Here is a 60406-nt window from a genome sequence, read left to right as displayed (position 1 = left end):
AGCTGCACTCTAACTGCATTGTATCGATCACTGCGCCATCTGCAAACGTTTGCCAACCATGTTTCAGACGTCTAATTTATTCGGAATTTCAGTAGCGGGTATTTACACACGATTCAAATCGAGCCTAAACGTCTGTTATCTGTGGTTTACCTAATTTTACCTTCCTGCACGATACCACGAGATTGAGTCAAAAGTACTGAATTTTAGGTAGTTTTTCGGTGGCGTTTAGATCTAGTTTAACCCGCCTAGCTGCCTTTTGGTTTACTGGGATATATTGACCTTTTTATTCCCGCTGAAAAAGAAAAGGCGCTGAATTATTTCGTGATGAAAACAAAATAAGCAGACAAAAAGAGAGTAACTCATTGCAGATGTCTTTAAGAAAAAAAAAACGCTCAAGATTTTTGTTTCTCAGTGTAGTTTCTCTGCACCGAGGGATCACCCCCGCCTTGCTTTTGAATCTGACAGCTGTCACCGGTTTAGACGAGTTCATTGCGCAGACACTCGTCTAATGGCGATTTCGCTTGAACCTGAAACTGAGTCAGGTTCTAACCCCAACTGCTGTCAGTTCATACATTTTGACAGCAGTTGGGGTTAGGAACTGACTCAGTTTAGCTTCAAACGAAAACCACATAAGAAAAAAATGGTCTAAATTTCACCAAACAATCTGTCATCTACGTTCGATGGAATCAGTAGTCGTTTTGTTTCTTCAATAAAATTGTTGTCGATTGTCGCCAGTTCGTGCACGACTACCGCTGGCAGCATAAAGTGTAAAGTGAAAAAGCAATCTAGATAGGAACGGAGCAATCCGGTTCCTTTGGTGCATTCCACTGAATAGTGCATTTTGCAACTTGTCGAAGGCCAACCTCGCTAAAGTGATTGCGGGTTCGCCGCGATGTAGATCAAATATTAAGGCTGCTTACAGATTCATTGCTATTCTGGAAATCTGTAGTTTTATGTGTACTCGTGGAGTAATGTATGTGTGAATTTGTCTCAAGTTTTTCGTCCCCGCTGCCTAGCAGTTTGCAGCATTTTTACGGGTTGTGCTCGATGTCGGAACGAACCCAGAAAAGGTGAGAGGAGAAAGGAAAAAAGCTCACCAATCAATAACGGTGGAGAGTGGAAAAAGTTTTTTTTATTTCGAGCTCCCCATTCTAGTGCAAAGTGGATTCCAGTTCCTGACTTGGGAATAAAGGTGCAAACGTTGGTGGGGAAGCTCCGGAAGAAGTCATCCAGCTGGTAGCTGGTGCAGCGCAAATCGGTTCCGAAAAAGGGCCTTTTTCCGAACGAGTGAGTGCCATTAGTGTCAGTGTTGGTTCGGTAAGAAGTGGCAATAGTGCGATGGCTACCACCGGAGCACGTAACGGAGTGAAGGAATTAAATGCCATCGGACCTCGGGTGGTCACAATCCACAAAACCGAAACCGGGTTCGGATTCAACGTCCGCGGTCAGGTCAGCGAAGGCGGTCAGCTGCGATCGATCAACGGTGAACTGTACGCCCCGTTGCAGCATGTCAGCGCCGTCCTGGACAAAGGAGCTGCCGAGCTGGCCGGTATCAAGAAGGGCGATCGGATCCTGGAAGTGTGAGTAGTTCAGATGTTTACTACTGGAAAAAAAAAACAAAGTTTGCTCTCCGTGTTAAAGAGGAACGATAATTTGATTAGGGGAGAGATGTGAGATGAAAAGTGGCCGATAGGCAACCTGTCGTTTTTGGGGGCAGGGAACGCAAAGCCCCCGGGCAGGTAATAACGATGCTTGCAAAACAGAGTATGATTCTGGTCGCCGCGAACGGGTGATTCTCGTTCTTTCTTTGTTACGTTCGGTTGTTTGCTTGTATTTTGCTTCGAACTGGTTTGATTCCAAAGCAGGTTTTTGCATTATTAGCGAAGTCGATAACCGAGCGTAGGCTAGGAAAATGAAGCCAGACTCGAATTCCGAGTTGATGAAAAAAAAACTTTCAACGTTGTTTTATAAGCCATATAACCAGTATCAAACAACAGCTTTATTCGTCAATATTAAGTGCAAATTAGTTCTGAAATGGAAGTTAACTGCATTATCATGCACCAATTATCACTTTCTTGTCAACAAGTGAAATATAGCGCTTGTTACTCTTGGGTAAAATGAACATGTATGGGTTGATTCTTAATTTTGTTTAGATAAATTCAAATGTGTATATATTGTAAGGTCTCATGGACTTCCCAGAATTGCCATAATCATCTCCAATATCCAAGCACCGCTATGCTTATTTTATTGCGCTTCGTAGCGTAGTTCTGTAGCATTGTTGTGGCGAGAAAATATATCAAGGAGCCTGTGCAAAACTTTATGGAAGGAGTCAAACGAACGGCCCGGTAATTCGAAGTTGTTAAAAAGGAAGCTAAAGTAAATATTTTTTTCATTTTTCTATATGAATTAAACTTACGAAAGAAAATTGATTTCTTAACAAAAAAGTTTGACGGATTTACACACATTCTTGTTTGTCCAATTTTTGATCTTAACACCCTTCAGTGAAAAAAATTGACCCTGAAATGCAACGAAACAAACAAGCATATTGATGTTCTATTTTTATGTGACTTATAAACATGTAATAACAAATGAATTGATTTGTATAAAACTAACTCCATATCCAACGAAAGAACGTAACGTCTAATTTTGCGTTTTGAGACGGTGGTCTTATTGTTTTGTCCAAATTTTTAAACCTCGAGCGCACTGCAAATTAAGAGCGTTTTTCTCGGGCTTTTTCTTGTTTCTAGCAAGCAACAAATCTTTTTCGATTTTTATGAAATTGTCATATTACAGTTATGATTTGCTGGTTGGACTGTTTGTGTCGATTTTATTGAAATGTTCATGTTTTTATGTAGAAGTGCATTGTTTTGCGGAAAATCTGCACGTATATGACGCTTGTTATTGCGTCATATAACCGAAAAAAATTGATTTTTGGCTCTAGGTAATGCTGCATAGCAGCTGTATTGAGGTAATATTACTCAAAAAAATTGTTGTACTTGATAATTAATATGATAAATCCCATTTTACAGAATCTCACTTCATCCCAATATTGTGTCATATCTATAATTCATGCTGTACAGAGCAGTGTTTTTACTCATTATAATAACCAAATCCAAACTTCAGCAAATTTCCGCATGTGAAAATACCACCCTTGACCACGCCGTCGACCTCAACATCGCAGGATGGCACGTAGACAAAAATAGAATCATTCGCGGCAATTTTTTTCAACAACTTGCCCTTTGTGCAGTGTTCTAAGCCGTTTTTCTAGTCTTTTTGATTGGATGGAATTTTGGGTAGTTTGGTGCATTGTTATCCTTGTGGGCGAGTCCCCTTTATTATAACGGTGTCATTATAGTACCTCTCCACTGAAATTGCAGCTTGTTCAACCTGGCCAGACCTTTACTGGACCTGTGCATGCCCAAAAATTGTCGATCATTTTATTGTCATTTAAAAGTTTGGTTTTGAGCTGACAGTTGCATATTCCTTGCCAGGTCATCAGTTTCCGGGGAATCTTTTCGGCGAAAACAAACTAGGCCGTGTGGTGTTTGGTGGGCTGAAAACTTTTTGCATTATTTCAGCCAAAAGTAGCACCATTGGGAATCTGCTCCCATGTCGTAAGAGGCGACTAAAAACGTGCTACGAGTTACTAGGTATAGCTCCGTACCGAAGGCTTAACCTGAAGGGACCTTAAGATTTTGCATCATAGCCTTTATCTATTCTGTATTGAGCGAATCACTGACATATAGTAGTTTTTTATAAGTTGAACGTTTTAGCACTTACTAAGTTTCAAAACGCGGCCTCAAATGCGAACCTACAAGCGTCCGTGTTCATGCGATCTTGAAACGGTCACGTCCGGAAATCATTATCCTCAGTCCTAGCAACTTAGGTCCATACATTCAGTAGGACCAATTAAAAATGAAGCTCATATCCACTGGACAACACCTTCCATGGCGACATGACCGGGAACTGTAGTGATACGGAACGCCAGCTGTGGTCCACTAGGAGGTTGATAACAGTCTACTATCTTTCTCCGGACAAACCCCAGCCTAGAGGCCGTGTGGCATCCGGCGGGTTAAAGTATTTCAACCATGAATTGATCCACTGGGTTCTTGTTCCCATGTCGTAAGAGGCGACTGAAAACAGTAGTCCTCAAGTCAAGGTGTATCTCCGTGCCGAGCACTGAATGGCTGGCAGGACTAAAATATGGCAGTCGCGCACGCAGTGTCGTGGGTCTTACCCTTGTTGTGTTAAGCGAATCTCTGACACGGTGGACGTTTGTTTCTTCGCAAATCATGGTCATGTCCTTAATACCAATTTCGGGGTTCGCTGCAGGCAATTATAAGCCAACGTGTTTGGTATCTTCTAGTTGCTGTACAACAAATGCTGATGATGAAATGTATGGTTAGATTATTCTTCAGCATAAACGTACATCAACTATGAATCTATGCCGTCTTGTGCAGGAAGGAAAAGCTTCCATAGATTTGGTTCAAGAACCGTATCTCCATAAAGGAAACTTCTATGTTGAAAAGCTTCGTAATCCCGTCATCGTAGCTTTCAACAAAAATAGCATGACAAATCCACGTGGAATGCCTCGTGCATGCACATTCTTAATGCAGGAAACCGCCCAGAATTTGCACGAGCTGGCAGAGAAGAGTTGTTAGATGGAACTCTCTGCTCTGACGGTATTACGCATGAGTTGGCAAACTGGCTAGAACCGTCGTTATCTGATCATAAGTACATCGTCTTTGATCATTTAAACGTCTCGCTAGATATCGTCACATATCGTAATCCTAAATCTACGAACTCGGACCTCTGGGAAGAGGGCTTGGCGACTAAGTTTCATGGGTATCTTCCGACGATTGAATCTCCAAGTGACTTGGATGATGTCGTTGATAAAACAAGCTCACTCATAGTAGCAGCATACCAAGAGGTTTGTCCGCTTTGAGTTATGCGTGCTTTTAGAGGAACAATTTTGTGGAATACCGAGCTTGGAATCGCAGACGTAGGGACGGGTCGGAGGGATTTAAGTTGGCTCGTAAAATATACAGAAATGCCCTTCGATCCTCTGAGCGAAGTGGTTGGAAAAGCCTCTGCACAAATGTCTCAAGCCTCAAAGAGACTAGTAGAATAAATAAGTTACTTTCGAAATCGAAAGACTTTCATGTCAGTTCAATTAGAACTGCTGATGGTGATCAATACTCATCTGATGAAGATGTAGTACTCAACTGTCTTTTTGACACGCACTTTCCAGGCTGTACGGAGCCATCACTGACGACTGCCTCTGATTTCTTTTCAGGTAGTTTTGAGTCATGGGCATTTGCTTGTAGAATTGTGACAACCGAATCGATCAAATGGGCGATTGAAAGTTTTGCTCGGTATAAGTCACCGGGAAAGGATGGAATCATTCCAGTTCTACTACAAAAAAATATTTTGTAGTCTTGCAGCAGGATACATTCCATTAGCGTGGCGGTAAATAACTGTCAATTTCATTCCCAAAGGTGGCCGCGTCACTAAGAGGAGGCAAAGACCGATCAGTCTGACCTCCTTCCTTCTCAAATCAGTGGAACGTTTAATCGACCACTACATTCGGAATGTTAGCTTGGGCGAGCAGTGCATAATGCATTGGCTTTCAATAATTCTGGTCAGCTTAATCAGAACTTCTTTTTTTGCAGGCCGAAAATTGGTAGGGTGAGCTTGAGCTTGTGCGACCAGCCCTGGCTCCTACCCCGTTATCGATCTGGACTAGCTGAAGTTGCACAGGGAATCAGTAGATAATTATGCTTGGGAGTAGCGAAAAATCTTTCACTTTGCAACTCCTGGTAATCCTAAAGTGTTTATTGATCAATACCGGTGGCGGCCAGGTCCGAACTTAGATCGCGGAAGGAAAGGGAAGGGGAATTGTTAGTCCGATACTTGCTTTTGCTAGAGGCCGTATATACTACTGTGCACCCCACAAGTATCATCACGAGAGGAGGATATTCGTTAGTAAGTATAGAAGTTGGATTCTCTACTTCTTCTTTACCGACGCCAGAGAGAGGTGACTCCACTATCTGGACGAGATATCGATCCATCAACTCATGGACCGGGGGGACCAACGGCTTTTACTTCCCTTCCGAAGGAAGACGTGACCACAGATTTTTTCACCTCAGAAAAATCTCAACGACCTCGGCTGGAATTGAACCCAGGCCAACTGGAATGAGTGGTGGTCACGCTTACCACTCAACCACCGGCTTCAAATTGGTAGGGTGATAATAGAAACATGGCGTAAATAGGCTTATTACCCTATATGCTGTTACATAATAAATAAATTGTATGGATGCTAAGTGAAGCAGCGTTTAGCTAATATGTCGCTTGTAGGTGGGATAATTACTGAAGTGACCATTGCTCCGAACGGTTCCTGACGCAACTTATGGGAATATTAGTGTGGCGGTCACACGACAGTAGTAAGCAAATACGAGAAAAAGTTCACGTGTATGGAGTTTAACGACTTGTAATAAAAGGGTCATTATTGTTTTAATACTCAGTGAAACCGTCGTGTTCATTACTTTGTCCTGTGTGATGTTCATTGGGGTTGCCCGGAATCTCCACAAGCTTGTTTGTCAAAGCTGTATTATTGTATTATTGTTCGTTTGAAGTATATATTAAGCGGGCTTGGTATATGTGAAAATTCGCAATGTCAATGACGTCATTATTTTTTTCGTATACCCGCATTATACTGGAACAAATTGCAATTTTTTGATTCGTAGCTGCCTTCCGGAAATAATATTATTTCTAGCTTCTCCAGCACAATCGATCAACCCATCCTACCATGAACGTTCATCTGTAGCGAAAAAAGTAGAGGTCATTTGGATTTGAAACCCCTCCTATGTACAGATCCTTCTGCTAAATCATTTGATTCACGAAATGCCATAGTTGCTTGATTGAGTTATTATCTGCTACACTTATGTATTGTTGCTTCCTTGTTTCCAGCTGGATTCATATCTTCGTTCCTCTGGCCTCCAGATTTGAAGGTTATAGTTGTGAATAATGTGCACTCTCCCTCGTCTGGGGCGCTCTGTTCGCTTCGTATATTAACCAAACCCAAAAAAAAAAATGCTGCTTTAAACGCCCATCATACACGATACCGTTTCGTTGCTTGTTTATATTTGCGAAAACTCTCCTGGCATTGTGGTGTGCAACTGGTACACGAGCATGCCTTCTGTAGAACAAAAACAAATATTTGCCTATATCAGCAAGCGATCTTGGAATCTTTGATTTTTGCTCATCCTTTCCGATACCATGGCCATTATTGGCCAGCAGCGCTAAAAATAATCACCAGGGAGAGTAAATAACGACGGTGTAGGATTTGCGCTAGGGTGGGTGGGTTAATGGTTAATTTCGGCGGTACACGGGTCTTGCATCATACTTACAGGTGGTGGCATTAGATAGCGTTTTGAAGAATACTCAATTTAATCATCAGAATTTCGAGCTACCCTAGTTCATCTTTGTGCCGTACCGCATGAATCATTTGCTCTTCTGTTTCGAGCGTGTGTGGGCGAGAAGGATGTTTGTATCTCTGGTAACGACATAAACGTCAATCAATCGAATTACGGCCGATATGGATTCTTTCTGCCAGCGGTTGACACCGGGAAGCATACGATGAAAAGATCCAACGTTTTATCATTGTTTTTTATCAGGTCAGCGTAGCAAAAATGAGAGCTGTTTTCCGACCACTATAGGATTAAACGAGTACCTAAGCCGATTACATTACATGATAAAACAAATTTTGTTGGCTGAATACCTAGTTTTGAATCATAAATCGCAACACCAGGCAACACTATTCTGCACCAATAGAAATTGATAATCAATTGTATTAGCCACATTGCAACGAAGCACGGCTATGAAATTGAATTGCCCTCCCGTGGTGATTTTTTGTTGCGTCTGCTCCACACAGACCAGAAAGTGAATTGATTATCAACAGACGGCACAGTGGCAGCTCCCCATACAAAGTTGTGACAAAATTATAAAAATTAGTTCATGTGGCTAAAATAAGGTTTTTAACTAATTTTGGGTCGCTGAATCTATTTCGAATATCAGTTTTAAAATTCCATAAGCCTTTTTTCGACTACTTTTATGTAAACCCATGTGAAGGCGTTGGTCGTTAAAGGGTTAATAAACACGTTAATAATAGTAGTCAATAACACCGGATAGGAGAAATGGTTGCCAAAACTAGTAAATATTGCTAATTTTTCAGTAATATGATGTCGAATAGGCAACCAATTTGTAAGAAGATTCATGAGCTACAGGGCGTCTCCATATGGGTATTTTCAAAAACATAGATATAACAAGTTCGGCGCAAAAATGCGCAAGAAGGAGGCCTATATATCTTGAAACTACACTAAATTTGGAGTCAGATTCATGATATGTGACCCATGGGAGACCATCTCAAAAATTGGAAGAGGTATAAAGATAAATTACTGAAACGACATTGAATTTTTCAATTGCTTTTTCTTAATACAGAACAAAGGTAAATCATTTCTGTACAAAAAAACTTATATCTATAGTATAGTATATTTTTCTTCTTTCCAAAAAAACTCTATCTACTCAAATCGGCCGTGTAACTATTGAGATATCGTCATTTGAAGTTCGAAGGTGCAAACAATTATATGGAAACGAATTTATTAGAAATTACCGACATCACTTGCTTCAACGACATGTGAAAAATTAATTTTTCATTCGATTATCGTAAAATTTTGAGAAACTTTTGTTCGAACCAAGAGAAAAATAAAATAAATATTTTCGAAAGAATTACAAGACATTGATTTTTGGGGTTTTGTCACTCGTCGTGCCACTGTGGACCGGGAGTAGGTAGTTGCTAGTAGGAGCAGTCAATTAATTTTCACAATCTGGCTACTGCGCGAGAAAGAATATCGAAAGTGTCCCCTGCTGCTCGCACATATAGATGAGAAATATGTCAAATTGGTGCATACTTCTCCATGAATTACATTCCAATATCTTTACTAGTCGCTATTATGTCATCCAAAGGATAATCTGTAGGTAGTTTGTGTTTAATTACGCTAATGAATAAAATTTAAAAACATGTTGCATGATAAATCAACATATAATTCTTCAAAGGTCTCAAGGGATTGTTGTAAACAAACTTATTTCGTTCATTATTCTGCTGCAGAGGGGAATTTTGCGTAAAATTCTCGTTAATCCCCATCGTTACCCTTTGAAGTAGCAGTTGCAAATGTTTTTCTGAATCGAAAATATAGCATTTAAAGAGAAATAAGCAGAACATTTTTTTTGCAAGGTCTAGCTAGGCCTTTTATAAAATTAATATGGAAATAATAACCTGTTACTGCGTGAATTATTCTGTCACGTTAAGAGACTCGCAATTAGTTGATTTGATGTAGGTCGAAATTAGAAGAAATATTGATTGGCTTGACTAATGGGATCGTGCCTAACGAAATCAGTTCGAACGTTTCCGATACACCTTCCCAGAGGTAAAACAAGGAACTTTAAATCGGAACAGTGATCTAAAATGGCATTGTTTCTATTTGGTCGATCCGCATCCTTCAGACAGGCAAATATTTTCTAATTTTAGTGTGCGCTTATTAAAACGTGGTAATGATTGCACAGTTGTACCTCTGACGACGAAAACGTCTCCTTTCAGTCTTGCACATCTTTCGGATTAATATTTGTTAAAAATTGTAAAAGTTTTAAGGACGAGGAAGGGTTGTGAACCTATTTTCGCCCAGTTTCTATTATAATCCTATCCATATAAAACCTATGATTAGAGCAACGTCTGTCATCTTTGTTCAAAGCATTGGTTTCATACAATACTCTTTCCAAATCAAAGTGTCAGTCGAAGAAATGTACAGAACATCCTAAACGGAACGGAATTCTTAGTGGATCAATCGGAAGTACTTCCTCCCCCCTCCTGTGGGATAAGTTTATCTTCAAACTAATGATGCTCACGACAAAATGTGAACTACAAGTTGTGGGTGGAAGACACAGTTTTCGCTTCATCACATGCTCTTTCAGTCGAGCGACTTCGTTGTGTAAGCTCGACAGGTGCCTTTTAGCGAAATTGTTCTGATAGTTGGTTGAACATGTGTTACATAAAAGCAGGAATAATCTGAATAACTAAAAAAAAATCAACCTTGTGAAGAAAGTTCTGCTTATCTAGGACGTGATTTTGTGCTTGTTTGAAATGGGTGCTCGAAGTCCAAATCCATTGTTTTACTGGTTACATATTCGGCTCACCGTCCAACCAAGGACGTCATTTGGATGATGCTCTCTTATATGTAGCGTTTTAGTTCTGACATTGTTGCTAAACTGGTGAAGTGCAACTACGACAACGCCATTTGAGTTTCAAAGGCTGATAGGTTTAGGCGAGTGAAACTAAATATGTACATTTTAAGTTAGAAGACTTCTACAGATATCGAAAAAATCGCGTTGTTGTAACGGTTTTTGTAATTTTAGAGAAATCATTCTGTCATCTTCTACGTAAAGCACTTGAATGTTGTTAGGAAAATACATAGTAGGTACCGTGGTCATTTGGAGCCCTTAGCGGAGTCTCCCATGTAAGACAAGACCCATGTAAGACAAGACAATCAAACGAGTAAGCAATATATATTACAATATCCCTGAAGAAAAACTTCAGATTTGGAGGTTTAAGGAATTTTGCATAGAGAAAATAGGGGTTGATATAGCGTAGTTGAAAAATTCATTGCCTTGTACGAACCTCACCTGGGTTGGATTCCCAACCCCAAAATTTTCCAAAGATACTTTTCTAACCTGAAAAAGAGGCGAATGATCCTAAGGTTAAAGACCCTATAATCAAAATAAAAAACCTTTTTTAATCCACCTAGCGGTGCAATTGTGCCTTTCTAAATCACGAATACTAGGATTTCATGGTTGGTTATGTTCATTATAAACTTCCTAATGTACAAATTACATTTTTATTATACATGACATGGCAACTATATACAAGAAAAGAAATCAATGTTCGATTTCTAACATGTTGTAATAGGAAAAATATCAAATCGAAAACTTGAACCATTAGAACCAGTAATTGGCGGTTTGAGACCTAGTTTTCGAAGTAGCTGTACTGCCTATGATCGCAAATCCGTTCTATAAGTATAGGAAATCCCATAAAAAACGGGACAAATATGCGATCATGGGTAGTACAGCTAAATTAAATTTAATAGAAAATGGGAAAAATCTTCCCAAAGCCCGAAAATGTCGATTTTTGCTAAAAAAAAATTTCTTAGAGATTACATAAATTTTCACCGATGTTTGACATTAAAAATACCAATTCGATTTCCAAAATTTCATGCCCCTTCCGTAACCCTTTCATGTCCAACTTTTTTCTAGTGCTTGTAGGGTTTCAAAACTAGTTTTCTTTGAAAACGGTGAGAGCAAGATACACGAAAAGACTTTTTTCATAAAGATAGGTGCTTCCCTTGCAGTGCTAGAAGCTACTCAATTTTTACCATCCTATGCTCAATACCGTTCTCCAAGAATATTTACAATAGTTCAATTGCATGGAAAACGCGGCCAAAGACAGTCTAAATTGATAAGTTTTATCAGTTTTGATAAATATTGCACAATAACGAAGATATATGAAAAATTCATTTTCCGTTGTCAACGTAAACTGTTCCTGGCAGCACTGCTCGATCGGAATCCAATCAGACTAATTGCAATAACTTCAGTTCTAAGGCTGATCTTTGTAACTGTTAATGCAATAGTCACATTTATTAGCCTTACTTGTTTCTGCGAGCAAATCTTGCCTCAATCGAAAGTTATAACTGTTTAAAAACGTTGTTATCCACAAACAACAAGGGCATGAATGGGTTAAAAAGAAATTTTTTTCCGGCCTATATGGGAATTTCATATGTGAGCGGACGGTTCAGTCTATATTTCCGAAATCATATAACCGATCCGTACGGAATTTCATATACAGGGTGTTTGGTTCATGAGTAAGAATCTATCGAGGGTTGATTTACTGTCATATTTGGAGCAAAAAAAAGTATACCTCGTATTTTAAATCTTTTAGTGCCATTGGAAAGGAGAGAAAATTTTCTATTGAATAATGTCCTCATATCTTTCAGATAATTAGTTTTAATTATCTTTTAGTTGTAAAGTAGTTAAAAGTTAGCATATTTGATGAGGTTTTTGGTAATTTTCTCAAAATAATGAATTATGATTATAGCAATATCTATTATCCAAAAGTTGGGTTTGAGGACGATTCATAATTTGTTCTTCAACATAATATTCCTATCTCTTCTCGTTTCTTTGTTATTTGACTTCAAAACTTTTCCTGTAATTGACTTGCAAGTTTTTAAAAGACTCTAATCTAAAAAATATGCTTTATATCGCTATGATCAGGGCTTCATTGGAAAGCTGAGAAAATTTACTTTCGATGTATGTACAGATATCTTTTAGTTAAGTGTACTACATGACTTTTTACTAGTAAAATAACTCAAAATTTGCGTTTTTTGGTTATTTTTGTAATTATTCTAATTATTCTAATTATTAATCAACTAAATTTATCGTCACTATTCTTCATTTGGTGCCCCTTAATATTCTTTACAACTTGTTATTTGACACTTTATCCCTATCGGAAAATTTTCTCACCTATCCAATGGATCTAAAAGATTTGAAATACAAAGTATATTATTTGAGTTAGAGCTATTTTAAGACAACTAAGTTTTTAACACAAAAAGTTCAATAACTTAGTAACGGTTGATTTCATGGTATGTGTAGAACGATTTTTTTCTCCAAATATGACAGTCAATCATCCCTCGAGAGGTTCTTAACCATGAACCAAACACCCTGTATGTCTATGGGGATAATAGGGGAACATGGGGAGACTTGACCAGGTTTTCAGCTAAAAATGCAAAAGTCTCTAAAAAGCCTTCAATTCCTCAAAACCCATTTAGATATAATGGGCAAAGTTATTGTGCGTCTTCATGATTTGTTGCAGAATTTTTAATTTAATTTTTGAAAAGTTTCAAAAGTTTTTCTGAGATCGTTTTTTTTTTGGTCAAGACTTTACCAAGGCGTGGAGAGACATGACCAAGAGAATTAAGAAAAATCATAACCAAAATTAATGACATAAAACATACTGTAATTATTTTTTTCCATATTGTCGAGATCTTTAGATAGCAGTAAAAAATATAAAAGGGTTGCATTTGACAAATTTCGATTTTTTAAATGCAATTCTTTTTAAGTATTAACTGTACTGCTTGCATTGCATGTTCACACATCACGAAATCAGTGCTACTATTGCTAACTTTGTTTACTAATACTAAAATATAAAGACTTATGTTTGAGATGGGATTTTTTATGGTGTGATTAACATTAACAGTAGATACCAAAGCATAATAAATATCAGGAATTTTGTATCTTTCTTCAGCTAATTGCCACTTTGTCAAGTCTCCCCATAAAATCTTGGTCAAGTCTCCCCAACATTAGCTATTGCGTTCAATGTCATTCAAATTCTAGTAATAACTATTCTAATGTTCCAATTTATGTAAAATCATTTCACTGCTTCACAAAGATTAAGATGGTATATTAGTACATTAATAGTAATCAGTAGTGGAGTAGATATGTCCGTGCAAAGTTTGATAAAAAATTACATCATTTAATGCAAATTTATTAATCACGTAATATTTTCTGTATGGAAGGATTTTTCATTCCAAACTTTTAAAATTACCTTGAGAGATCGAAGCAAGTATAAAAATATTTTTGAAAAAAATTCAAGAATCGAATAGAAGACACCATAGCCAAAAATAGAATTTTGCGCTTGGTCAAGTCTCCCCATGTTCCTCTATACCTTTCATTTGGGACTAAGATTGTGAAAATCGGCCAAACCATCCCCGATGAACCGAAGAGTTTGTTAATGTTGATAGGTGGACAATTTCCGAGACCCTTCCGGAACTGTTTATGCTGGTCAATGTGGACAATGAGTTAGCCGTCAGTAACCTAGCACTGCGAATGAAAATTGTTTTATACACATTTTAGTGATTTTTTTTGCATTTTAGCATTCATCACGGTATCGGGTTGAAGTAGAATTTTCTATGCGACCGCACGCCGCAACCCGTAACTCCGGAACCGTAAGTTGGATCGGAATGAAATTTAATAGCGGTTTACGGGGTTGTGAAAATTTTCATTTTTTTTTTTCCATACGTTTATTTGACACGGCATTTGCAAAAGCTTTTTACGCCAGTTTCTTTTTTTACATAGCACGTTACAAAAATCCTTAAGACTAATTTTAACTATACTAGTACTTTGTCTAAAACTAACACTGAAATCACTTTATTGTTTGCTTTTTTCCTTACATTGTTGTATTTCATAATGATCTAATATTTTCGGGTGTATTTATTTACTTTTTTTCTGTTATTGTCTAAATTTAAAAACTAAATATTCTAGGACACTAAATGGTGAATGATTAGCCTTGGATGAGAGTATGAGGAGATGAATTTAATTAAATTTGGACAGACGCTGTTTTTAAAAAATGATAGATAAGTTCCATGTATAGAGGATCGCGATACGCCAGGATGTCTCTAACAGGAACATGGATTGGTCTTCCTCGGACTTGTAAAGAATCTACTAATTGTGATCTGGCTTCACGATATTCAGTGCAGGTCCATACAACATGCTCAATGTCATGGTAACCTTCTCCACAAGCACAATGATTACCCTCAGCGAGCCCAATACGACGGAGATGCGCATCTAAAGTATAATGATTGGACATGAGCCTAGACATCACACGGATGAAGTCCCGACTTACATCCAATCCTTTGAACCATGCCTTCGTTGATACTTTAGGGATAATTGAGTGTAGCCATCGTCCCATATCGCCATTGTCCCAAGATGTTTGCCAACTAGCAAGTGTCCTCTGTCGAGAAGCGCTATAAAATTCATTGTAAGCGATGGGTCTTTCATATATTTCACCATCTAGTGCACCAATCTTGGCTAAATTATCAGCTTTCTCATTGCCCGCAATAGAGCAATGGGCGGGGAGCCACACTAGGGTAAATTTATAACATTTTCTTGTCAGGTTACTCAGAGATTCTCGTATCTTCCCCAAAAAGAATGGATCGTGGTTATCAATCCTCTTTGAGCGTAGAGCTGCAATTGTGCTGAGACTATCAGTGAGGATAAAGTAATGGTTCGGGGGTAAAGTAATAATTATTTGAAAACTATAGTGAACTGCTGCTAGTTCCGCTATATAAACAGAGGCGGGTTCTGCAAGTTTGAGAGAAATTGAAAAATTATTGTTGAAAATACCGAAACCAGTGGCCTCACTGATTCGTGACCCATCAGTGTAAAACATTTTAAGGCAGTCTATGTGTTGATATTTACTTGTGAATATTTTAGGGATCTCCCGCGAGCGTAGATGATCCGGAATTCCACGAATCTCTGCTTGCATGGACGTGTCGAAGAATAAAGTGGATTCAGGAGTATCTAGTATATTGACGTATGTGGGGACATACCTAGCAGGCGTTATTTCCTGTGACATGTGATTGAAATACACTGTCATGAATCTGGTTTGGGGTTGAAGCTCGACAAGTCTTTCAAAATTTTCAATTACCAGTGGGTTCATAACCTCACATCGAATAAGTAAACGAGAAGAGAGATCCCAGAATCGGTCTTTTAAAGGAAGAACTCCCGCTAGTACTTCAAGACTCATCGTATGGGTCGACTGCATGCAACCTAAGGCAATTCGTAAACAACGATACTGTATCCGTTCCAGTTTAATAATGTGAGTGTTCGCAGCTGAACGGAAACAGATGCACCCATATTCCATTACTGAAAGTATTGTGGTTTGATACAATCTTATCATGTCACTTGGATGAGAACCCCACCATGATCCAGTTATTGTTCGCAGAAAATTTATCCTTTGTTGGCATTTCGTTATTAGATACCTAATGTGGCCTCCCCATGTGCCTTTAGAATCGAACCAAATTCCAAGGTATTTAAAAGTCAGGACTTGGGCTATCGTTCTACCAACCAACTGAAGCTGAAGCTGAGCTGGATCACGCTTCCTTGAGAAAACGACCAACTCTGTTTTCTCCGTAGAGAAATCGATGCCCAGCTTTAAAGCCCAAATTGATAAATTATCCAAGCTATCTTGCAATGGTTGTTGTAAATTTATAGCTTTTGGTCCTGTAACAGAAACCACCCCATCATCTGCAAGTTGTCTTAAAGTGCATGGGCTGACAATACAATTATCAATGTCATTCACGTAAAAATTATAGAGAAGGGGGCTTAGACAAGAGCCTTGTGGGAGGCCCATGTAACTTATTCTGAATGTCGCCAAATCGCCATATGAAAAATGCATGTGCTTTTCTGACAATAAATTGTATAAATAATTATTTAATATCGGTGAAAGACCACATTGATGTAGCTTCTCCGAGAGAACATCAATGGAGACTGCGTCGAATGCTCCTTTTATGTCTAAGAACACAGACGCCATTTGTTCTTTTTTTGCGTAAGCGAGTTGGATTTCTGACGAAAGTAGCGCCAGACAATCATTCGTTCCCTTTCCCCTCCGAAAACCAAACTGGGTATCTGATAGCAAGCCGTTCGCCTCAACCCAATTGTCGAGACGTCGTAGGATAATTTTTTCCAACAATTTCCTGATGCAGGATAACATTGCAATCGGTCGATACGAGTTATGATCGGAGGCTGGTTTTCCCGGTTTTGGAATAGCGATAACTCTCACTTGTCTCCAGTCGTGCGGGACAATGTTCTGCTCAAGAAACTTGTTGAATAAATTCAACAAGCGTCTTTTTGCTAGGTCAGGCAGATTCTTCACCAAGTTGAATTTAATTCTGTCTAGTCCCGGAGCATTATTGTTGCATGAGAGGAGTGCAATTGAGAATTCCATCATTGTCAAAGGCGAATCTATGAAATCGTTACTTGTGGGAGCATCGCGAGTGATTTTCTGCGCAGGAGCAGAATCGGGACAAATTTTCTTGGCAAAATTAAATATCCAACGATTCGAAAAATCTTCGCTTTCATTAGTCACGTTTCGATTCCTCATTCTTCTGGCTGTGTTCCAAAGAGTACTCATTGATGTTTCTCTTGACAAGCCATCAACGAAACGTCTCCAATAATTAGATTTTTTGGCACGACGTATACTGTCAAATTTGTTTTGCAAAATAAAATAATTTTCAAAGTTCTCACGTATACCCCCTTTCTGTTTCATAATTTCTTTGTAGGCAACTTGTTTAGCTTCATATGCATCAGAGCACTCTTTGTCCCACCAAGGATTAGGGGGCCGTCTATTTATTGTCATTCCAGGATTGCATTTCGTTTGGGCTTGTTCTGCTGCTTCAATAATTAAACCCGCTAAGAATTCATATTCTTCGGTAGGGGGTAGCTCTTCTGTCGAAGCAAGAGAAGTGGAAATTAATGTTTCGTATGTTTTCCAATCAATATTTCGTGTTAAGTCATAAGGAACATTGATTGAATTCGTAAGGCCTAATTCACTGTTAATTGAAACAACGATTGGCAAATGATCGCTACCGTGAGGATCAGGTACAACCTTCCACGTGCAATCTAACCGAAGTGATGTCGAGCACAGAGATAGATCTAATGCACTTGGACGTGCAGGAGGTCTGGGGATGCGTGTTGTTTCGCCAGTATTTAAAACTGTCATATTAAATTCGTCACAAACATTGTATATCAAAGAGGATCGATTATCATTGTAGAGGGAACCCCACAATACTCCGTGCGAGTTGAAGTCTCCCAGTATCAGACGCGGAGCAGCCATGGATTCCACTACCTCAAAAATTTGACGTTGTCCAATTTGAACTTTGGGAGGTATATATATAGAAGCGATAGACATGTCTTTGCCTTTAATGTTCGTTTGGACAGCTACAGCCTCGATGCCCGCAAACAAGGGGATGTTAATTCTATAGAAAGAATAGCACTTTTTAATTCCTAGAAGCACTCCTCCATACGGGGTGTCTCGGTCTAGGCGAATAATGTTGAAATCATTTAAGTTGAAATTAATGTTTGAGGTAAGCCATGTTTCACATAGAGCAAAAGCATCGCATTTTAAATTATGCAGTAAAATTTTTAAGGAATCAATTTTAGGTATGATACTTCTGCAATTCCACTGTAAAACAGTGATGGAATCTTTCATTGGAGGAGGTGAATTACCCATTGAAAGATACAATCGCTGCAAGGATGGGCCATTGAGCAATCAGCTGCTCTAAAAATGTTCTAATTGTTGGGAGGAAAGCTGAAAGTATACTCTTTAGTGGTTCAGAAATATTGAATGCTTTAAAAATCCAATCAACAATTTCAGAAAATTTCAATAATCCTACCCCTGGCTGAGGCTCAGAGGAAGTCGAAATTTTATTATTACCAGTAATGGTGTTCTGTTTGGATTGTACGTTCCCAAAACCGGGCGGAATTGATTTCGGTTTTGAATCGGAATTTTTCGGTTTTGCGCGCAGTTTATCTATTGGTGGAGAAATTTTAAGGCCCTTTCTTGGCAGCTTGGGAAAAGAAGACTGTTTTCTTTTTCTGGAATTTCCGGGTAAAACAAATGATGTACCTTCGCACGCTCCGTCAGAGTCAGACTGTTCCGAAAATAGAGATGCGTAAGTGTTTTCTAAGAAGATGGGTTTAGGGGTAGCATTTTTCAACATTTCTGCATAGGAGCGCTTAGACCTCTCCTTCAAGGATCGTTTAATTTTATCCTCACGCAATTTATAAATGGGGCATGCAGGGAGCTCATGTGAGTTTTCTCCGCACATTAAACATTTTTCTGAATTTTCATTGCATGTATCCTCTTGATGAGAACCCCCACATTTGCCACACCGTGCCTTATTGGAACAGTAAGTGGCTGTGTGGCCAAGCTGTTTGCAATTAAGGCAATTCATTACACGAGGGATAAAAAGGCGAACAGGGAGACGAATCTTATCGATAATGACATAGTTGGGCAGCGCAGACCCAGCGAAAGTCACTCGAAATGAGTCAGACAGTCGATAAACTTTTTTATCTCCTTCGTGTGATACTGAATGCAATTGCTTGCATTCAAGTATTTTTACGTCTTTAAGTATGGCGTCTTTGAAACGACCAACTCCATGCTTAACTAAGTCATCAACAGTCAAACTCGATTCTGTGATGACCCCATCAATTTCAATTTCCTTTGAAGGAATATACGCTCTATATTCACGTGTAAAAAGCTCGCAAGAAGCAATTGCATTGGCTTGTTTGAGACTACCAACGACAATGCGTATTTTATCTTTATTAACTTTGACGATCTCTTTTACATCCGAGAATCGCGAAGTCAAATCTTTAGAAATTTGAATGATATTTAGCGCCTTTGCTTTACGCCTAATAAATACAATCCATGGTCCCGTTGACGACTCTGGGTAAATTTTAATTCTAGTCGGATTTACATTTTCAGCATAAGGCTTAGGGGGAGGGTCTGTTAGTCGTTCTCCCATCTCTTCATCCATTTTACCTAGTAAGAAAAACTATCACAAAAAGGAATGAAAAATATACCTGTTATCTGCTATCTATTAGGTGACGAAGACACCGGTAGAACACACCTCATGTGTTACGTTGTAAACTCGGTGCCCGTTGTTTGACAATGTGACACTTGCTGTCCTTCTTCGTCGCGTTGTTTCTTCAGTAGAGAAATAGTCCTACCTGCAACACTTCAAAACTCTCTCCGATTAAGCTGCTCGTCGGTATCACCACCACAAGCGCGCTCTCTCCGTTTCCACTACCTCGGTAGACAAATGTGGCTACCTGTGGCTTGCTGCGAAAATCCCACTGTCGATGCGGCACTTTTCGGTGCCACTTGTTTTCCTTATTCGTCGTACCACTTCTGCGGTAGACAAATAGAGCAAATGGGTCTATCTGTGACGCTTCCCTCTCGTCGATTAGAATTGCCCGACGACACCAATACACTATATTTTTTTCTGCGTGTACAGGCACGATCACTGTCGATTTCTGCCACCGGGGTAGGCAAATTCGTCTACCCGCGGTTTGCTGTCAAAACACCACTTGTCGAGGATGCCGTTGACCACGCCTCCGACGTATCAACTGTCGACTCACACTTAACAAACTCGTCTCTCTCTCTCTCCCACAATAACGCATACAGCGTCTCGCACTCCGTCACTCTCTCGAGAACAAAACCTTCCACCTGGAGGCACAACCGTCTCGGTCGGTTGCAAAAACTGTTATGATGAAAATTTTCATTTGAGATCAAAGTTATTTCAATGGTCTAGCCATCTTCGAGAAATCGACGTAATTTTTATTTTAAATTTGGTTACTTCCGCCGGGGCCTCCGTCTATGGTGCCAATGTAGCTAAAGAATTTGTTGGTGAACTAGAACTACAAGTCCAAGCAGTTTTGGCTGCATTTTTGAAAAAAAAACTCATCTTTATACATTGATCGCAGTATCCTTTGAAATCGGAATTTTCTACGTGATCGTACTCATCACCCTGAAATTCAGGAACTACACGTCGGATCTACACAAAATTCAATAGTAGTCGATGGGAGCGCTTTACCTTTCATTTAAGACTAAGTTTGTGAAAATCGGTTCAGAAAATTCCGAGAATCCGATTTGGACAATTTATAACAAGATTTTCTTTGTAACCGTCCTCTTCAACTTGTAACTCCGGAACGAGATGTCGGATCAAAGCGAAAATCAATAACAGTCGATGGGAATATTGTACCTTTCATTTGAATCATAGCTTTTAAAAATCGATTTAGCCTTCTCCGAGAAACTGATGGGGACATTTTGTTAATTTATCCGCACATACACACATACCTACATACATACATACATACATACATACGGAAGTACTTGCATCGGTTTGGACATGCTTCATCACCTCTTTGCCCGGAGTGTGCGACCGTGCAGGAGACACCGGAACACGTGGTCCTCGAATGCCCTAGGTTCGAAGCAGCTCATAGGGGTATACCTGATGTGACAGTTGACAATATCGTCGAAGCGATGTGCCACGACGAGCATATCTGGAACGCTGTCAACAGAGTTGGTATGGGCATACTCTCCGAGCTGCAGAGGAGGTGGCGAAGGGACCAAAAAGGAGCCACAAATCGGGTTTCTAGAGAAATTCCGCCGCCGGGGAGCTCTCCAACTGTCTAGACTAGGTCCACCGTCGAGGACCAGTTGAGTAGTACGTGATGTAGCACCGAGTTTCTTGATCTTCGTTGGGTGTCTGTGAACCGGACGTCAAGCTTCACCGGAATCGCCGGAGCTCGTGAGTAGGCTAGATCCATCGCCGGGGACTGGACCGAGTAGACCGCGTCGAACAGGTAGCAGTGGGTCGTTGGGGCGCTGGTAAACCGGAAGCTACGGTCCACTCGGAATCGCCGGATAGACCCCAGTACCTACTGGCTGACCTGTGGAGTAGGCTAGATCCACCACCGGGGGCTTGATCGAATGGATCGGGACGACGCGGAGAGCTAAATGGCTCACGGAAACGAACATCACTATCGGGAGAAATCTACCGCTCGGATTTCTTCGTCGGAGTAGGCTAGATTCATTTTCGGGGACTAGACCGAGTAGTTCGCGAACAAGTAAGGGCGGAAGCTGAATGGCTCATCGGGAAAGTAGAGCGAAATGGAACGAGAGGGAGCCAAAGGGATCAAGAAATTGTGGTGCTAAAACCAAAGAAGAATCGGTATCGGGAGAATTTCCTTCACCGGGGAACTCTCCGTCGGTGTAAGCCCAAGGGCTCGGTGAATTAGACGATCTGAAATTTGCCGCCCAGATTGTCTTCGTACGGGAGGAGCACTAAGTCTCGATTCACTGCCAGCTTTCCGACTGCCATGCAGAAATTGCCAGTCTGTGTGGATGGTGGTGAACTGATGGTGTGTCGAGTAGTGGGGCTGTGACCCTACTGAAGGAACTAACTACTAAGCAGTTGAATTAGAGTGGGTGCTATGCACATAAAAACCCCTCCCCGAAGTAATGCCGTAAGGTAGTGCCGGGGAGGAATCAGGTTCTGGGCAAGAGCAGTGGTTTTTAGCGGGTCGGGTGATGGCAGCCATAACCTGTTCCCTGAGACATTTGGGCTTTTGTACTTTTTTCTCGTCGCAGGGTTTTCTTGAATTTTTTTTAATGCTCTCTAAAAATACATGCATGCATACATACACACAGAAATTTTGCGTTCTCGACGAACTGAGTCGAATGGTAGGGTGATGAGCCTATTTGCACCATGTTTCTATTATCACCCTACCCGTTTGAAGCCGTTGGTTAGAGCAGTGTCTGCCATCTTTGTCCAACGCATTGAGTCAAATGGTAGCGCAACAATAGGGGCACTCGATTCGAGTTTTCATTGTGCTCAAGCACGAGAATTTCACTGTTTTCAGCGCATTTGTGTTATTATAGTGGTTCTTAACAACGAAGCAAAGCGGTTCATGTCAATTTTTACGCATTCCATTGATTGTAAGGCAAGGAATTACCGAATTAGTGGGCACCTTGCTTAGTATGGTGAAAATAGGCTCATCACCCTATGTGATTTTCAATTTCGGAGTACGTGTGACTTTTTCAAAAAATGCGGAAACTAGTTTTCTGAAAATCTTTCGAAAGTGATGCGGAAAACCGAAATTCCCCAGCCCATTTTGGACAAAGTAGTCAATACGGAGCATCACAAATACCAAAAGTTTTTTTGAAATTTTATATATAACTTCACTGCAGATTTGTCTGTAATATCATCACTTGATGTCAAGTTGAAGATGACGGGCGGAGTATTTTTTTTTTCGAGAAACTGTACGTGCAGATCGCTTTACTGAATAGACGATTTATTGCCGAAATACAATAATCCGAAGAATTTATTTAAATATGTGTTCCTTCGCCAATCGTTTTTTCTTGGGAGTAGTCCTATTAGAGCTGTAGAGCTGGGTTCTCGGAAGGGCTCCCTGTTAGAATCACTCACTACAATTGCAAACGAGACGGAAAATGTCACCCACTACAGCATTGTGCTTAAGGTCAATTTCAGCGGGCCGTAATTCTGAATGTGATAATGAATGCACGGTTCAGATGTTCGGGCGTAGTGATTTTACGATCGCGTGTATCATCGCGAAGGGCTCAAGCGTTTGTATGTTAACGTGTTCGATCACATGGGCGCTTGTATGTTGCGTGTGCTAGTGTGTTCTTGAACGATCAGGCGGACCCTGAATCTGATACTTAATATCCAGCGTACGGTTCAGATACAAGAAGACAGTGATATTCCTCGTATCACTATAGTCCCCGTCCATGTTGCCATAGAACGTGTTATCTAGTGGATATGAGCGACATTTTTTTATTGCTCCAGCTGTGGGCATGATTCTAGTAGGCTGCTAGGCTTTCGGACGTGACCGATTCTTGATTGCACGGACAGGGACGTTTGTGGGTTCGCGTTTGTTAAGTGCTGAAACGTTTACTTAATTACCGAGATGTTTTAAGGGGGTCTTCTACTCTCACGGTTTCAAAATATCGATTTTTTTCTTTAATTTAAATCTATATGCATCTTAGAATACGCCACAGAAAGGATTTGGCGAAAATCATATTCTTTGACATGTTTCTGCGAACCGAAAGGTTCTGAGATACTAAACGCGGCGCACCACGATGGCGCGTAAGAATTCACCGGTCCATTCTTGCAGGTTTATGTACATGTGACCGTCTGTGAATGTGCGGAAGAAAGAATGCGTCGGACATGTTGAGAAGCGTACGTGAACGAGATTACGAAAACTGAAGAAAAAAACAAAGGTATCGGTAAGAAAGGAAAGGGAAAGTTAACGGACAAATCAATCGGCCAACTAACAAAATTTTATGGGCTGGCGATTCGGAGAAACTATGCGAAATGCAATCTGGGCTTTCCTCGAACACTACTCGTCATCGAACAAAAATCCCCAACACTCAAAGTGTTCACCCGGCGAGGAAGTTGGTGCAAGTGGGGTCAGGCTGAAGTAAAAGGAACTTTAGAAACTTTCGAACATGTCAGGATCTACGAAAGTCTCTCTTCTAATGATTTATTAGTAACATGTTTAGGAGCTCACACCCAAAACATGGTAAATGTTGTGACTTATTTGGCAGTCAGTATCTTCAACGAAGGATTTTCATCGATCTTACAAGCTATGGAGGTGATGGGAATTACTTTGGGGACTGAAACTGAAAGATGTGCTACTCGATTCGACAGTGAACGTATCAATTCTGGCAACACTGTTGTTTCTGGTTGACACTAATTTCATACAGTCCGCGATTTACTTCGAATTATTAGTGTTTTTTTAGTTATTTTATTCTTGATTAAGTGTAATTTAGATCAGTGATAACGTGTTTGTTAATAGCTGAGTGGAGTTTGTGGTGGAGAAGGGTCTGAATGACCACTAATTTCAAAATAAAATATATATGCCACCGCATTCGTGTTCAAGAAGAGTCTATTGTTGTGCTATAATTTTTAACCAAGCCTTGGCTTGCTGTTGCTGCTGTGTTGTTGTTGCTGTGTTGGTGTGAAGGAACCCACTAAGCGAATACATTGCGTATTGAGTAGAAGGTAACTGTGAGTACACCTATAGATACACCTTGTTATATCGATTGATTCATGCGATAGTTCTTTTCGTGTCTTCTACTGCCCAAACGGTTAGTTGATAAACGTAGAACAAAGTCTGAAGACAATCCGGTACACATTGTGGTTCCGTAACAACAGCACCATACATATTTGTGATCTCCATTGCCGCCCAAACGGCTACTTAACGACCAAATCGTTTTGGTTGTGGTTGAGTGGATTTAGTCTGGTAGGCTGGAAAGCAAACTTCAACGTTCGTTTGTTGAGTAGCTGTGGGAACTCAAACTCCATACGGTATCATTGACACTGTTGTCGTTAACTGCATACATTCACACACTCCTATGACTGTTTTTTTTAACACGGAACCTTTGGCTACACCTAACTGCTGTTGCTCTAGTACTACATCTCCATTGACTCTGTTTAGCGATTGACTATTTTTTGTGGTTTACATAGATTTGCTCTAGTGTGTGTTGCCAATATATTGTTTATTTGTTTACCTTTCTGTCTCATTAAATAGTCTGCTTCAACTTGCTCCCCTGAACCGATTACAATGGATAACGATGATGAATTTGTCTGCTCGATTTGTAATAAAAAGGAGTCCGATAGTTCGAAAATTTTAACTTGCATGTACTGTTTCTCGAGTGCTCATTTTAAATGCAAAAATATTGTGGGATATGCGGTACGTCGTTTGAGGGAAACGGATTATTTTTGTTCGCCAAATTGTTCAGCAATCTACCAACGAATTGTAACAATGCAAAATAGTAGTCGTGCATTGATTTCTTCTCTTGCTGCTGAAATGAAAGCAACCATTTCTGAAACAGTAGCTAAGGAAATACAAGCGGTTACAACCGAAGTTAAGCAGATTACTACCACTATCGAAAAATCCCAGGCTTTCCTTTCCGATAAATTTGATGAAATAGTTACTGACTTTAAGGATCTCAGATTAGAAAACGAAAATCTCAAAGCCGACATAGATCGCTTGAAAAAATCAAAAAATCAACTAGAGGTTACTGTTAATAAGTTGGAAGCTAATGTCGACAAATCGGACAAAGCTGTCTTGGGTAATAATGCTGTCGTTTGGGGTATTCCTACAGTTTCAGGTGAAAATGTGCCCCAACTTATTAGTAAACTGCTGCTCTGTGTAGGGTTGAGAGAAAATGCGGGATTAGTAGTATCTGCTGAGCGGATTTTTGGCAGTGGTAAACCGAGCAATGGCTTGGCTCCAATCAGAATTGTGTTTTCTAATAAAGATTCGAAAGAGGCTGTTTTTGCCAAGAAGAAACAATTTGGTAAATTATCATCGACCTTGATTGATGACAAGTTTGTTGTTAACGGAAGAGCTATGAATGTGACCTTGTGCGATGAATTGACTCCGCTGTCTCTGGAATTGCTCAAAAAGCTGAGAGAGTCCCAAGAATCGCTAAACGTGAAGTATATTTGGGCGGGAAGGGGTGGTGTTATACTAGTAAAAAAAGATGATAATAGTAAGCCCGAGTTGGTAAAAACTCGAGAAGATCTCAGTCGTGTGAAGAGACTTTTTTTGAAACCAGCGTGTACACCTGAGGGCCCGTCAACTTCTGTGCATTCTCCATCGCCTAAGCGGAAGAAAAGCACACAATAAGTTTTTTTTCTTTTAATTCTATGAAATCAATCAAATTAAAATGGATTTTACACCCAATACAATATTAAATAAATTTTATGATAACTTACACGAATTTAATAAAAAATGTGATTTAAATGACACGAATCTTTTGAATATTGTTCAGTGGAATGTTAGAGGAATTAATGTTTATGAAAAGTTTGATGAGTTGATTTACTTTGTAAATGAATGTAAACTAGGTATTGATGTTATTGTTATCGGTGAGACTTGGGTTAAGAAGGATAACTGTTGTGTTTTTAACATCCCTGGCTATCGTCCCTTTTTCTCTTGCCGTAGTAACTCGACAGGAGGTTTAGCAGTGTTTGTAAGAAGTTCTCTGGAAAGCAGATTGATAGATAACCAAACAATCGATGGTTTGCATTACATCCATTTAGAAATAAAACTTCGGAGCCATCTGTATAACGTTATTGGTGTTTATCGACCCCCATCATTCGACTACAACTCGTTTCAGAATATATTAGAAAATTGGTTATCTAATGCTACCCCGGCTAAACCATACTTCATAGCGGGTGATGTGAACGTCCCAATCAATCTTCACAATAATAACATAGTAGTTAGATACAAACAATTATTAGAATCATATAGTTATGTTTGCACAAATACTTTCGCAACACGGCCAACTAGCAATAATATTTTAGATCATTTTATTTGCCCTATAGATTTTGCTTCACAATTGCATAATTACACGGTTTTTAGCGATATTAGCGATCATCTTCCTATTATTTCGTCTCTCCCTATTTGTAAAGGAAAGAAACAACAAGAGTTAAGAATGACCATTGTCGATCGTTCTAGGCTGCAAAACCAATTCTCCAGATTCTTGAACAATTTTCAACCTACTGATGATGTTGAAGCTACCTTAAATACTCTCATTACAACCTATAACAACCTACTGGTTGACTGCACCAAAACTTTTACGAAAAATGTTAATGTTAAAAAAGAAAATTGGCCATGGATGACCTTTAGCCTTTGGCGGTTGATACAAATAAAAAATAATTACCTTGATAAAGTTAAACGTAATCCTAATGATGCGCAAGCTGCTGAAATGTTGAAACACGTTTCAAATAAAGTTAAAACCGCCAAAAAGCGATGCAAATGTGAATATTATGAGAATATACTAAAAACTTCTAGTCATTCAAACGTGTGGAAAAAAATTAACGAAGTTTTTGGTCGTACCAAAGCAAGTGAACCAATAAAACTAAAAAAGGATGGTTGCATTATCGACTCTGATCTACATGTTGCTGAAGTATTTAATAGCTTTTTCGCCACGATCGGGAACAATCTAGCTGACAAACTCCCAAAAAACAAATTTGATTTTCTGAAGCCAGTTAAGTCTGTTAGCAGTTCTATTTTTCTGAAGCCTGCCAGTGTTAGTGAAGTTGGAATCCTCATTAGTCAGCTTGATGTAAAAAAAAAAAAAGTAGGGGTCATGATAACATATCAGCAGATGTAATGAAAGCCAATATAGGACCGCTCTCTGTGATTATTGCTAAACTCTTCAATCGCATAATAGTTACGGGGTCATATCCTAACGTTTTGAAAATTGCTAAAGTTACGCCCATATTCAAATCCGGTGATTCTTACAACCCTTCAAATTATCGCCCAATTTCAACATTGTCGATGCTGAATAAAATTTTAGAAAAGCTTTTAACAAATCGGCTTGTTAGCTTTTTGCGTGTGAACGATGTTCTTTATAAATTCCAATATGGTTTCCGGGAAGGTTGTGGAACGGCGACTGCTATTACTGAACTCACTGATGAGCTAATCCGTGAAATTGACCAAAAAAAGGTCGTGGGGGGCTTATTCATCGACCTTAAGAAAGCATTCGATACAATAAACCACAGAATCTTATTAGAAAAGCTCGACCGATATGGGATAAGAGGTATTGCCAATGAATTGATTAGAAGTTATCTAACAGATCGAAAGCAATTTGTGGTAATAAATGGTGCCCGCAGCACTCTACGACCGATTGACATAGGAGTTCCACAAGGGAGTAACATAGGTCCTCTGCTGTTCTTGATTTTCATCAATGACTTAGGTAATTTGAAACTGCATGGGACTCCAAGACTTTTTGCTGATGACACAGCATTGTTCTATCCCCATTCCAATGTTCAGCCAATCATCAAATACATTGAATTTGATCTAGCGAGCCTCATCGAATATTTTAACGGCAATAACCTCTCACTGAATCTGACAAAAACAAAATATATGATATTTCACTCGCCACGGAAATTTTTTTTGCCGCATTCCGATCCATTCGTCGGAACATTACTGATTGAAAAAGTTTCATCATTCCAATACTTAGGACTTCATTTAGACTCATGCCTTTCATGGGACATACACATTCAACATGTTGCCAACAAAATCTCATCACTGTGTGGTCTTATGAAAAGAGTACGTTGTTTTGTTCCCAAAGATGCACTATTGCAATTCTATTATGCATGCATTCACTCAATTATTCAATATTTGATTGTCGTCTGGGGTCAAGCTGCCAAATCGAAACTGAAAAGGATTCAAATATTGCAAAATAGATGTATCAAAGTAATCTTTAATTTGCCTCCCTTATTTTCAACGGTTTTGTTATATACCAGTTTACGCCACAGAATTATCCCCGTTGTTGGTTTACGAGATACTCAAACTATTATTTATGTACATAATATTTTAAACAACCCAAAATTTCATCACAACATTGTATTCTCAGCTAGAGTAAACCTTCGGAATACTAGAAGCGCAAACGAGCTACTGAGAAGCAGTGCATGCACAAACTTAGGTTTAACGCGCATCTCAATCCACGGACCTTCCAAATTTAACGCACTTCCTATTGCCTTGAAAGCCGTAACAAATAACATCATCTTTAAAAGCAAGCTTAAGCAGCATATGATACGAAACGTAAACGAATATATCTTGTAAGTGTGTCAACCATCTAAGTGTGTAGGTTTTTCTGGCTCCTGCTAGTTTTTTCCTACTTTTTATTCTTTTAATATTATTTAGCCTATTCTAATTTTCGTATTTGCTCGTAACCACAAACGTTATCACTTAGTTATAAATTTAGTATTTAGAATTCAAATAAGCTTTGTGAATCCCTTCAAAGGAACTTGATTCCACTGGGATTTCACTTTGTTCATTTTTTTTGCTGTAGTTTATATCTCCGCGTATTTCTGTTTTGTTTTTATTATTGTTGTGTCCATTACCAGGGGACTCTCTGTGTGAGTTTCTTGGTGTGGGGGATAGTGGAGGGTATTTAAAAAAAAAAAAAAAAAAAAAAAAACTCGTTCTGAACGCAAAGTGGGTGGCGCGGCAAAAGAGGCCCGAATTCAATAGAGCAGCGATTCTCAACCTGGGGTCCGCGAATTCCTAGGGGGGCGTGAAGTCATTGCTGAGGGTCCGCGAAGAAGTTTTTTTTATTGTATCAGACTGAAAATAATATATTGACAGCATATAAATCGATGTTAAGCCGTGGGGATCCGCAACCGCCCAGGGTAATTTTGAAGGGGTCCGCGATCGCCTAGGATAATTTCGAAGGGGTCCGCAATGACCCAAGGTGATTTCGAAGGGGTCCGCGGAGCAAACAATGTTGAGAACCACTGCAATTGAGGGAGCAAAATGTGGACAACCAAGAACATCTTCGTGATGAGGAAAGTGAGCTCTACGGCCCCGGTATAGCAGAGTAACTAGTAATGTACTACAATAAAGTTATACACCGTACTTTACTTTGAACGCGTTTTCTCGAAAATGGTAATTTTTAAGCGGTTAAGTAAGACTTTTCATAGAAGTACTGGTCCGATTTCAATAATTTTTTCTTCAATTGTTCAGAAAACATACCGCTATGCTTTCCCAGATGGGATTTGCAAAATGTGAATTTGTTCAATTTTTTTGGCCCCTAAAATCAAAACATGCATCTTCAAAATAAAAAAAAGATTAAGCATTTTACTCAATGCTTTACAATTTATTCCCCAAAAAGTGCTCAATTTTAGATCCCCTTAATACGGTTCAGATACTAGAAGACAGTGAGTTTCCTCGTATCACTAGAGTTCCCGTTCATGTCGCCATAGAACGTGTTATCTAGTGCAGTGATTCTCAACCTGGGGTCCGCGGGGCCACGAAGTCGTTGCTGGGGGTCCGCGAAGAAAAATATATTTTCCAAGCGCAGATTGAAATTTCAAGTCTTGTTTCTTAACAAACTGAAAATAACATATTGATAGCATACGAAATCGATATTTATCCGTGGGGGTCCGCAACAACCCAGGGCGATTTCTAAGGGGTCCGTGTTACGAAGAACCGCTGATCTAAATAGTGGATATGAGTGAAATTTTTTGATTGCTCCAGCTGTGGTCATGAGTAGTAGAAAAGTAAACTAATATAGGAACACAAAAACAAATTAATGAAGTAGAAGATAACAACACATGTAACATGCAATCAAACTATTTGAACTCGCGTAGGATATTAAAAACCTAACAAAATTCCAGCAAATAAATTTTGTCGAACTATGCTGAACGGAAATGGATGATTCACGTGCGTCGGTAAATTAATCTAAACTTCCCGAATTAATCGAATGAACACCGGAAAAAAGTGATCAACGAATAAAAGGATAAAATTTCTCGCAGGACAATAAGTTACCCACTATTCTATCATATATGCCAGTTCTGCATTCATTCCCTTATTCAGCTGTTGCAAAAGAATCAGACGAATCAACAATAGAGAGTGAACCAAATCAAACGTACCGGCCTGCGACAACTCGCATCTCCCATTCATACATAAATATACGACTAGCATATAACAATTGTACATTAGTACTAGAAAAACTACGACTATTACTCCAAAAACACTAACACTGATAGGCATCTACTTTAACATTTCTTTAAGGTTCAACTGAGAGTGCATCGAAAAGCGGCCATCTCTGTTAAAAGCGGCTTCTCGTTGGCATAAGCCTATTTTATCATTCACTTTTCATTTGAGAAGAACACCATTAATTGCGAATAAATCTGTACGGGACTGACAGCGTGGTTTTCTAGCTTTGGTTTGGTTTGGGGTAGTCTTAGTTTTGCGCCGCTTTGGTGTTTACATTGGCTTTTTTCAGGAAAACTCCCGAACAATAATAAAGCATGAACATTAAAAAGGGCATACTTATCCTTACTTATTTTGTAATTTATACTTACTTATTTCATAAAGCCGATCTTGATTTCAGCGCCCACTAAGTTGACGCTCGATGCCTGACGCAATACTAAACTTCAAGAATTTTAATTTGTTTATTTGACGTATAACCATTTCCAATCAGTTTCCACGCAGGGTTTTTGTACGGTGTGATGTTTGATTAATGCGTGAACATGGCTTTCTGATAAAACGAAATAAACTGATTCGTATAAAGCTGGAAGGTCATAATAGTCGGAGAGACATCCGACTCGTTTGTGACGGTTGGATTGAAACAGGGCACTCACTAATCTATTGTTCACCATAGCGCTCGAAGGTGCAAGATCTGATGTGCAAAGAAACGGAACCATCATCACGGGATTTAATATGATTCTTGGCATCGTGGACGACATCGACATCATTGTCGTTGATCGCAAAGCTGTGGAAGAGGCATTTGTGACTTTCAAAAGGTTAGCTGCGAGAATATGACTGACTATAAATTCTGACAAGACATAGTACATGGTGTTTTTTATTTCGATTATAGAGGTTTTAACCATAAGGTCATTCACCTCTTCGAGTTAGAAAAATATCTTATGAAAAATGTCTAACCCTATTTGTGGGTTCGGGACTGGAACCCAGGTGCGCTGCGTACAAGGCAATCGATTTACCAACTACGATATACCCACCACCTTACATGGTGTTGTTTCCAAAGCGAAAATCGATCGGGTACGGCATGAAGTTGTCGACGAATTGGAATTATCTTGGCACACTAGTGACATGTGGTAACGATATAAGCCTTGGTGTAAAAAGCGTGTTGCGACTACGAAAAAGTCTTTCTTTGGTTTACGTAGTCAGCTGATGTTCCGTAAACAGCTGAGACTTCCTGTTAATCTGTAAGGCATGGCTGTTAAAGGAAGCAGACTATCGAATGGCGGTGCAGTAGAAGATGGGGTACCAATAATTCAAACATGCTGAAATCGAAAGACTGATAAAACGCAGCAGACTAGAGTGGGCTGGACATGTGTCGCGAATGCCGGCAGAGACCTGAAAGAAGGTAGTCGACATCGCGGCAGACCCCTTGCTCACTGATTGTGGGAAGGACAATGCGTTTGCGGCGGAGAATGGTGAACCAAGATCGCGTAACATGGAAATCTAAAATACATTGTTGGACCGCAATGATGATGAGAATGTACTGTTTGATTACTAAACTGGCTCGGTGTATAGCGTGAGTTGTTTAATTTTAGTTCCATGTGTTTTGAATTTGTTGTCAGGTAACACGAAATAGATGTCTCGACCGGCATCTCCATCACAAGGGAGCTGTTAGTAATACTCGAGAGTCGAGAAGAAGTTTTCCAGATGCAACAAGTTTCACTTCATCGTAGTGCGACATCTATTTCTGATTGAACTTGTGGCAAGTAGACAATTGTTTGCGGTTTGGGCAGTGTTTTTTTTGCCCGAAAAATTTGCTAAACTCATGTTCTGCAAAACGAAAATTTCCGTTTGGTTTAAAACGTTGATCAATATCAATATTAAATGACGTAGATGATGGAACTGGATAAAAGCAACTTCGATAAATTTTCAGATTTACGAATACACGGTTGAATCTAGCACAAAATTAGAGCTCAGAATTCCAGATCAAAGTAAGCGTAACTTTATTCTTGCTGACTTTTCTATTCACTGCCTAGAAGTACGGTAATCAAATCTATTATCCAATCTTTGAGTGTAACATATGTATAAAAATGTATCCTTTAAGAGACGAAAAAAGATTTAAAATCTATGTGGTAATAGTTGTGATGTGGCCGAGTTCCAACATTTACCATTTTGATTTTCCCAGTGCTAAGCGTTACCGTGTCTATGAGTTCATCACCTTATTAATGCTTCATTTGTCGACTCCATTCCCGTAACCCAAGTCCGCTAGACGGCATCACGCAAATTCTTATGATTATTTCCATACAGCATCAAAGTTTCACTCGTACGCTATAGTACCTACGTAGAACCACAACCGAAACGCACGGAAGACAATTTATTCTAAAGAAAGTCAAGGCTGAAAGTGCTATAATTTGATTATGAGATTTGCCTTCGTCGGTGTTGTTGTCGATGTGGCACGAACCATCTGTTTGGTGGGAACTGTGCTACTGCGATGGTGTACGGTTGTGGTGTGTACTGTGCAGCGTCGACTAACAAGTGGCATTACGTTTTCGGGGTATTCAATTTTTTTTTAATTAAATAACTCTACGTCAGTGATACAGGTGGCGAAGTTCACAAAATGAGCAAAAAGCGCTCTCTGCATTTTTACTACATTGATGCGATGCCATTCCACAGAAATTACTCACCGGTAAGGTGTAAAACATGTGCCATTTTTCCCTTCGACTAGCGTACATCAATCAACGTGAGTTAATGTGCATGTAGCGACTGTCGCAGCACCGGTATAACTGAAGAAGGCCACGTGTTTCACACATTTTATTCTTGATTTAGTATATGGAAGAACCCGGTGGTGCAGTGGAACTTCTTTTACAGCCGGTCGTGAAAAGTAGCACTATGCGAAACTGCATAAATATATGTACATAGTCTCAGATACGTCTAAGGCATACACAAGTAAGCATAAGGTGAATAATAATAAGCACTCGGGAATCAATGCTGCATATAGTTTGAGTCTAATGTGGCACAGATTCGAAAAGACTGTGCGATCGTAGCAAGGGAATGGCAGAAGATGAAATAAATGATTGAAGGTTCAAGTGTTCGTATCTATCTAAAGAACGCAGTAAGATTGGAAAAAAAAATCTTTAACAGCTTTCTAGGTGCTGTGGGTTCATATATCTTTTCTGTAATCATTAAATTGCGATTTTCCCATATAAATACTAGTATCGCACTGTTAGAATTACAGGGGACCTATTTAAGCAACTAACCTTTTTAAATAGGTAAATGTGAACGAATTTTTTAGTCAAAGTTTTTAATTGTTAATTTGAAACCTCAGCTATATTTGGAGCCATAAAAAATCATTTGCATCACTCCATGGCGCTAGGCGACGATTTGCAAAACTCTACGTTTTTTCCAATGTAGGGGTAATTCGGACCTCCCTACGAGGCAATCCAGACCGTCCTTTTTTCTTGCGATGGAATTATGTTCACCTAAGAAGAAAAACAAAGAAAAAAATGTGTTAAAAGGACTCAATCTGGCTAGTAACATCTGTCGATTGGTGCAACATGTATGTTCTAGGTTGCAGCGTGTGCAATCGTGTGCGCCGACGCAAACCGCTGAACGGTGGCTGATGGAATTGGCCGTCCGAATAGCCCTGTACGCTCATTTCGCACAAAAGTGGTGAGCGTCTTGAAAATATCTGTGTTTTCATCTAAACCAAAATGATTCCATAAAATAGTAGCTTCAAGCTTCCCAAAACACGTATTTTTTCACTTTTTTTGTTGCATTAATCACGGTTTTGCCATTATAAAGGAAGTCTCACATCAAATTGCATCATGGAAATTTTTTTATCGAAAGTTACCCATTGGGTATTTTCTCTTGAAAATTTGAGTAGAAGTAATTTGCACTGTATTTTTATCGCCGTCAGCTTTTCGAAAATTGGAAAAACCGCCGCCTAGAAAATTCTCAAATCTCTTATCGGGACATCGGAAGCAACTTGAAATCGTGCAGTCAACGGTGAGTCGAATGATTAAACGTTACTATCAAACTCTGAGCATCGAACGGAAGTAGAAATGTGGTCAGAATGGATCTTCAATTAGTGATCAGGATCAAAGGCATGTAGTGGAAGTGTTTAAACTGAATCCCAATGCTTCGGTCAGGGACGTAGCCAAAAAGTGGAATCTGTCCAAGTCTTTCGTTCAGAGAGCCACGTTCGGGAATATGGGGACTGTCAATGGGAAGATCTATCTTAATGAGTGTCCACAGAAGCGCCTGCTTCCTCTGTTGAAGTAACACGAGGGCCCTACGATCTTCTGGCCGGATCTAGCTTCGTGTCACTATTCAAATGTTATCCTGAACATGAACCCCCTCCCCCCGAAACAAAACTGTTCGAAATAATAAATCAAAATGTTTTGCTGGATATGTAATTGTTTCCGTTCATATGCCACTTTGAAACTACTATATAGAATACTAAGCAGCTGAACATGTCCTAAGGAATGTACTTGATATAAAATACTATTGCTTGCTCTTCTGTGAAAACCATAAAAAACCAATCAGTGCTTTCTCTTAGCCAAATGGCATTACTTTTGGGTTGACTACCAAGAATCGCTACTTGAACACAAATCAAATTTTAAGCTGCTCTAATATAACTCTCTCCTCGCCCAACAAAATCTCCAACTATCCCTCGCATTTCAGTAGGAGCAAATCCTGTTCAGTCCGCCCGTGCTTTAGAAATAGCTACAGAAGCATGTTGTCAGATACTTTAGTGATAATAAAACGCATGGCGTATACCCGAAATTTGAAACGTGTGTACCTATAGGCTCATTACCCTGCGTACCTACAAACCGCCGGAAACATGTTGGCAGGAGAATTTCATCCGCCTCAACCCAACGCACACAAGAGTATAAAATTAAATTGATTTGCCCCAACGTAGAGTCACAAGTAGCACACACACATCGCACATTGCTGTGTTGAACTCTATCCAAAACTAATCCAACCAACCCCTCACACCCACATTGCAAATCGTCGTGTGTACACGACTCGAACTTATCGCATTTTCATACTCGTTCGTGTATGCAAAGTTTTAACTCTTCCCTTAAAACCTCTATACTAATAATAAAAAAGTGGGCCAAGTGACATTGATCACTTTTCGAAGTAATCATTGCATATTTTTAGACGCAACACATTTTTTTCAAGTTTAACATTTTTAAACCATGTACTGATGTAAGGAGAACAAGATTGGGTGGGTTTACCTAAAATTTTCTGCTTACAGCTATTTTTCCAAAAATGATTTCAAGTTGATGTCCGTTTTCGTATTCCGGAGTGACTTTGATAACCTGCATGATCACCCACATTAAGTTATTGATGTCAATGTTTTTCATTCAAATGTTTGTTTAAGCTAATTCTGGAAATATACTCATTATTAAATAGATGTTAAATGGTATTATACAAAGTATTCAATGTCCTGTAAAATTCGAGTAACCAAAATTCGTATAGTTTATGTCCAACTAGAATAAAAGATTCTGAATTGGTGAAGCACTTTTGGAATAGGTCGTAGTTTTTGATGCTCTCTAAAGTTGTTAAATTTGAAGTGATTTGCGGGTTGGAATGCCCAGAATAGTGTACCGAATGATAAAACAAAGTGATTCAATTCATTGTGATGCAAATTTTTACAAGTTTCCACTCGTGCGCAATGGAAATTTTTAGATTAAATTATAGCTAAGTTCGCTGAAAAGCGCAATTCTCAGCAGAGCTCGTGAAAGTGTTTGTGTATGTTCCGGCTCTCAATTGCGAATCTTCGTGGTAGTAGTAATAAAGAGCGAACCATTAACACTGCCAACGTGGAAGGTGTGTGTACGCCAAAGATCTCTGCTGTATGGAGCATGGAGAGGAGCATCAAACGGATAAGTTTATTTTGAATTTATTCTTTTTGTGTTAGTGATGGGAGCTTGCATTTAGGATTTTTGTTTTAGGGTAAAGTGCCTGTTTTCACCGTGTTGGGGAGGGGCCTCGCTAGGTCGTTGGTTGCTCGGCCTGCGGTCGATGGGGTGCGTGCGGGTTGGCATCGACTACTTTTCTACTACTTTGTTTGGAGCCGGGATAGTAACACGGGCGCTTTGAGAGCGGTGAGGTACTTGTGTTTGGGCGCAGCGGGGACTCGAGTCGGGATGGCGGACGCTGCTCTGGCCGGCGGCTTCGGATGGGTGGGGTGATGGTGGAGGCATGGTGACGGTAAGCTTATCGCCCTATATTTCCTACGTGTTTTAACCGGTTGTAGTGTTCATTCGAGGTGACCGGTTCTTTTGAGCGGCTCTCCATGGCAGTTTGTTTTGATAGGTACCGAGCGCAGCTGCAGTACAGTGTGCATAGGTATGTTTTTTCCTGCTCTTTTGAGCTTTGGAGCTGTTTAGTTCGCATTTACACAATCCGCGCACTGTTTGACAAACTGAGCATATTTAATGCACACATAAATGGTTGCTCGTTTTTTAGAAGCGAGTGTGTCGGTGGGATTTAATGGTTACGGGGTGTAGTTGGTCTTTTACTCGTCTATTTTGGAAGGTTTTGGTTGTAAGTTTTTTTGTGGAATTAAGGACGATTTTTCAAAAAGAAAGTTGTTTTTTGTTAAAATTTCCACCATCTTGTTCATAATTAATATAATAATATATTAATGAATTTTTGAAGGGGGATGGGTCGTGGACTGAATGATTTTATGTGGTTTGGGGCCCTTTTAAATTGTTAATTTTCGGTGAACGTGCGAGCGCCGGTTCATGGTGCCGCGTTGCATCTATTTTACGCATTGGCAACTTCGTGGTTCTTTGAGGGAGTGGGGAATGGGATTTCGCGTACAACTGTTTTGTAGTTTGCAAGGAAGCTGCAATCCGTTTTGCCTTTTTAACATGTCGGAGGGTGAAGTAAGACACTCCTATGTCCCCTTAAAGCTAAAAGAAATTCTATATATATAGAATATCATCATCATCTTTCACAACTGTAATTCTCATTTTTTACACTTATCTAGTACTCAGTATAACCAATAGTTAGCATAACAATAAATAAATCGCGCGCGGTAATGATTGTTTAGAACCGGCACTTTATTGTTGCAATTCAAGATTAGTAACAGTTCCTCTTACTACGAAACCACTCTACCACTTAGATTCGGAATTTTATTCAAACGATCGCCGGGAAAACTTTACACAGACACGGCAGAATACACAAAACATTCGCGGCGTGATGAAAAATTGAACGATATCGATTTATTAAAATATAAGCAATACTCCTCATAGACGGCTATCCGGAGTTTATTTTGCATATTTAACCAATCGCATTAATGCAACAAATGATAAATCTCCCAAATTCTCGGCAGCCGGCTGCCCAGAGCAATTTTCACATGATAACGCTACCGGCACACTTACTATCAAATATCCCCTTCCCGTGATACATGTGGAGATGCAGAGGATTCCTCGGTCTTTAGCAGCAACATGTATCGGACTAACATTCCTTCCTTCCCCAGAAGATCTGCATTCGGACGTGGCCGGCGTCGGTATTGATCAGCATGCAGGGATCAATATAGATTGTACAATGTGGCTCATCGTGCTATTCCCAAGCATTTTGTTCCAATCAACATTTTACAATCTCAATTGGTTCTGGTCAATAACGGAGTAGCAACCACGGGCGATCTCTTATGCTTATGCTTATGCTTATGCTTAACTAGAATAAAAGATTCTGAAAATCTTTAAAACTGCTAAAATTGTTTTATTTCAGTGCTTTGTCAATGTACAAAATGTTCCATCTATTTTAACACGTTGGAATATTGAACAATAAAAAAAGTTCCGAGTTTTAGCTTAAAAAAATTTGAAATAATTGCCAACTAGTTTCACAACAAAATTGTATTTAAAATAAACAAACTCTTAAAAGTAAATTTGGTACATCCCACTCTAAAGGAAAATAAAATCTCGCTTGTAATTTATTACTCTTGCTCAAATCTAAGATTTATTTGTTTCATTAAAAATAGACACTTTATGAAGCTTCGTAAAAATAAGGTAAAGTCAAATTTCGGGTTTTTGTAGTTTTTGTACCCAAAAACCGAACAAAATATTCAAAAAGTATAACAAAAAGGTATTTCATAAGTTTAGAGTAAAAATCATTTCAAACTAAAATGATTCGGTAGACTATTCTGGTTTAATAAGCGATCTACGAAAAAAGTTTCGAGTGATCAAAGTCACCCTGATGATCAAAGTTACCCCGGTTTACGGTACGTGCATTTGGCTATGGATATGAAACTGCATAAAATGAACATGGAAAAAGTTTAATGTGTTTTTTCCCTGAAAGTTTGAAAAAAATCGTTGGAATGTGTGAATTTTAACAATCTTTTTCTTGTGATGCCTTTAGATTCTTTACTCCTTTTATATGTATAATTATGAATGCGGCGATAGAGTAGTGAGTATACAGCCAAGTCCTCATTGCACAAATTATATTTTAGTCTAGTTTAGGTTGATGAGCTAGGAACTGTAACTGGGAAGTTTATTATGTCGAGAATACACGATTTTACAGAGAAAATACGCATTGTTTGGTCTGAGTAGGATGATGGCTGATGTTTCTTCTACAAAGGGACGTTACGATCGCGCGATTTTTATGCGTTTCGAGATAATTGAGGATTTGGCGCGGGTTATGTTTTCAATTTCACGCATTACGCGGGTTTGACGCGAATTCAACTTTTGATAGAGTTTCATTTTATCAGAACCTAGTAAGTAAAAGTTAATAGTATCAACGTATACTATTAACTTTTGGTCAAATCCAACGCTAACGCTGGGAACGCTAATTTCTCAAACAAATGAGTTATGGTTATGGAAATTTATATGGGACTCCGTTGTGCCGCTTAGTAACTATTTAGGGTGATTAGAATGATATGAACAAGGTTCCAGTTACGATTTTTAAACTAAAATGCACTTAAAAATGTTGAAACTTGAATGCCAGTATATAGGTGCATCCAATATTCTGCGTTTTCTTTTCATTTGGAGTCAACTATACTACCCACGATCGCATAGTTGTCCCGTTTTCTATGGGATTTTCTATCTTTATGGGACTGATATGCGATCATGAGCAGGTGCTGACCAAATCAAACGGAGGTATTCTCATGGACGATCAAACATGTGTCAAGTTGTCAAATAGCTTCCGGAGCAGAAGTTTTATGTTGCCAGGGGTCGCAGAGATGTTCCCAAAAAATATGAATTTATTTTTGCGTATAACTTTGCCGGTAAGTTGTTGATCTGGCAGGAAATCTGCAGTTGTGGTTGGAAGACTTTGATTTTCATGGTAATCAACCAGACATTGTAATTAGCGCATTATTTTTTAGTATAAGCAGTTTATCGCACATCTTTTTCTTCGGTAGTAGGCATATCTTCCATATATCTGCTCATGAGAGTGAAAATTTTAAACCCTACATTTAACAATAAAGGCTCGATACATTAAAAATGTGGTGCTTTCAAATGCGTGTATTTGCTTAACCTTTCTTTCAATCGAATAATTTCCTGAATGATGAAACAACAACTGAAACAAATCATTCGTGGTTATTTTGAAGGGTTCTTCCTATTCATGTCGCTCTTCATCCGGCATTCTTGTTTTGGCCTGCTAATTCCAGCACTACTTCATCCGACCGCTTCTAAGTTTCAGTTTTCGCTCTATATCGTCCAATATTTCACTATTGAACGCTAAGCTGAGCACAATGATTCTGCTCTTCTGGGATAAACTGGACTCAATTGTCGTTTCATTATAGCATAGTTATATCCTTGCTGTAATGGTAGCTGGCAAAGTCTGTCGGGCCATCGTGGCACGTAATGAAGGGAAACATTCGTTTGTTGATGACTTCCTTTACTTTCGAATTCATAGTATTATCTGTCACGAAAACGCTGATTTTCTTGCCACAGGAACAGATCTCTTGCCAAATTATATTTTTTTCGTGAACCTATCCGCAGAAAATTTAAGCCACAGCATTTGTTCGGTTATCGCATAGGTTTCATCGTCAAAACACATCCTTCGAGTTTCAGCATCTGATCGAACAGTTTAGTGAATTGGATTCTGTTGCTCAAGGCTTCGAATGGGTTGTTTGCTTACTCGATAATATTTGTAACCTTTTCGGATTCGCCGCAGAGTACAGCAATTAGCATTGTTTTTTCCAGATTATATCAGAACGGCCTTTAATCGCGATTGACGATGTACGCTTCCATTCCGATGCTTGATTTGCACATTGCTACGCACATATTTCAAAATATCTCAAAATTTTATCAAGATCGGGGTTCAACAACTTAAGTTTCAACTACTCACAACTTCTACACCACTCATAGACGGAATTTAGTAACTTTTGTGAAATCTGATCTAAGTTTTTCATATTTTTTTTATCGTGACTACGACCAGTGCTGCGAAAGTTCAAAATCAGTTATGCCGAAAACAACATTCAGATTCACCGCCTCCCTCGTTCATTAACTTTCCAACTGACTGAAATTTCAGGCAGAATCGAATGCTTGAGTGCAGAGGAAATATAAATTCATTGATCAACCATTCATTTGTTATTATGTGGACAGTTTGAAGACAGAAGTTGGCATCTTATACATTTTCGAGCGTAAATGAGCTGCGTAATCTATATCTGGTGCTCTTTTGCTCCATAATTCCTCTCAGATCTAGCATAGAAACAAAATTCAGTTTGCTTATGAAACCGAACATGGCTGAACCTGAATGCACTGTGTCGGGAGAACGAATGACGAGGGAAACGAACCAAACATTTCATTCACCGCAGCAGGCATGAATTGAATTTCGTTTCTCTTTCAAGTTCACGCAGGGATGTCAATTTTTTTAGCTCTGTCTACGACTTACCTTTTAATAAATTTTGTAAGAAATAGGAACAAAAGTTTTTCAGTTACATTATATTTGCGCTTATTTGCGAAATACATTATATTTGCGCTAATCAGTTAGAAAGTTAGTTAGCATTTTTTGCTAACTGCTTCATTTGTCGTTCGCTAGTCGAATGAGAAGCATGTGGATGCTCGGTTAGGCGGAGTGATAAGACGAAAGCAATCAGAATTTTCGTCACCCATAAATTGTTATGCTGATTATTTTTGTTAATCAGCCTTATTCTGCATTATGACGGGTCGCTTTTTAGAAAGAATGTGATTTGAATTCTGAAATTACATTATAAAATTTAGTGCTATTATAAAATTTTGTCGAAAATATTTTGCGTTTTGATATTTCAAAATATCTCTGAAAGCTAGGAATATTTGCAAGTAACAAGACACGTTTTGTTTAGCCTTATAATAAAAGATGCAGGTGGACAATATACGAGAAGTTTCCCAGAATATTCAAATAAAAATCAGTCCAAGTTTTAAAGATGTATAGGAAATCGTTATTTGGTTTGAGAACCGTGCAAAATTCGGCGGCGGATTTGGCGCGTTTTTTCTGTTGTCTTTCGTAACATACAGGGTTGTAATCTCTGATTAAATGGGCCTTCAAAGAGTTAGGGACAGACATAAGATTCTTTTTTTTAATTGTTGAGATGAGGCGGGTTGATGCTGTACCTGTGGCCTTCGACTGGTATGATCAATTCTCGTTCGTACGGCTGTCTTCATTACTGGTTGGTGGATATGTGTTCCAAGTGTAATGATCAATTCGCTTGGGTGGGGAAACATGTTTCACTTTTCACTTTGGGTGTGCTGACCGGATCAGAGAAGGAGAGCAGGACTGACGCCTGGGAGAATGTTGATGGTTTCGCGCGACCAATCTTTGGCTCTTGGAAATGACGAGTCACTTTCTGAGATCTGTGTCGCATGTTTGAGTCGAATGTCCAGTGGTTCAAAATAGTTCTTCAGTTTGAGTAGATCGGGTCGTTTGAGAGATTTGTAGTCTCAGAGAGTTGTGGCGATTATCTCTCACGTATTTTATCCGCTTCATAACAACTACCAATATCGACTAGAATAGGTATTATCAAATTCTGTTATAAGATCGAAAAGAAATATACCACAGTTGTAATGTAATACATATTCTCGAGTAAGAGAAGGATAGCATTTTTTATCGTATTTATAATTAGTCGATTGATCCGTTTCAGACCTAGGAAATGAAAAAACGGTTTCTATTCGAAGTTCATTTTTTTGTTTTGTTACCCTCGGCACAGTATCACTGTACCTTGACGTGATCGAGGCATTATCCACGCACATCTTCGCTAGCTTAGAGCATTTTGAAAAATAAATACGATTTTTCTGCATCAATTTTTTTAATTAATAAAAATCGGTGTTGTCCAACATCGGACCGGGAAAGATCGGATGAAACGAGTTTTTGAAATTGAAAGATCAATTTCAATTTTCAATGGGAATTATGAAAGAAAAATTGATTTTGTCAGATCGATTTTTTAAGTGCACAAAATCGATGTTGTAAACAATCAGGCCGAAAAGATCGGATGCAAAAAGTCGATGTTTCGAAACAAAAAGATCGATTTTGAAAAAATCGCATCGACATCTCACGATCTCCCAAACACGTTAACACCAGGGTCTTAAAGTGAACCGTCTAGCACTTACAAATTAATAAACGCGGTCTTGAACTTGAACCTACAAATACCCGTGTTCGCGCTATCATGTGTTGCTCATGTCCTGAAGTCTCTACCCTCAGTCGTAGAGAACCAGTCGAATGAAGTACTCAATGCTCTGAAAAATATGTAAGTATCAGGTTCACGTTCCGCAGATCGTTCAAAAACACACTGGAATATGCAAATGGCCACACGGTAACCAAATCGAATTTATTCACATACGCGCTAGCACACTCCACACACACGTTACCATACAAATGTTTGAGCCCTTCGCGATGATCCATGCACACCCACACCCGCAATCTTGCAAACATGATTACACCCTGGTGACAAAGTGGACGTTTCAGCAGTTGTAAATTTACAAACGCGACCTCCAACGTGATCTCACAAACGCCCGTGTTCGCGTGATCATGAAACGGTTACATCTGGAAGTTTATATCCCGGGTTCTACCAATCTAGGCCCATGCATTTACTTGCCCTTCACTGTGCTACTATTGTATGACAAATAGTGGTGAAATATTTCTGATAAATACTGGGAAAAACTGAACAATATTTAAAAAAACTAGACGAATTATATATTTGTCTGTTTGGCTGGATCGAGTAAAAAGAACTAAAATAATCTAGTTTAAACGAAAATCGCTGGGGGAAATTATGTTTTATATAATAAACGCACGCGAATATGCAAATGGCCACACGGTTACAAAATTAAATTTATACACCAGAAGTCACATACACGCTAGCACACGCGACATACAAAAGTCCACGCGATCCAACGTGTTAACATACAAATGCTTGAGCCCTTCGCGATGACACATGCTATCGTGAAGCCCTTACACCCGCGCATCTCAACCGTTTACTTAATATCACATTCAGAATCACGGCCCGCTGCAATTGGCCTTAAACATTGTTTGAGTAGGTGACATTTCCCCGTCTCGACTGCAATAGTAGTGATTCTGATCGGGAGCCCTCCCGAGAATACAGTAGGACAACTCAAGAAAAAAATAAAAGGAAAAATTATAGGCAATTTATTCTTAGGGGCATTCGCCTCTTTTTCAGGATAGACACATTTCTTACCCTATACGCTGAGCTATGAATTGAACCCAGGTGAGCTGCGTACAAGGTAATCGACTTGCCACTCGACTTTAGTATAGATAACGCAGCCTCAAGCGCGCTGCAAGGAGAACATTGTACAGGAGCAGCCAAGCTAGAGGACTCGACATCACACTCTTTGTGACAAAGATGCGCAAAATGTTATCCTCCTCTTGAGGACCCATGTTTGCTTGACAGACAGTTGCCCCTTCTTGCGATTTTGCAAAATTTGTCTGACGGGATTGGATGGAGATCCACTTAGCAGTACTAATCCGCTTAAAAAATTAATTCCAAATTCTAGAAATTGGTAATGCAATCCCGAAAATAAATGTATCCTGAAGTACATACCTACCAGGCTATTAATATATCAAACCAAAATGTTTGATTCTAATGTAATATTGAAGCTGACCAGTGATCCACTTATCCACCTTACGCTCCGTATCACGCACTCTTTAATATATGTACTGCATTTCCGTACCTAATAAGTTTAATGAATACATATTGAACTCATGTGGCTGAAATAAAAATAAATCAAATTAGGGTCGCTAATTTAACAATGATACCAACACTGCCCGGTTTCAATTGAGTTAATATCAATTATCTTACTATATCATGTGCGAGTTGGAAATACAATTGCTGGAGGCATGTTCAGCTCATAAATATTAGCACACACATACAAATTTAAATAGGGTCGGGAGACAGATTGGAATATTTTTCAGTTTAATTTTTTTGGGAACTTCGCGCAAAGAAATATACATCGATTGAACCCAATTCCAAATTTAACGCTCAGTATAAAAAAAACTCTAATTGCATACCCTATTATTTTGCCTGAATTCACCCATAAAACTCCCCGGTAGCAGTTCTCCATTTCAGTCGTTTTAGTTTTTGTTCGAATCTTCATCGAGATAAAAGCCTAGCGAACAACGTGAGCGTAGCAAACATCTCGTCTCAGATAGTGATACATTGTCAATCCAAATCCGTTTTGGCCAAATAACTCGTGGCATCTTGAGAAAAAAAATAATACCATAACGCACAATGCAACGCAGTTTGTTTACGTCGTACGCGCTAACAAAGAACAAAGCCATTTTTCATCCAAGCACAGGCGACCTAGCCTTTGACAGTAGCGACGATACGGATGGTGAAGAAGTGGACATATTCAACCGTATTGGACGACCCTTGTCGGAGCCCATTCCCACAATCAGTGCTAGGGTTGCTGCCAACGAATCTGCTGCCGGGTTAGTTGGGTTTTAATTGATGGGTAGTGAGTGTTACTGACAAAATGATAGTAGGTCGCAGCCCCTGAGCCCACCATACGTATTAGGAACAATGGATTGAGGCTGCGCTGCGACATTATCAAGCTGCACCGAATCGTCTGATTATGTAACTCAAATTGTCTCATTACCTGGTCGTTTTCATAATAGGTGCATGTTTTAAGTCGCTCTTTCACGGTCGTTAATCGAGTGTTGCCATTTTTATAGTTATATTGCAGTCGTAAAAAAATTAATTGCTTTTGACCTTAATCTACATATTAATACTATTTTTTTATAACCGGTTGTTTATTTTGTTCAATTACAGAAACCATGTGAATGTTGAAGGTGCTACACACAAGCAAGTAGTCGATCTAATCAAATCTGGTGGTGATACCTTGACACTCACCGTTATATCTGTGACACAACAGGTAAATGTGTATGGACAATCGATTCTAAACTTCCCTTACTAATGTTTTGTTCCGATATTGTAGGAAGCTGAGCGCCTCGAACCAACGGAAGACCCGGGCGGATACTCATATATTGATTATTCGGAAAAACGTAGCTTACCGATCAGCATTCCTGACTACAACATAATCCACCGGGGAAATGAGCGTTACGTTGTGTTCAATATTCACATGGCGGGACGGCAGCTTTGCTCACGCCGTTACCGCGAGTTTGCCAATTTGCACCAACTGCTGAAGAAGGAATTTACTGGCTTCAACTTTCCGAAGTTGCCCGGGAAATGGCCATTCCAGCTGAGCGAACAGCAGCTAGATGCCCGCCGACGGGGTCTCGAACAGTATCTGGAGAAGGTGTGCGCTGTACGGGTCATTGCCGAGAGCGACGCGGTACAGGAATTTCTCACCGATACGGTAGACGACATTGCGGCTTCTCCGGTCGATATCAAGATTATGCTGCCGGATCATAACGTTGTGCCGGTATCGGTGCGCAAATCGGCCAACGCGCAACTGGTTTGGGAACAATTAGTACAACGAGCAAGTCTGACATCTTACACACAGCAATATTTCTATCTGTTTGAGATCGTTGAGTATAACTTCGAACGGAAGCTGCAACCGCACGAGATTCCACACCAGCTGTACGTACAGAATTATAGCACCGCATCCAGCACCTGTTTGTGCGTACGGCGATGGCTGTTCTCGATCGAACGAGAAGTGACCCTGCCGACGGGGGAACAAGCTGCCAAGTATATATTTTTTCAGGTAGGTGGAAGAGTTTAAATGCATATATAGGGTTTGGACTGAGTAAATTGGATTTAGACTACGAGTTGGGTATTTTACTTGTTGAATCGTCGTTGTTGTAAGTCAATAAGAATCAGCGATGGCGTAATCGACAATTTAGCGAAAATGATTGATAAAATAATGGAGTCTTCAGGCCGACAAGTTACTTGCACATCATCAAGCACCAACGTTGACGGAATGACGGAGCACGAGGGCAGATCTGCGCCCTTACTGTTGAAATTCGGTAGTTAAAAGTACGGAGTTGGTTGCGCTCCCGATCGGAAAACAGAACTGATGAAATATGTTTGTTCCATAGAAAAAAACGGAGGGCAAGTGCACAAATGTCGCGATCCATGTAAGTTTAGCAATGCAAAAAAACTAATGTAATGTCCATCTGAAACGGCGGAGATGGGCACTAACCTAAAAAACAGCCGTATTTAGTTATTCGACCGTACGAGAAAAACTAGATTTTTAATCGATACCAGCTGCGACGTCTCCATCATACCAGCCACCAATTATAAGGTTTGATATCATTCAGTTTCAATGCAATTTACAACCGATTTAAGCTTGTGACGCAGATTCAATTGGTGCTTCTTGGTTGCCGACATCGCTGTTGCCATCATCGGAGCAGAATTCCTGGCCACATTCGGCATTCTCGTGGACATAAAACATCATCGGATCATTGCTGTGCACAGCATAACAGTAGTCGCGGAAAAAAACATCACGATGTCGCCTGCGTTCACTACTGTGTACACCCCTTTCGGTATAACTGAGAAAAGGAAGTTTCTCTTTGATGAGGAAGAGGATCACAGCAAGGACATACCCTTGAAAGACACCGTTGGCTGCACGGAATCCCCGGTCACACAAGAATTCGCTAATGTAGCGTCGGGTACCACCCCCTTCCCCCTCCACGCCTGACACCCTATCTGTGCAGTTCCCTCGCGTCAGACGGCGTTGTAGGCCTTGATCACGTCCAAAATGGCCACATCGGCGTGGAGATTGTCAGCAGCAGCTCTCTCCATGATTTCTCCGAAGGTGGCCAAGTGTACACCCGTTCCGAGCCCTCTGTAGAAAGCAAAGTGGCGGCGGTCGAGGCGCTTACCCTCTTCAAGCAGGGTAACTAATCTCCTGTTTGCCATCCTCTCCACTGTTTAGCTATGTACAAGAGGGGGCCTATTCTCACAGTCACGTCACTTGGTGACTAGAACAAAATTTTCTTCTAGTCACTAGGTGACGTGACTGTGAGAATAGGGCCCGAGAAGGCTGATTGGCCGGTAATCGCTTGGTGTGCGATTGTTGTGGTTTGTTTTCGTAATGGGAACGATGTTGGCGGTTCTCCATTCTTTGGATAAGGGCCAGCCTTCACAAACTGCGTTAAAACTGTCGAGAAGCGCTTCTTTTGCCCTCGGATGGAAGATGTCTTAGCATAGGATGGCCGACCAGATCCGATCCTGCTGAACCACCGCGTTGTGGGAAAAGATGGTTGATGATGCCTCCATTGCGGCTCTGCGCTTCGTAAAGTTCGGGTGGAGTCCCTCGTTAGCCGAGAGGGACTTCAAATGTACTCCGATCAAATTGGCGATTTCTAGTGGGTCAGCGAAGGTCACTCCGTTAGTAGTGGTGGTATAGCGTTCTGCATTCTTGGTCCACAGAGCGCATTTACCTGTCTCCACAGTTCGGACATTGAAGAGTCCGGCCCGATCCCATCGAACTTGGCCCAGCTAGCCTCTTTTGCTTCCTGGATGGCTCATCTCGCTTGGTTCCGGTGTATTTTAAATGGGTTCTTTTGAGAATGCGACGGGCTCTACGGCGTACCCTGATGGTCGACGCTCCGCCAAAGCCAACTGGTGATGTGGGGGGAGGGTCCAGTTGAGAAATATAACTACTGGGAAATCATCGCTTCCAGCAGTGTCCCTGGCTCTGGCCCAGCCGCAGTTTCCAACAATGGACCTTGAAACATCGTGAGAAGAATCGACCGCAGAGGAATGTGCTCAGAATTTCATTCCCTGGTGACAGCATTTGAGCGACCTTCAGGCGGTGTGGTGGGTATTAGTGTCCCTCATTATAATGAAAGAGGTCTCGATCTGGGATATTAGGCCTTGAACCTTATTTCTAACACCGGTTATAGCCTGAGGAATGTACAACGAGACGACGGTGCACGTGAGGGGAAAGTTGATTCCTCCTAGCGGATACAATTAATTCAGTTTTCAACTGTACGGTTGTTGAGACGATGTCGGCTTTAACTGCGATACCAATTGTTCGGTATACCTAAGTTTCTACCTCTGGCCCTTTCCCAAACATACCGGTTGCTGATCCTGCGTGTCGGATCAGACCCCAGTTTGAGGTGGTCTCCTGAAGTACCAGGCAGATAGGGTCGGAGTAGTAAATCATGTGTTCCAGGTCCTCGAAGCTGGCTGCCAGTCCGTTGATGTTCCACTGTATGGACAGAGTCGTCCGCGTTCGACAGAGATATGTATCTAGTGAGCAGTCATGGTGGCTGGTGTGCTCGTTATTTGATGATGGTCCGGAGTGAGGGTTGGAGGGACCATATGCTAGGTTGCCTGAAAGCAGTTCAGGGAGGAGTATCTGATTGTGGTTTGGAGGTAATATGGTTCGCCTTACCTGTGAGCCAGTCGAAGACTCGTCGACTGTGGTCGGAACTATCCCGGACAGAGCCGGAGAAGGGAATAAGGTTTTCTATCTAACTCTACAGCTAGCAATTTCGGATGACAACAAAACAGAAGTACTCATCCGGGACCCATCCCAACCAGAAATGAATGAACCTGACCATGAAAGACAATTTGGAAATTACAAACTACGCGTGGTGTCAAAACTTCGACATCTCGGTGCTTACATGACCAGCACTCTAAATCGTCGGGAAACGGTATCAGATCGTGTCCAAAAAGCACTTCGAGCGTACCATTCAATCGCGTTGTTTGTTAGAACGTTCAGGCTTCGATGGGAAACTTCACGTAAGATATACCACACAGTGATAACACCGATAGTTTTATATGCCTTAAAGGTATCCACGTTAACCAAGCAGAACAGAGACCGATTACGTGACATGGAGCTACAAATTGTTTCAGGACTGTATCACGACTCGCGCATTGACTCTAACGAACAGAACCAAGCAAACTTATCGGCTTCGGACATAGAAGCAATCCTGGAAGGCCGCACAATAGTACGGAAGATAAGAATGGCCCGATTACTATACTGGGCACACATACAACGAATGGAGGAAGGAGAGATAATAAAGCTGGCAGCCGAGTATCAGATCCCTGGTCTATATAAACGCGGTCGACCGTGCCACAACTGGAACACCTCTGTAGTGCAGGATATGGTATGCACCAAACTATCGGCAGCCTACCTGAGGGAGTTAGCAGAAGACCGTGAACGGTTTAAGGCCTTCGCAGGTCGCATGCTTTCCCAACTGTGTGAGGAACCCGCAGAAGAAGAAGAGGAATACGAAGACGACTTCCCAGGATTTCAGGAAGGAGATGATCACGAGGAGAACTTTGAAGGATTCGAGGAATCGGAAACGGACGACTAAATCACACATGCGAGGAATTAAACCTCAACAAAATTGCCGAACTGAAAATTAACGTGACAATAAAAATAAAAAAATCAATTAAAAGCAAACACAATGTATCCTCATTCCGCAAATAATTTCATGAGCCAGCAACATGTATGTCCAATTACAAGTACTAATCACGCCCTTTATTTCCATTTCTTTTATTTGCTAACCCGGTGCAAGAGAACGTGACGGCCAAAGAAACGGAAAACCAATAGCCCAAACAGACCAGGAACAGGAAGGAGGACTACGAGCAGGGAAACGAACATCAGATGAGAAATCGTTTACTTATTTATTATAACTACGATACTAATCACAATTATTTTGCTTTTTTGTCTCGTTTCAGCAAACCAAAACCTCTCTACTATCTCTTCATTTTCTGCCTCCGACTATCCTCTATGTAATGTATCTGAAACTTGTGGGACTGGCTAACAACCGGCGCCTGCTTGTGGAAGAAACTGGTGTGCTATACGGACTAGTACATACGAACAGTTAGGCTTTGTAGGTCCTCATCTTGACAGTGTCTAGATGGGCGGATGAACGTCTGCCAGGGTGTGGGCTGAGAAATGACAATGACAATGACAACTCTACAGCTAGCAATTTCGGATGATGTTTTGGGCGCGATATTACTGGGGTCTGCGGTCGGCTCTAAGAGGGTTACATTTAGGACGGCTATGCTTTTGTGGTAGAGATATAGGGTGCTTACGGACTGCTCTTCCAGTGACCGCAATTGGTGTGGCAAGGGGTCCACGAGACTGTTGCTTCGCGCGGAATCTCATCGGATGCCAGGGGCATTGGGACTTGGTGAACGTGGATTCGGTGGTTTAACGTTTTTTATTTAGCTTTAGTTTTGTGCCTATCAACCTATGGGTTGGTACTGTTCAGCTGTCGGGTCTGTTGGTCACCGGGTCAATCTTCTGGCACGGCGAGCGTCGTCTGTTTACGTTTAGTATTTAGCGTTTCGGATTCTCCTCATCATTAACTAGCACCATAGCCAAGTTGATGAAATAACAAGGATTGAGCGTCTAACTAGTGCTAATTTTGGTGCTAGTTTAGATTTATCATCTAATTGCCACCAATATGGTGCTAGTTACTGATGAGAATCCGAATCGCTCAAAACTAATTTTAACTTAGGTATTGGGCCTTCCTGCACGAAAAAACAACATTTTTGCATAGTCGTCTGTCAGTTGCTTTTAGTTGATGTTCGTAGAAGGGCGTAGGTCTCTCCTCGTTAGCTGCCTAGTGTGATGGCCGGGAACGATTCGGTGGGCTGCCTGAAAATGGCTTGGAGGCGTGTATCTGGTTGTGGTTGAGTGGAAATGAGTTGTGGCTTATCCGGAGGGAGAGGGTAGCCGGGCTCCCTGTACCAGACAGGGCCGGCGCCGGGAGAAGACTTTCTCTCTGACTTTGTGTATGTCTGATGGTGCAACTATTCTTGTTTTTTTTGTTGTTGGAATGAGTCTTCCTTTGTTTCCTTTTCTTGGGTTTGTTGCTTTGTTAAGTTTAGTGCGTTGTTTTGTTTCCGATCTAGCTGTTGATGGTGTTTTCGATGCTTTATTCCAAAATATTGGTCTCGGGACAGTTGGCTGAATTGCTGTGTCTTCTCAGTTTGTGGTTGACTGTGTTTGAGTTTATTGCTGTCGATCTTTTCTGGGGTTTTCAGTTGTTCTGCTTTGAGAAAACCTAGTTATCGACCAAAACCTAGTTATCTTGAACAACGGACAGCCCATTTTCTTCCCCGTGAACCTGAACTGAAGACCCTCGGACATTGATCTTGTGCTAGTATCCCCATTGTTACTGATCGAGGCGACCATGAGCATCCTCGACTACAGAGTAGGCAGTCACCATAGGGCTCCGGAAACAATCGTACAAGTCAAACCTCGCGTGTCAAAAATATGGAAGCCAGCAAGATAAATTCTATAGGCGAACTTCAAAAGGAGATTAAAAGCGCCCTGAAACTCTGCAAACAAAAACAAGCACACGTCAAAGTTCTGGTGGTCTGACAAAGTCGAGCAAGCCTGGAAAGGCAAGAAAGCAGCTCTATCACTATTTAATAAATCCTATGACATGATGAGCTGTTGGGCGATGTTTGCTGGGAAAAGGAAAGAATGATCGAAGACAAACTTCCAGAAATTCGTGACAAGCATCGACCCACAAACGCCCGTTCATATCGTATGGAACAAACTAAAATAGCTAACAGGTCGCAGAAAAAAAGTTGCAAATATCCTGGTCCATGTCGGAATCGCAGCAGCAAACGAATTTCTCGATAAACATTTTCCGCCTGAACCTTACCATGAGGACACACGGTGGATTTCTGGCAGAGCTACATCGCCAAGATGGTCCAGGGGAGAACAAGAATATGAGCCCCTGGGGAAGATGGAATATCGTACCAACGTACTGGGTATACTACAACCTACAGTCAGAGACAGCATAATCAGGCACCTGAATCTAATCTGGCGAACCCAAAGATTACCTATGGACCTAAAAACGATCAGGGTTATGGAATAGGATTTGTCAGATCAAAGGGCAAAATCGAATCGCCGCAGTAGTTTTCGTGGATCTCTTCAACGCTTTCAACTGCGTTTAAGGTTGCACAGAGAATGGGCAAAAATCGAAAGCAAAAAAAAGCAGTTTTCCTCCACACCGTTTGTTACATCTTCATAAAAATCAATCAGCCTATGTAGAATGTTGTTACAGTACTGCTGATTAATTTTTGTGAAGATCCAACACACGGTGTGAAAAAACTGCTTTTTTCGTTTTCGACCTTCTCTGTTCATCCTTAAATCGATAAGATTAAAGAAATACTATTGAATCTGAATATTCCTCCAGAACTGACAAGCTGGTTCGACACCTTCCTAACAAACAGAAAAATCCCACATCAGGTGGCTGGTGAAATGCTTACCCGCTCCGTCAGTCAAGGTTTACCACAGGGCGATGTTTGTTCACCCACTCTATTTAACATCTATACTGCAGTACTTCACAGCATCAAAGTCGAAGGTGTAATGCTTGAACGACTTCGCGATTCTCGTTTGAAGGCGCTTCCAGAACGACAATTTGGCTAGAGCAGAGGCTTTCCTGAGAAAATTCAAAGATAAGGTTGAGGAACTAAACCTATCCATTAAACATCGAAATCGTTCGAACTCACAAGATCTGGGTCTAATCCTTGACAGATCACTCCGATAAGAGATCTCATACAAAAACGGACAGAACGATAAAACTTGATAAAAGTTATCAACGGCACCCAGTACGGCGTACACCTGCAAACACTTGGCATGATCTACAATGTCCTCTTTATGAGCTGCCTGGAGTACTGTTCAGCAATCTATGGCTCCGCCCACAAATCGAATTTGCAGAGAATTGACGCGCTAAATAATCAGTGTCTATGAAAGGTTACCGAATGCACAAAATCAACTACCATCAACACTCTTTATGCAATAGTAAGTCGACTCAAGTATTGTCGCAAACACGACGCTGGCAAACAGTTAGCAAAGTAATACCACCGAGAATCAGCCGTTTAACATCAACTGGATAACCTAATAGATCAGGACCAGGAGAATGATAACATTCGGTACAGTTTCATCGAACAGATGGCTCTAGATCAGCGGCTCTCAACCTTTTGCGTACCACGGCCCCTTCGAAATAACCCTCAGTTGCTCCGGCTCTCACGTATAAACATCTATTTTGTATTCTATCAATTTCAATATGCGCTCGGAAAATATATTTTTCTTCGCGGACCCCCAGCAGCGACTTCACGGCCCGATCACTGCTCTAGATCATGCATCGACTCTCCGCGAGTTATCTCCTTCTCACGCCAGCAAAGCCCAATGGAATGAAGTACAAATCGAGACTGAATTATCGGGCGGCACCTGGAAAACGAAATCAACCAATAGCAAAATCTTTTAAAACCCAATTCTCGCTTTAATTCACGACAAATATACGGAAAAACGCATTATCTATACTTATGCGTCCAAAAACTAAGAGTTCTGCGAAATTGGCTTATACGATGGATCATCAAACTTCCGTCTCTGCCTAAACCGCGAACACTACGTATGCATCATGTCTGCGGAGTCGGAGGCTATCGGGGTCGCCCTTCAGTATGTATGGCGCTTCGGAATCACCACGTTATCATGACAGTCAAACATAAAGGATCGTTAGCGGGACGAGATCATAGAAGGTTTATTATCAATGGCTTCAAAAACTCTAACCATATTGCAATGGATTCCGGGACACACTGGAACCACCGGAAACGAGATAGCTAACTACTTGGCGAAAGCAGCTCTAGAACAACATCAAATCTGCACAGACAAAATGCTTGTCCAACGTGTTGAATTACTCTCTACATCTAGGAAATTCAAATACACAACAGTGGTTGGTACCTTAAACACACTTCAGAAAACAGGAAACGATGCAAATTTTTCCAGATCCAAAATATGATGCCGGTTAAACCCTGATACACTGGATTACAGCTCACTAATACAGAAACTCGCAACCTGAACCTCCTACTAGCAGGACACGATTACTCAGCACTCTGGCTGTTCAAAATAAGCGTAATATGTACCAGATTGTATATGCGAAAGATGCAACATTATCGAAAATGCAGAACACATACTTTTTCACTGCATCAATCACACGGAAATCAGACACAAATACGCATTAAACCGCTACAGCAATATCCACTAAATTTTTAACCCTAAAAACAAAAATGAAAAACAGTCTTCCTCCGAGAAATAGACCAAACAATCTGACACAATGCTCCTACAAAAATCAAAAGCCAGTCAGCAGCGCTGAAAGTAAAGTCGATGAGACTAAAAACAAAACACTACAGGATATTCCTGCCACCCTCCAGAATCTCAACATTCAGTGTTTCGCGGGGAGTTCGGCAACAAAATTGTTTACTGCTAGATAACCATCCGGTTTCCATCCACGAGCCCAATGCATCGAACATGATGTCCGAGTCAGGACATCACACGATTTAAATCACGACTCTTATCTATCCCTTTGAACCAAGGTTTCGTCGATCCATACTTTCGGGACTATCGAATCTAGCCAAACAATGGCGATATTGAATGTTGTTGTTGTCTCGAGTCAAGTCGAGCTGTGCTCAAAGAGTGCTCATTCGCTCGTTAACCCGTTGACGAACCGGTGCTAGTTCCCATGATTCTTGGCTTTCATTAAAATTTTCATTCGCGTTTCTACTGTTGATATCTTGTGGATAACGCAGCGGCCTTCTCCCCGTATATGTCTGAGCACTCTTTGTCCCACCACGGATTTTGCATTTCGCGCCTGGTACTCGTTTAAACTTAGCTTGAATCGCGGTATCGAGAATCAAGTCGGAGGGAACTTGAATTCCTTCTCTGAAGGAAGTTCCTGTTTCGAGCCGATAGTTTCGGATATTCCAATCAATATTTCGTGTGATTAATGTGGTCATATCGTACAGAGGACACGCTGGTAGCGGAAAAATCCAAGGAAGAGAAAAAAATGCAGTAGTAGGGAATGGCACGGTTAATATAAAATAATTGAAAGATTTACTTAATTTTTACCACAAGCTAGAAAGGCCAATCGACTCAGCCAGACACTATAGTTCAAAGCAGCATTATTCAGCGATAATTGCACATAAGAGAGCGCAGAAAATTTTGAACAGGCGGTTTTGTTGTTTCCAACGGCACTATACGGCACCATCCGAATGATCCGGCTGACATAGCACAAATATTTCCAAAAATGCTACTAATTTCAAAATTCACCCATTTCCGCTCTTCTCCGTTCCAGGCCGTCGACGAGGTTAATCGGGGTAACATTCGCGCCGATGGACGACTGTACGAGCTAAAGGCTCTGCAGAATTCGAAAAAAGCAGACGATTATCTATCGCTGGCGAGGACATTGCCCGGTTACGGTGACATCGTGTTCCCGCATTGCGCCTCTGATAGTCGCAAGGAGGGGCACGTGGTACCGGCGGTCGGTGCGAAAAGTTTCCGGCTGCACGCCTGCCGCGAAGATGGCGCCTTGGAATCACAAACCGTCGAGCTGCAGTGGGCGACCATCTCGCGCTGGGAGAGCGACGAGGAATCGATGGCATTCTGCTTCCAGTACAGTAGATCTGACAAGCAACCACGATGGGTGAAGGTGTTCACTCCATATGTACGTATTGGATCCGGGGATGGGGGCATTGGTTGTTTAATTACATTTATTTTATTCTTTTTAGCACGCGTTTCTAGCGGATTGCTTTGATAGGATAATGGAAGAACGCTCCTGGGATGACACTGGGGAGTAATCCACCAACTGCGAGCCTTTGCCTCTATCATTGCAGACCGGCGACGTGATGGAGGCTGAGTAGCAATTAGACAAATTTAATCTCCTAACATAATTTATTCGTAACGAAGGCACAGTAAAAAGTCGTTTGTTAGCGAGAGCTACACGAGCACGAGCGCAATGACTTTACAGTATTGATTATGCCTGACTTGAAAGGATTAGAGATTTTTTCTATGGACGTAATATTGTAAACGAAAACAACGTTTTGCTAAAGCATTTTTTCGTTAAAGTTCTTACACACACTCGATGTAATTGTGGTCAAAGTATTATGAACATTCTTCTTAATTTTGTGCATTAAACTGTGACGATATATTGTGGTACTTTCAGCAGTATTCATTTTTCCTTTTAGGTGAGGTGGTTGACGGGGCTTTTTGATAGCAAAATCGTATGTCAGAAATAGTTCGCTTACTTCCTATTGTGAGCTTTGGAAATATGCCAATCTCTTAATTGTATTTAATGTTTCGAGGCGTGGAGCAAAAACTACAACAATTAATTTAAACTGAATGTTACATGTACAGTTTTGGTAAAATATTGATATGGCGCTGGAAAAGCTCACAATTAGGTGAATTTGAAGGAATTGTAGGCGGAATACAAAACAACCATATTTTAGATTGCGATATATACTCATATTCGTGTGAGATATGAAATTTAGCATTAGAGTGAATTTTCAAATACTGAATGCGCCGATTGTGCATTAGATTCGACTGGCAAGTTCGTTCTCAACTCTTTGAGAAGATTCTCGAATAATTTTTTGAACATCTTCCATCGCTCCCGTAATGGAATGAAAATATTTTAGTCGTACAGAACTTTCATTTATGATTTAGTAGTACAAACATCTTTTTGTCTGGTCCTTTGTGAGAAATGAATGTAACGGATACCGTCTGACGGTTTCTCCACAAATACTCGATGGCACGAGGTCAATTATCTCGACCGAACGCGTCCCAACGTTGGTTGATTGGTTGGTTTGTTCCCGTAACACACAAGCTTGGCAGCTTGTGTGAATTTCAGCATAGTGACTGGAAAATCACACTAAAGTGGATATTTTCATCTTCTAGCGGTGTGATTCTCTGCCATTGTTCGAATTACGTTTGCTCCACCATGTCAACAAAGATTTTCTTCTAGGAAACTATTGGCTGCACACTTCCGTGTTCTCCAGTTATCACTAAATGGTTTCCGGAACCGTAGTGCTGAACTCCAACTTCAACACCAGTTGATTCTATTTCTAATCGTGATAACCCTTTACAGTTAAAACACTCGTTACATGATCTTACACAGTAATCTTAGTATTTTTACACATTAATTTAAAAATTCAACGCTTTAAACTATAGTGTCAATGCTTGAAACCACCTCACTGTTAAGCGACTATTGACTGAATTTATCCGATCACAAGCGTTACGTTGAAAATAGAATTGCGTCCACACTAATAAAATATATGTATGTGATTTAATTAATCAAAAAAGTATCCATATTATTTTAATTATGATTCATGTGATTATTAGCTTGTATGTAAGATAATTTTACCGCTAAGTTTTCGTTCTCAAAGGAAACACTATCCGTTCACTACGTATGGTACTTACTCACTCAGCTCGTTCAAAAGCACCCATTTTGTAACAAAGCAGATCATATCGCTTCATAAATAGGATAGTTTGAAGTGAAGTTTTTTGGGTCTGTGGCAAGTGATGTATATCGTAGGGTAACAACACACATTCACTTCCCCAGCGTTTGTCTATGACTGTATTCTAATAGTAGGGTTTTATTTGGGAAATGTCCCCCATGGTAGGTACGTATGGTATTATAGCTAATGGCTATGCTCTATTATTGCATTTAGTTGAAATTAAAAACAAGAAATCATAGCTTGCAGGGGACAGGGTGGTTGTTTTTCGTAGTTGAAGCGTCTGTATAGCAAACGGAAACTAGAAGAAATAAAAGCAAACAATTCTTCGAAGTTTTTACATTCCATCTGTATCAAAACTATGAAGCAGTCGTTAGATTTCCTTGATTTGCGTAGTCATAGTAATATGTTGTAAAAATTGAATATCCGAAAAATCTTGATTGCTGTTATGAATGAATCTTAAGGAATATATAGAAATGTGATAAACACAAATGCGTATTACATAAGTGGTAGTTTTTGGAGTTGAACCGTGTCTAAATTAAGCAGCCGTTCAAAAAAAAAAACAAGTATCCGATTTCACCCATAAATAAGTTCATTTTGGCAAAACTAGTCGATCAGATGTACCATTTCTGTATATTTCTAGTTTTGCGATTTATTTTGTGAAAACGAATGGGTGATTGTTGGAACTTGCAGAATCTACAGCATTGTTTTGTAAATATTGTTTTAAAACCGATCATATGTCTCTAATATACAGGATATTAATCCCTCTAATGTTAAGAAACAGATTTCAATTAAAACAAAACTGAAGAATCCTGACCCTGTTATTAACTACAATTATATCATCCCATTTCACGAGCCCAGAGAAAAAAAACTAGAGAATGCAGATTTGTGAAAACTTAGATTTAACGAAATGTGTTAGCGGTATAACAACTAAAAAGAAAAAGATCTTTATAGAATTTGAATAATGATAAAGTATCCAGTTGATATCAATACAAGATAGTTTAGTTAAAAAACCAACTCGAACAGACGTAAATCTAACATACACATATTCCTGGCTGACCTAAATAATTGCGGGAACTAGTTTGAAAGCTAACAGATTAGGTAAACCAATTGCCAGCAATCAAACAGCTGCGAAAGTAATTTGTAGAGGTTAGAGAACACAACACGATATAAGAATCATATTCAATAAACATGCTATCACTTATGATTTATAATTTATCTGCACTGCAACGAGTTGATTGTGGAACAGAAAAATACTACTATCACATTACAAATGAAGAACGATCGCAGTCGAATGATATTTCAGTGTGTTTCGCTTATTGATCCGAAACCTTTCTGTTTTGCGGGTTGCGGATTGATCGGATATCAGTCCCAAGAACTCTATTCTTGCCTTTACCTCAGTGTGGCAAAACATAGAGCAGCAATATACCACGCACGACCAGACAACATATTGGATGTCACGAAAACCTGTGGTGCACACATTAACAATTGACAAGGGGTGGGACTGTGCTGCCGCTCTACGTATAATTGTCCCATGTGTATAGAGAATTCTTTAGCACATGGGACAGCTATGCGTATAGCGGCAGTGTAAATCTCGTACAAAATCTGAACTATAGGGTGTGTTGCAGGTCGGAACAGTTGCTTGGTAGCAGCTAGGGCTGCCAGCGAAGCGCACAACGTAGTGTTAGCACGGCTGAAAAACGATAAGTTTTAATTCAGGAAGTCTAGTGTTAACCACCAACCGAATAGGTCACTAATAAAGTGTTTCTCTAGCGCAATAAAATAGTACCTAATTTTAATTAACACTTGTGTTTCCTG

General features: G+C 40.2%; 1 protein-coding gene across 4 annotated transcripts; it reads left to right on the top strand.

Moving 5' to 3' along the window:
* Positions 1-660: 660 nt before the first annotated feature.
* On the top strand, positions 661-59888 carry LOC131685076 (sorting nexin-27). 4 transcript variants are annotated; one of them, XM_058968502.1, is made up of 6 exons: positions 661-1070; positions 1156-1580; positions 46187-46289; positions 46353-47081; positions 56437-56805; positions 56870-59888. In XM_058968502.1, exons 2-6 carry the CDS (start codon positions 1339-1341, stop codon positions 56936-56938), a joined length of 1512 nt encoding a protein of 503 aa, XP_058824485.1. In that variant the 5' UTR covers positions 661-1070; positions 1156-1338; the 3' UTR covers positions 56939-59888. The 4 variants fall into 4 exon arrangements, with proteins under 4 accessions (XP_058824485.1, XP_058824484.1, XP_058824487.1 ...); XM_058968501.1 differs by having other exon boundaries at positions 661-1580; XM_058968504.1 differs by lacking the exons at positions 661-1070; positions 1156-1580 and adding an exon at positions 33462-33658.
* Positions 59889-60406: the final 518 nt, after the last annotated feature.

This window comes from Topomyia yanbarensis, chromosome 2, assembly GCF_030247195.1.
Source record: "Topomyia yanbarensis strain Yona2022 chromosome 2, ASM3024719v1, whole genome shotgun sequence".
NCBI classification, from domain to species: Eukaryota; Metazoa; Arthropoda; class Insecta; order Diptera; family Culicidae; genus Topomyia; species Topomyia yanbarensis.
The sequence above is the reverse complement of the archived record's forward strand: the minus strand, read 5'-3'. Positions and strand labels throughout refer to the sequence as shown.

Bases quoted from the DNA above. Each gene is read 5' to 3' on its own strand.
- LOC131685076 (XM_058968502.1), top strand. From the start codon at position 1,339: ATGGCTACCACCGGAGCACGTAACGGAGTGAAGGAATTAAATGCCATC. The intron at 1,581-46,186 runs GTGAGTAGTTCA...GTTCAATTACAG, and splicing joins GGCGATCGGATCCTGGAAGT to AAACCATGTGAATGTTGAAG. The intron at 46,290-46,352 runs GTAAATGTGTAT...CCGATATTGTAG, and splicing joins TTATATCTGTGACACAACAG to GAAGCTGAGCGCCTCGAACC.